The 52,488-nt window shown below is 38.3% G+C and overlaps 2 protein-coding genes across 2 annotated transcripts; one reads left to right on the top strand and one right to left on the bottom strand.

The window, feature by feature from the left end:
* The first annotated feature begins 17,894 nt into the window (after positions 1 to 17,894).
* Positions 17,895 to 18,317, top strand: LOC113279027. The gene has a single exon (XM_026527746.1). The coding sequence runs from the start codon at positions 17,895 to 17,897 to the stop codon at positions 18,315 to 18,317; it is 423 nt and encodes a 140-aa protein (XP_026383531.1).
* Positions 18,318 to 21,613: 3,296 nt separating this feature from the next.
* LOC113279026 lies at positions 21,614 to 27,630 on the bottom strand. The gene is made up of 4 exons (XM_026527744.1): positions 27,537 to 27,630; positions 23,775 to 25,279; positions 21,942 to 22,044; positions 21,614 to 21,837 (listed from the first exon to the last, which is right to left on the bottom strand). The coding sequence occupies exons 1-4, from the start codon at positions 27,628 to 27,630 to the stop codon at positions 21,614 to 21,616; spliced, it is 1,926 nt and encodes a 641-aa protein (XP_026383529.1).
* Between the last annotated feature and the right edge of the window lie 24,858 nt (positions 27,631 to 52,488).

The raw sequence follows: 52,488 nt of genomic DNA, 5'->3' as shown, positions 1-52,488 counted from the left end.
ACTGCAACTACTCGCAGAGAAGCTTGCTTAGTGTTTTAACAACCTAAAAGGATGTTCAATCCTAGACAATTCAAGCACAACAAGATCAAAGCATGGATAGGATAAAAACAATTGAAATGTACAACATCATTTAAAGTAAAAACTAACCCTTGAGGCACTGGATATTCCAGTCCTCTTGGGTGAAGCACTGGCTAGTCCAAGCATATCTCTACAACAACACCCACAAGTCCTATTTATACTCAATTTACATAATTAGGGTTCATACACCCAATTCCCAAAAATCCCCAAATACAGTTAAATTAGGGTTTGTAGAAACTTACCCATACTTCTCGAATTTCACTCCTACGCTTCTACCCACTCTGTGTCTGCCTCTCCTGGTCCTTTTCCTGCTCTAGCTCGACGTAATTCACTATTTTCACATGCTTAGGGTTTCAGAGAAACGTGTGAAATTAGTGAAGTATATGGCTCAAGAGAAGGGGCGAGATAGTTGGTGATGGGATTTGGAAGAGGGGTGTGGTGGTGGTTGGATTTCTCGTGGCTGTACGGCAGAGTTGGTGGTGGTGATGGAGAAGGTGGTGGTTGTTTCTCTGCAGAGGGATGGGGGAGGTGAAGTCGATGGAGAAGAAGGTTGGGGTGTGTTTGGTTGATGGGTATAGGTATTAGGTACTATGGTGTGAGGCGGAGATAGCAAAGTTTGATGATCTGCGACGCTGAGCCGTGGGATGTATAAATGATAGATCGATCTAACGGATATACATGAAGAGCGCGACCGTTGGATTGTATAATACAACGAAATTAACGGCGCAAGATGGAGTTAGGTGTTGTAGTGTTAGACAGGAGCTTCAGACTTTGATGTACTGGTGATGTTGCGACCATTGGATTCAGATGTGTCCAATCTGACGGCTAGAAAGGGAAACGGGTATGGATATAGGAAATGGATCTGGGTGAGGGTTTTGGGCCTTGGATATGCCAAGCCCATATCTTCTTTAAGAACAATTCTTCCTCTTAAAGCCCAGTTCTTATTCTATGGTGGTCTTGTGCACAACATTCTTCGCGGCTTCCTTGCGTAATTCCCCCCGGCTTTTCACTACTTTTCTGCTCTTTTCCGCTCCGCAATTCATCTAACTTTATTTATTACCTAAAAATAGAAAATTAATTAATAAAAATATTTATTCTTGAAAACAATGAAAATACAGAATATGGGATAAAATGTAGAATTAACGCACAAAAGATGAGTTAAATACCAAGAAAAATATATAAAAATATGCACTTTTTAGCACTCATCAGCCAACAGTGAATGCAATTCATAAATAACAACCACGCTTGATGTCTCGAAGAAAAGCTGCCAAGCTCTTGCCGTTGTGCCCGTTTTGCCCGTGGGCTAAATCCCGGACTTAATGAATGTCTCTAGAGAATCAACTTAAATTTTCATAGGAAGCGGCCCCACTTCCAACATCCACATATGTGAGTCCATTAAGAGTGTCCTGCCACACCCCGCCTTAAGCAAATCCATGGTACTCATTAAGATCTTTACAGATCATCCTAAATCATGCAGGTATCACTATCACACAGTTACACCATAGGGAGGGACTAATATAGTGTTGTTCGGACATCACCAAAAATTAGTTGTCTCATTGAACCTTGATCTTGGAGCTCCATTCACAAGGTTTAGTGTTCTTCATGGCGATTTATTTTATGAGCTTAAGTCCCATCCCCCTCGATGTGGATCTAACTACCTCTCTAGATAATCCTTTTGTCAAAGGATCTGCAATATTCTCTTTAGACCTCACAAAGTCTATAGAGATGATACCAGTAGAGAGTAGTTGTTTCACTGTCTTGTGTCTTATTTGTAGATGTATAGACTTTCCGTTGTATACACAATTCTTTGCGCAACCAATAGCAGCTTGACTGTCACAGTGGATTGCGATCGAAGACACAGGCTTGGGCCAGAGTGGAATTCCTCCCAAGAAACCTCGTATCCATTCAGCTTCCTCTCCATCTTTCTCCAAAGGCTATAAACTCAGACTCCATGGTCGATCGAGCAATACATGTCTGTTTGGAAGACTTCCATGACACAGAGGCACCTCCAAGTGTGAAGATGTACCCACTAGTGGGTTTGCACTTATTTGAGTCTGATATCCAGTTAGCATCACAATACCCTTCTAGCACAGCAGGATACTTCCCAAAACTTAAGCAATAGTTTGAAGTTCCTCTCAGGTACCGTAGTACTCTGTAGAGAGCATTCCAGTGATCCTTCCTAGGGTTGCAAGTGTACCTGCTTAATCTACTCACAGTGTAGGCAATGTCAGGTCTAGTGCAGTTCATCAAATACATAAGACTGCCAATAATGCGAGAATACTCAAGTTGAGAAATTCCCACACCCTTGTTCTTTTTCAAGTTACAATTGGGATCATAAGGAGTACAGGTTTAGCATTTTGATGATTGAATCTCTTAAGCACAGTTTCAGCATAATGAGATTGATTAAGACTATATCCATCAGACGTCTTTCTGATTTTCATCCCTAAGATTATATCTGCGGGGCCTAAGTCTTTCATGTCAAAATTTTTGTTAAGCATGCTTTTAGTGGTATTAATAATATCGAGGTTACTACCTAATATGAGCATATCATCAACATACAGGCACACAATAACATGAGAATCATCCACTGATTTAATGTAAACACATTTGTCAGATTCATTAACCTTGAAGCCATTAGATATCATTACATGATCAAATTTTTCATGCCACTGTTTAGGTGCTTGTTTTAAACCATACAGGGATTTGTTTAATTTGAATACTTTGTCTTCAAAACCTTTCACAACAAAACCTTCATGTTGGTCCATATAAATTTCTTCATTCAATTCACCATATAAAAATGCAGTTTTAACATCCATCTGATGTATATGAAAATCATAAATAGAAGCAATGAAAATCAACATCCTAATAGAAGTGATTCTTGTTACCGATGAATAGGTATCAAAGAAATCTAATCCTTCCCGTTGTTTATAGCCCTTAGCTACGAACCTAGCTTTGTGTTTTTCTATAGTTCCATCTGTTCTAAGCTTCCTTTTGAAGACCCACTTGCAACCTATGGTTTTACTACCAGGAGGTAAGTCTACAAGCTCCCAAGTTTCGTTTTGTTGAATGGAATCCCACTCATTAATCGAAGCTTCTTTCTAGAAGAGAGCTTCCGGAGAAGTCATAGCTTCCTTATAGGTTCGGGGTTCAGACTCTACAATAAGAGTCACAAAATCTGGACCGAAACTTTTCTCGGTTCTGACCCTCTTACTTCTTCTAGGTTCGGTCTCAACATCTAAAAACGGGGGCTGACTAGTCGAAAGAACATCTGAGAGGTCATCGTGGACCCTTTTGCGAGGTCCAGACCCTAAAGGAAAAATGTGTTAAAAAACACTGCATCTCTAGATTCCATTATGGTGTTCTGACCAATGACCATGAACCTATAAACACTAGTGTGCTCAGGATAGCCTAGGAAAACACAATCCACAGTTTTAGGTCCTATTTGGGTTTTCTTGGAGCGAGGAATGACCACCTTGGGAAAACACCCCCACACTTTAAAGAATGCATAGGAAGGTTGTCTACCTCTCCATAACTCATATGGAGTTTTGTCAGATTTCTTAAATGGAACTCGGTTCAAGATATAGCAAGCAGAGAGAATTTCTTCCCCCCACAAGTTCGTAGGTAGCCCTGAACTAGCTAACATAGCGTTCACCATATCTATGAGTGTTCGGTTTTTTCTTTCAGCTACTCCATTCGACTCAGGTGAAGAAGGTGCAGTAGTTTCATGAATGATGCCATTAAGTTTGCAAAATTCTCCTATAGGTATCACGTACTCACCGCCTCGGTCTGACCTAAGAGTTTTAATTGTAACACCTCTTTGATTTTCTACTTCAAGTTTATATAATTTGAAAGTGTCTAAGGCTTCATCTTTACTTCTAAGAAGATAAACCTGACAATATCGTGAGTAATTATCTATAAAAGTGATGTACCATTTTTTACCACCTCTAGTTGGTGTTGATTTCAAATCTCCTAAATCCGAGTGGATTAGTTATAGGGGATTTGTACTACGTTCAATCTTTTTGTTAAAGGGTTTTCTTGCATATTTAGATTCAACACAAATTTCACATTTATGACATCTGTCAATGTTTATTTTAGGAATGCAGTCTAAATTAGCAAGTCTTTCAATAGATTTGAAATTAACATGTCCTAGTCTATCATGACATACATGTGAGGAGTCACAAACATAAGCAGAACAAGATGCATTAACATTCAAGTTCTAAGAAAGTACACTAAGATTAATCATGTTTGCAGTCACATAACCTTTTCCTACGAAGTCACCACCCTAAGAGATTACAACTTTGTTAGACTCAGCTACAAATTTAAAACCTTTCCCAAGCAAGATGGTTTCTGATATATGATTCTAGCATATGTCCGGGACGTGATACACGTCATTCAATGCGATAGTTTTTCCTGAAGTGAGCTTCAATTCAACCTTGCCTTTTCCCACCACTTTAGCGGTGGAAGAGTTTCCCATAAACAATTTCTCATCGTCTCCTACTTTGTTATAGGAGGAGAAAGCATTTTCTGAACTTGCAGACATGCCTGGTGGCTCCAGAATCTAACCACCAGTCTCTAACATTGGTCACATTAGAGACAAGGTTGACTTCACACACCATGCCAGTAAAATATCCAGACTCATCTACTATGTTTGCCTTATTTTTCTGTTTTGGATCATTTTTGGTCTTTTTAGGTGCCCTACAGTCTTTGGCCATATGACCAGTTTTTCCACAATTATAGCAGTCGCCTTTGATGGTGTTTTTGGAGACACCACCCCTAGGCTTAAGATTGTTACCTTTGGAGTTTCGACGTTTGTTACCATTTTTGCTGGATTCTCCATGTTTTTTCTTTGACACAGTATTATCGTCCAGGACATGAGCTTTGTTGGACATGTATTTTCTCAGCATCAGGCTCTTGTCCTTGCAGCACAGAAGTTCCTCACCCTGGATCTTTTTCCCCAGTTGCACCATGGTAATTTCGCGATTCTTGTGTCGCAGCCTCCTCTTGTACTCGTTCCATGAGGGTGGAAGCTTTTCAATCACTGCAGATACTTGTAGAGCTTCATCAATATGCATGCCTTCAGCAAGAATTTCGTTGATGAGTAGATGGAGTTCGACGAATTGTTCTACTACAGGCTTTTCATCAGTCATCTTATATTCCAGGTACCTAGCCACCAAGAACTTCTTGCTTCCAGCAGCCTCAACAAGAAATTTTTCTTCAAGGGCTTCCCATAAATCAAAAGCAGTAAAATTTTCTTTTGCATTATAAAAGTCGTACAAGGAGTCATCCAGACGTTAAGAATATGGTTTTTGCACATGTAGTTCTTCCTAGTCCACCTATCCAGTCTATCTTCATAACCGCGGTCATGAAGCCTTCTCGAGGGTCTTTCTAAGGCAACTTCATCTAACCTTTGGTCTTTTAAGAAGAATAACATTTTGGACTGCCATCGTTTAAAGTCTTTTCCACTAAACTTTGGGGATTTGTATACCGTACTCTTTCCCATGTTGTTACAGCAAAAAATATAGTAATGAAGGATATTTCCTTTAGATTGTTGGACAAAATGTAACTGCAATTGTAATAATTGAGAAGAAAATACTTATCTCAAACCGACGCTTGAATGATGATGTTGGAGATGCACATATAATGGTAGCAGGAACTAGTAGATGCACGTATGAGATACGCTGACCTAAAGGCAATATCGCCTGCTACTCCTCTGAGATGTTATAGCAGTTGGCGAGTCACCTCCAGGATACAACTACTGATTGTACCCCTCAATGTAGCATACAAAGAAGGTACTCTAAGAACTTGGCAGAGATTTATGAAGAAGTTGAAATAGTTACAGAGAAAATAAAACAGTAGCAGAGAAAAATAAGAGAGGAAGAAGCTATTTCTCCTCTTTTGTGTTTAATGAGATGAAAACTACTCTCTTATATAGTGTTTTGTGAGGTTACAAAACAAGAGGAAAAAGCCATGCAACAGACCATGCGTATGACAGAAATACTGGTAATGTTTTTTTAAAAACAGTGCAAGACCAAATCAGAGAGTTGTTTTTTCCAGACATAGATCAGAGTGTTGCTTTTGAAGAAATCAGCTTTGTCAGAAAGAAACTTTTCCAGAAAACAACTTTGTCAGAAAACAGCTTTTACTATAGGCAGGAAAACAACTTTGTCAGAATTACTTTAAGCAAGAAACGAACAGCTTTGTCAGATTAGCTTTTGTCAGTGTTTTCTCACGCATGCCAACAGGAGAAGATTTTTGTTTTGACCAAAAAATCTAGGTGAGATACACGTTTGAAAATTTCAGCAAAAAGATAGGTCTGTGAACCCACACCCACACCCGAACCCGACCCGACCCGACCGACCAGACGGACGGCGGCGTGCGTGCTACAGTGCGAAGCACTGAGCGTACGGGAAAGGAAACCTTGCCCTAGTCTAGGTCTTCTCCCTCACACAAAAGTGTGTTGACCCAAAGGGCCATGTCATTTAGCCAATTCTATGGTATTTAAGTTTAAAATTCTTTACATTTTAGTCTATGTGGGACTAATGTTTTAACTATTCACATGAAAAAACAATTGGTAGGCAATAGGTCTAGGGATCAAATTATAGTCCATTTTTATTCGGTTTTAAAACAAAAACCCGATTTTTCCAACAATCCCCCACATGAATGATAAAACATGTCGACAAAAAATACGAGAAAACAGAATACATCAAAAATAGGCTAAGGTGTCCCAGAGATTGAACCTTAACTTAGTGAGAGGTTACCGGAACTGCTTGTTGAAACGGTGAACACAATGTCTTGAACCGCCTACAGTGAATGCAATTCATAAATAACAACCTCGCTTGATGTCTCGAAGAAAAGCTGCCAAGCTCTTGCCGTTGTGCCCGTTTTGGCCGTGGGCTAAATCCCGGACTTAATGAATGTCTCTAGAGAATCAACTTAAATTTTCATAGGAAGCGGCCCCACTTCCAACATCCACATAGGTGAGTCCATTAAGAGTGTCCTGCCACACTCCGCTTTAAGCAAAGCCATGGTACTCATTAAGATCTTTACAGATCTTAATAAATCATGCAGGTATCACTATCACACAGTTACACCATAGAGAGGGACTAAGATAGTGTTGTTCCGACATCACCAAAAATTAGTTGTCTCATTGAACCTTGATCTTGGAGCTCCATTCACATGGTTGAGTGTTCTTCATGGCGGTTTATTCTATGAGCTTAAGTCCCATCCCCCTCGATGTGAATCTAACTACCTCTCTAGATAATCCTTTTGTCAAATGATCTGCAATATTCTCTTTAGACCTCACAAAGTCTATAGAGATGATACCAGTAGAGAGTAGTTGTTTTACTGTCTTGTGTCTTCTTTGTAGATGTATAGACTTTCAGTTGTATACACTATTGTTTGCGCAACCAATAGCATCTTGACTGTCACAGTGGATTGCGATCGAAGACACAGGCTTGGGCCAGAGTGGAATTCCTCCCAAGAAACCTCGTATCCATTCAGCTTCCTCTCCATCTTTCTCCAAAGGCTATAAACTCAGACTCCATGGTCGATCGAGCAATACATGTTTGTTTGGAAGACTTCCATGACACAGACGCACCTCCAAGTGTGAAGATGTACCCACTAGTGGATTTGCACTTATTTGAGTCTGATATCCAGTTAGCATCACAATACCCTTCTAGCACAGCAGGATACTTCCCAAAACTTAAGCAATAGTTTGAAGTTCCTCTCAGGTACCGTAGAACTCTGTAGAGAGAATTCCAGTGATCCTTCCTAGGGTTGCAAGTGTACCTGCTTAATCTACTCACAGTGTAGGCAATGTCAGGTCTAGTGTAGTTCATCAAATACATAAGACTGCCAATAATGCGAGAATACTCAAGTTGATAAATTCCCTCACCCTTGTTCTTTTTCAAGTTACAATTGGGATCATAAGGAGTAGATACAGGTTTAGCATTTTCATGATTAAATCTCTTAAGTACAGTTTCAGCATAATGAAATTGACTAAGACTATATCCATCAAACGTCTTTCTGATTTTCATCCCTTAGATTACATCTGCGGGGCCTAAGTCTTTCATGTCAAAATTTTCGTTAAGCATGCTTTTAGTGGTATTAATAATATCGAGGTTACTTCCTAATATGAGTATATCATCAACATACAGGCACACAATAACATGAGAATCATCCACAGATTTAATGTAAACACATTTATAACTTCATTAACCTTGAAGCCATTAGATATCATTACATGATCAAATTTTTCATGCCACTGTTTAGGTGCTTGTTTTAAACCATACAGAGATTTGTTTAACCAAGGAGTCATCCAGACAGTTAAGAATATGGTTTTTGCACATGTAGTTCTTCCTAGTCCACCTATCCAGTCTATCTTCATAACCACGGTCATGAAGCCTTCTCGAGGGTCTTTCTAAGGTAACTTCATCTAACCTTTGGTCTTTTAAGAAGAATAACATTTTGGACTGCCATCGTTTAAAGTCTTTTCCACTAAACTTTGGGGATTTGTCTACAGTACTCTTTCCCATGTTGTTACAGAAAAAATATAGTAATGAAGGATATTTCCTTTAGATTGTTGGAGAAAATGTAACAACAATCGTAATAATTGAGAAAAAATACTTAGGTCAAACCGACGCTTGACTGATGATGTTGGAGATGCACAGATAATGGTAGCAGGAACTAGTAGAGGCACGTATGAGATACGCTGACCTAAAGGAAATATCGCCTGCTACTCCTCTGAGATGCTATAGCAGTTGGCGAGTCACCTCCAGGATACAACTACTGATAGTACCCCTCAATGTAGCATACAAAGAAGGTACTCTAAGAACTTGGCAGAGATTTATGAAGAAGTTGAAATAGTTACAGAGAAAATAAAACAGTAGCAGAGAAGAATAAGAGAGGAAGAAGCTACTTCTCCTCTGTTGTGTTTAATGAGATGAAAACTACTCTCTTATATAGTGTTTTGTGAGGTTACAAAACAAGAGGAAAAAGCCATGCAAGAAACCATGCGTATGACAGAAATACTGGTAATGTTTGTTTAAAAACGGTGCAAGACCAAATCAGAGAGTTATTTTTGCCAGGCATAGATCAGAGTGTTGCTTTTGAAGAAATCAACTTTGTCAGAAAGAAACTTTTCCAGAAAACAACTTTGTCAGAAAACAACTTTTACTTTAGGCAGGAAAACAGCTTTGTCAGAATTACTTTAAGCAGGAAACAAACAGCTTTGTCAGATTAGCTTTTGTCAGTGTTTTCTCACGCATGCCAACAGGAGAAGATTTTTGTTTTGAACAAAAAATCTGTGTGAGATACACGTTTGAAAATTTCAGCAAAAAGATAGGTCTGTGAACCCACACCCGAACCCGAACCCGACCGACCGGACGGCGGCGCGAAGCACTGCGCTTACGGGAAAGGCAACCTTGCCCTAGTCTAGGTCTTCTCCCTCACACAAAAGTGTGTTGACCCAAAGGGCCATGCCCTTTAGCCAATTTTATGGGATTTAAGTTTAAAATTCTTTAGATTTTAGTCTATGTTGGACTAATGTTTTAACTATTCATATGAAAAAACAATTGGTGGGCAATAGGTCTAGGGATCAAATCATAGTCCATGCTTATTCAGTTTTAAAACAAAAACCCGTTTTTTCCAACAATTATATACTATAAACTTTTAACTTTCCGCTATAAGGAAACTATAAAAATTAATGATAAAATGCAGTCCGGTTCTGAACTTGCAAAACTAATGTTACTTTCCGAATGCATTTCCAGGCTTGGCAGCTACATACTGTCTGAATCTTAATGTATTACAAGCTTGGGTGATATGGAACCTCTGCAACGTTGAAAACAAGATGATTTCGGTAAAAAGAATTCTTCGATTTTCAAACGTTACGAGTGAAGCTCCATTGAAGATTGAAGAGTGCAAACCAAAACCAGAGTGGCCAACTGAAGGAACTATCGAAATCAATAATCTCCATGTACAATACAACATTTCACTTCCCATGGTTCTCAAAGGAGTCTCTTGCATATTCCCTGGAGGAAACAAGATTGGAGTAGTCGGCAGAACGGGTAGTGGCAAGTCAACTCTCATTAAAGCTTTATTTAGACTGGTTGAACCTTTAGAAGGATCAATAACAATAGATGGTGAAAATATTAGTTGCATGGGTTTGCATGATCTGAGGTCTAGGTTGAGTATAATACCACAAGACCCAACACTCTTTCGAGGAACTGTCCGAACCAACTTAAGTCATCTAAATGAACATTCTGATTTAGAATTATGGGAGGTAAGTTACAAACATCGATGCGCTCTACAATTCTTAAACATTCTCTACAATTTTCATTGTTTTGCCTGAGCTAGTTGTTATCTCAGGTTATAAAAAAATGTCATCTCGAAGGGATAGTAAAACAAGATCAAAGACTTCTTGATGCACCCGGTATGTATCTAAAACTAAAATAAGAAAAACTATATCATGTGTACCCATTCCCATTGTAGAATGTGGTTTACAGAGTTTCAAAAACTGATTTGCGGTTGTTGAAGATGGAGAAAATTGGAGCGTAGGTCAGAGACAGTTGGTTTGCTTAGCTAGAGTATTATTACAGAAGAGGAGAATTCTAGTGCTTGACGAAGCTACTGCTTCAGTTGACACAGCAACAAATAATTTGATTCAGAAGACAATAAGACGAGAAACTAAAAGTTGCACAGTCATTACAGTGGCTCATCGAATCCCCACGGTCATTGACAGTGACTTGGTTCTAGTTCTTAATGAAGATATGAAATGTACAAGTAATCACATACCTAGTTAGCAATTCGGGATTCGACAAACGTACGGAACGGCAAACGTACGAGTATTATACGGTTTTGTAAAATCCAGATTCGGTCCAAAATTCGGTCAACGGGACGTGATTCGTCAGTAATTCGGAACGGCATACGTACGTGTATAATTCGATTTATAAATGTGAGTTCGGCTCTGAAAATTCGGTATCTATATAACAAATAATTTGTATTTATAAGGTCATAGACCAATTTTATGCATATGTGTGAGTTATTTAAAGAAAAAATAAACTTAATATGATGATATTAATTATATATACAACATTAGTCATCCAAGAGGACGTCATATGGTGGTTTAGATGCTTGGTTAGTGAGTTTGAAATCTCTCTCACCTTCACCTTCAAATCTCTTCAGTCATTTTTGTTTCATAAAAATTACAACACGTCTAATATTGGGTCGTGTATGCTCGGGAGGCAGTAAAGCCCAAAAAGTAGGGTCTTTGAAAACGTAAAAGCTAAAGAATTTATGGCAAATTAAACGGACGTATCATTCGGGATACGTAAAATTCGTGAACGATTCGTAAATAATCCGGGAATGCCAAATAATACGCGACTTGGGTTCGGAGTTGCAAACATTCGCGAATAAGACGATAAAATTCGTGATATGTAAAAATTCGTGAATCATTCACGAACTTACTAACTAGGATCACATACTCCTAGCTAGCTTACATTATGACATTCTAATAATTTGGCATGTTTTGTCTTGTGATATGATATGATTTTACAGGTGAAGTTTTAGAGTATGATGCACCGGCTAAGTTGCTTAAAGAAAATTCATCTGCTTTTTCAAAAGGGATAATTGGAGTTTAGTGCTCAAGTTTTGACCAACACTAAGTTTTGGTCTAACATTTGTCCAACGTTAGGGCTTGGTATCTGTAGTGGACGTTGACCCACGTGGACCAGGTAAGATCTTGACTTCCGTTTAAATATTTATTTAAAAAATAAATTGTCTAAAAAACCCATGGAATCGCTCAGAGCATCCACTTCTTGGGTGCCTATAGCTGTCCCTTCTCTTTTGACCTAATTAAATTAGGTCGGACTGAAAGATAAATCAGTTCTTCCCCCTTTTCTCTTCTACTTCTCAATGTATGTTGCTGCTGCTTCTTAATCCACAGAGACAAAATCAGAAAGAAGAAAAGAAAATGAGAGAAGAAATTTTAACCTAACATACTAATTTACTGATTCAAGTCTGTTTTTATTTGGCAACTCAAATGGTGAATTAGGTTTAGATTTTGATTTGATTTCATTTGGTTCGGAATTTGATTTGATCGATCAAAGAAATTGGTCAATTTGTGAAGAAGAAGAGTGGAGAGATGAGTACGGGGAAGCAACATACAGTTCGAGACCTTATCGATGAAGCAAAGAAACAGATTGTTTTGGTGGCTGTCTGCGTTGTTGGATTGTGAGGTGCTTGTGACAAAACCTCAATGTAACCCACTATCTCAGTAAACCCACTTCCAATCCAATCCAACAAATTCCCCTTGCAGCTTCTTGTGATAATTGACAGAAGAGAAAGAACTAAAATTGCTGCCGTGATTCAAGTGATTAAATTCTTACAGAAAAAACATTTCAAGTAATTAAAGGTTTGGAGATTACAATTAGATGAAGAATTAGATGGATTAAGGTCGAGATTACAAAATAATAAGGTTGATTCTACTGCTGATGAAGGAAACTAGGGCAGGAAAGAAGAAATGGATTGAGAGGAGATGATTCTGGAGTTGTTAGTGTTTCCAGCAAAGAATCGAAGACGGGGTTTGTCGATGCTTGGTTTTAACTGAGAATGAAGAGTTGGGACTGAGAGGAATTGAGGAAAGGATTTTGCTCTTGCGCTAGATAAAACTTGATATAGCAGCAAAATAACTTAGCACGTGGCGTTTTTATGATGTCACCCAACCAAAATATTAACTCTAGTTAAATGCAAACTTTAACCTTATTTTAGATAGGTCCGACTTCCAACCAGAGAAGACATGAACCACTGGGTAATTTGTTACTCGGGAAGATTCACGAGTAAGAGCATACGGCAATGGCAGAACAGTACAGATTCAAATATTATGAACCTTCAAAAATTCAAAAATTCGATATAGTCCTATAGATTTAACTTCCGTTCGTCATTTGCATGATTAAACTGCAATTCTAGTAGTAAAACACACCCGTGGATTATAATAGGATCTCCATCAAGAGGACTGACATCATCAGGGATGATATCACCAACCTTGGTTCTGATTTTATCTCCAGGATCAAGAACAACAGCATCTTCCCATTTCCGGTGTTCATCACGACATATCATATGAAACTAATATTCACCATAATTTAGCTACTACTACCACCACCCACGGTAATCATCCATTAAATTAGAGAAACATGCAGAAGTGGGTTTACATTAGCTTAGTGTTTATCATGATAGAAATCTTCATCGATAACAATTAGCTATGACAAAACAGTTGTGAGAGGTTACTAACAATTTATTATACATGTCGATTTGGAGTACAGTCGGAAAAAATGATATACTCATTGATTAACGAACTCTAGCATCTACTTAACCAATTGAAAAATGAAGGAAGCGAAGAACATATAAAATAAAACAAGGGAAGAACGGGTGTGCCAATAACTAAAAACCATAAAGCATCAGGCAGCAGATAAAAGGCGGGAGTACTCTCTAACCAGGGTTAGAGCTTGGGTTGGATGTTATCAAAAAAGTGCCACATGCTCTGTTATTATGCTGCTAGATCATTTTTGATCTAGCAGCACTAGAGAAAAATCTTTTCCAGGAATTGATGTTGTCTGTGTATGAAAGATATGGAAATTAAATATTTACTGCTATGAGTTTGAGAAGAAGACAACGGGGAACAATACAGATTTATGGTTTTGAAGCTGGAGAGGGTGTTACTGCTGTGGGTTTGCTGGTTTTGGTTAGATGGTGGATTAGCTGGTGGTGCCGTCTCAATGGGGAAGAATTGTTTTCTTCTCTTGATGATAGTGGTGGGCGGAGGCAGCGACGGCTTGGAGGAGGATGAGAAGGTGAAAGAATTAGGTTAATATTGAATGGTTATTGTGTAAATATTAGTAGAGTTAAGGATAGAATTGTAATCTAGTTAAATAAATACACTATCATATTAATTTATTAATAATTACTTAACAAAACTTATGACTTAACCTTGTCAACGCGAGTCAACGTCTAGTCCAGATACCAAGCCCTAACGTTGGACAAATATTAGACCAAAATTTAGTGTTGGTCAAAACCTGAATACTAAACTCCAATTATCCCTTTTCAAAATTGGTGATGACGTTCTTAAGAAAGTCTGCCAAGAATGCTCAATAATCCAATACCCGACATATATATTTTACAACGAAAGATATGTATAAAGTTTATCAACCACATTTGTATGCATCGGTGTACCCAGAAAAAAGATGTTCAAGAGTTTATCACCATATGAAATTACCACCATCAATTATCAATTATGGTTGAATATTTGATCGATTTCAAATATGGCAAATAGGTACTGCCTCAACACATCTTCATCTTAGTGAGATGCACAACCTCCTCAACACTCACCTGTATTGCCAGGCTTCACTGCCTCAAGACATCTTCACCCTAGTGTCGAGACGTATTACTTCCCCAACACTCACCATTGTGTTGTCAGGCTTCAATGCCTTAACAAATCTTCATCTTAGTGTTGAGACGTACAACCTCCTCAACACTCACCTGTGTTGTCAGGCGTCACTGGCTCAACACATCATAGAGTTGATGGCTCCACCACCTCAACACTCATCTTTGTATTCAAGGCTCAACTGCCTCAACACTCATCAGTTCAGACTCCACTGCTTAAATACATCTTTTTGGTGTTCTCGGCATCAACGTGCTAGAAGGATAATTGCTACTTGCATCGGCGCTTCATTGGTCATGTCATGTTCAGGACCCGAGCCGGCTGCTCTCTTTCTGGTAGAATCTATCTACTTCGTATTATTAATTTTATTTTCTTCTGTCACCACGTGCAAAGCAGGGGATTTAATGTTGATGGTGGTTTTTAGTTCAGGGCTAAAACAGTAAAAAATGCCATATGTCTGTCTTCATTCTACAAGGAAGAAGAGCGACTAAGAGCTGATGAGTGTCTATACCTCTCTGCTTACATATATAGAATAATATTGGCGCATGTTGCAATAATCCTAAATATTCTATAAAATTTTATTAAAATTAAGCTCCTGGTTGCATTATTAATTAATACAGAGCCTATTGCGTATCCATTTTATGCTGTGTTCCCAGCTGAACTCTTAGTGATGACATGACATGACGTTTAATGTTCATTCTTAGCTGAGTAACATTAATCTCCCGAAGTCTTTGAATTAAGATGTGCGTGAAGGTACCTGATCAGAAGCGGGCAAGCTGTAACAATAAGACCAGAGTTGTGCTACTCCTCGTAAGAGTAAAAAATTAATAATTTTGTGTTAATATACAAAAATTGGTTAATTTTGTGTCAATTTTGCAAAACTCAAATTTTTAACCTGATTTTTTGTCGACTCACAAAAATTAGGGTTTTGCCCTAAATTGGAGCAAGCACGATATCTTGATCCCCATTGGTCTAGACTAAACCTAGTCAAGCTAGAAAGTTGTCCCATCATGGAGTTAGTAGGATTAAAATCCTAACGGAAGTTGGAAAACTAAGCAAAAGCGGCTGGTTTGCTCTAGTTCACGTCTCCGATGGACGACCGGCATTGCTTCATATTATCCTCCACGCGCCCTTCTTTCCTCTCGACCAGTCACGTCCATCTACGCTATAAGCTCCGCTTTAAATTATTAGTGGAAGTAGGCCGGTCGAAGTGTTTAAATTTTTTAAGAAAATAGATCTTGGCCGGTTAAATTAGCTAACCTAAACTCTTGCAAGCTCGATAAATAAGGTGTTGTTTTGATGGCCGGACATCCATCTATTGCTTCGACCAATCACATCGCTCCTAGCTCACCTGCTCCGCTCCCGCCAATCAGATCGCTTATAACCTACCTGCTCTGCTCCGGCCAATCTAACTAGTCTATCTCCTAACATGACCGAACAAGCATGTCCCATGGTTCTCGCATGTCACTCCTCTTCCATTCTGAGCAATCAGAACGCTCAAAGCTGACCTGACAACTTGGTTTCACACCGACCAATCATATCTCTTCAACTTGATCGGACGATATCCAAAAGGTCACCAAAGGTTGGACGAACATATAGGATCAATTGTTAAATAATTTGAGTATGATCTATATTCCAAAAGTTTCATATGAATGTCTAGTATAACATACTAAAAAATCACATCAATCAGATTAACGAGCTAAAAGATACATCTTAAAGAGCGAGCTAGGTCATGGCTGAAAACTGACGGAATTCTTCCTAAATTCTTCCTGAGTTTTCCTGTCAGGCTGTTTTCACCACCTAAACGAGCTCAAAATCTAAATATTTCGGGGTGGGAAGATATGAAATTCTTTTCTGATAAGAATGGAGGGGAGGATCACCAAAATCCGACTTCGTATAAAAATTCTGCAGCAGTTTTAGTGAAGGGTCTCACATATGAATTTTCTGACTACGAAATTTCACGAATTTCTTTATATATTAACATAAACTTCCATTCATTCTTTCATTCAAGAGGTGGATTAATGTGATTATGAGACCCTATTACTTGCTCCATATCATGTGGACTTTACCTCACAAACAGGCACGCCTTAGTCATAAAAATCACGACTAAGAGCCACTCTCTACCAAAAATACTCGAGACATCAACCATGTCACAAACTAGGGGATGTCCATAAGGATATTGGTATGGTGGTTTACAACATGCGATTTGCAATACACCCGTTATGAGAATGTAACAGGAAGAGCGAGCAGTTAACGAGTGAAGAAGAAGTGGGTACACAACCGTCCAGTCCTACCTTCATAGTAGGAGCATGGTTTTACCACCTTCATACGTCTACACTACTTCACTACTCCACAACTCCCACTTCCTATGAGATCAAGGTGTTCGACTATGACTTAATATAAATAGATTTTCAATCTATTCAATCAACAACCAATACAAGCATCAAGAGTACAGAGAACACACGTCTTTTTATATATTTTACAAGCATGTTCCACATTCTGATACAAGTCATAAAACAACCATACCTTATAGAGCCCGTCTCTCTGATCTCAACACCTTCTCTGCTTCCCTCCCTAAGATCAACCCTTCTCCTTTTTGTGACTGAAGCAAGACTGGAGCGGCCATTTCTTGGTTTAGGCCAGAATTGTACAGATTGATTTCTCGAATCTAAAGTATTTCTGTGCAGTACATTTGTTTAGGGTCTAGACTCGTTTCTCATCAACTTACCCATTTTTACTATTTTCTCCGAAATCAGTTTTTACCCTACTCCAAGTTCACAAAAAAAACCTCTAAAATTTATGAACAGACCCATAAAGCACAAAAAAGAAATGGACAAGATATTACAACAATTCTAAACAATTTAAACCCAGTTCAAACTATAAACCCTAATTTCCTTTTTGTAAACCCTACCTTCATTTCAATGCCCATATAATGATCACAACGTTTATTCGATCACAATAACCATATAAAAAAAAAAAAAAACTAAATCAAAATTACGGTTTGAATTGCTTACCTGCTCTTCCCTTTGTTAAGAAATTTATTTCTTAAATTAAGGTATCAGCTCTTTACTCTGACGACGATCATCTTTAGTTCTCGACGTCGATCTATGTCCTCTTCTCGATCTATGACACCTATATACTTCTCCTTCTCTAGATCTAGCTTTCTCTATAATTCTCCCTCCCTCGATCTCTGTCTCTCTTTCTTTCCAAATGTTTGTGTGGATGAGCCTAGTTTAAAAGAGAAGAGAAGATTAGTACCCCACGCGTGTGCCAACACATGAGATAGATAGACAGATGACAATCAAAATCCACGTGTAATACTTTGTCCACGTTTCACATCTTTATGGTGCCACATGCCAACGTAAATCTGTTCATTCATATCTTTATGGTGGCTGGAGCTGGTGTAGTAGCACGGGAGGCAAGCTGTAGGGTGGTTGGAGCTATGTGTATAGGCCTAGGCATTACTTCTAATTATTTGGCAGAACTTTATAGCATAATAATAGGCCTGGAGTGGGCAGCGCCATGGGGTTTCAGGAAAATTCTAATTCGTTTAGACTCTTCCAGTGTCATTCGTGCTTTGGAAGATGATTCATTACCATGGTTTGCTCAACAACAGTGGTTTGTAGTGAGGAGTTTGTTTGATTCAATTAGATTTGTGCACACTTATCGTGAAGCAAATTTTGCAGCTGATAAAATGGCCAAGCGTGGGTGTTTGTTGGAAAATGGAGTGAGGATGTACTATGTTGGTTTTCTGGTTTTTTTAAGCTCAATTGAGTGGACAAATGTAACTTATTATCGTTTTAAGTAATTTTGTGAGTTTTTGGGGTTGTTGTGACCTCTTTTCTCACATACTGTAAATATTTTTTTATTCAATATAATTTTTGACTTATCAAAAAAAAAAAACTTTTACCAGTTCGAAAAGTGTATTTTAGAGGGCCCATATGTCTCATCTGCAACATCCGACCGTATGTTGTTTTCGAGATTTGTATTCCCTAAGATCCTAGCACGTGCCATCATGTTACATCTTTCACCATTCATTTTGATAGAAGGGTATGGACATTTATGAACATCATTGACTGGTCAAAATTCACAAGGTTGACTACTTAACTATATAAACTAACGAAATGAGGCACTTTTACTAATTTCAAAATGGCCGGTGCATTTTGCCTATTTTCCCTTTCAAAAATATGAATGTTTTTTATACTAATCTAGTGTTACTTATACATCAATTACACTTGTACAATATTAAGATTAAAAGTTTATTTTGCTTTGGACTCTAAAGTTCAACTTATTTTAACATATGACATTGAGTCCTTTTGCAATAGCAATGCGCGTCTTTGTTACCTATTTTAATTTTAACAACAATGTTATGTAAACTTATTTCGTTTTGGTCATTTTATTTATAATACAAAACTATCCCTTCTCTCACACTTATTCACGTCACTATCTTCTTCTTTATTTTCATCCTCTTCTTCTTTACTTTTCTCTCTCTTCTCAAAATAAATGAAAGGAAAACATGAAATTTGAATATCTCTCAAACTATAAGTCGATCTTTTTTTAATATTCGGAAAAATCTCGGCGAGATCTATCCAATGATTACCCACTGTACTATGTTTCAAAGCTTTAATTTTTGCGGGTATCAGTAAAGGTAGTACATATTCAAAAATGAACATTATTTATATAGTAGTTTATTCTAGCAATTCATTTTTCAGTATGAAGTCGTATGGTATTTTATTTTTAGCAGTTCATTTAGTGGAATGAACTCGTATGGTAGTTCATTTTACAGAATGAACTCGTGTGGTAATTCATTAAAGAAGTTCATTTTGTAGAATGAACCTGTTTGATAGTTCATTTCATATTATTCATTATGTAGAATGAACTCGTATGATAGTTCATTTGTAGAATGAATTTGTATGGTAGTTCATTATAGCAATTCAGGACCAAACTGACACATTGTATTTTATACTATGACCAATTGATAATTTTTATCTTTTTTCCCTCTGCTTCTTTCTAAGTGCAGTCCGCCAGTTTTTACGGTTAAATTTGAGATATGAATGTTATGATTTGGTTTACTGTAAAGGAAAAAGTATGTTGGTAGAATAAAAAAAAAAAAAAAAAAACTATTGCAGTCACAAAAGAGCTAGTGATTTCCTCTGTAGTCCTTCACTAACCTTTTAATATCCTTTTTATACTTCATTTGGTGTTTTTAGGTACTTCTTAGAGAAGAGGTGAACGACCATGTGATCACCTTGGAAAGAGCTCTCACATTATTCACTGTTAATCCCATATTAATTCATTAATTTGTATTTGATTAATTTATTAGTTTACGTAACTCTAGTTTTTTTCCTAGCGAAATATCCAGTATAACGAAGGACTGTTTACTTAAAACTAAGTTAAGAGATTTCGGGTTCAAAACAATAGAAATCTTTTTCATTTTGTCGTTTAACATATTAATTGATGGGAAGCCGGGACATATATTTCGAACAATTAGTATTCGTCCATTGTGTGGCAGCTTATCTTTAATGTCTAATGTGTTCCGTAAATATCTATGGATTAGGTTATTTTAGGAAATATCGCGTTGCATGATGGTAAAAGACTGAATTAACAATATTATTAAGTTGTTACATCATTCGGTTGATATGCAAACCCAATAAAAAAGTGTTATTGCTATTTTAATCCCCTTTTCGAAAGAAGGAGATCCATGGATGCTAATGAGGTACCAGGTCATTGGGAGGGTACCAAGTCCGACAAATAAGAAAATGTGTTGTCTTATATGGAATATGACACCCTTCCAAATAAATTGGTGCCTCATATTATCAACGTTGTTGTGGAGGATCTACTCAAACTTTGATTCTCAAATTATCTCACATTTTGGTCACCTTATCTTTGTTTTATAAAACCTAAACAATGACGGATTTAAAGCTAATATTAGAGGGATATATCTTCTTACAAATCTCTGCGATCTTACTAAAAACGAGTACATTCCAAGACATATAACATCACCATCCAGGAATCACCACCTCCTTCATAAATAAGTCCTGGGCTATGCTTATAGCGTTCAGGACGGAAAAGGATGAAGCCGACCAAAGGTTCAGCTCAAAACCGACTCGGAAAACATGTTTCGGTTCCTAACCTCAGACGTCGATCCTTCTTGGTACATCTTAGAAATGGTCTGTGAAATAAAACAAATCATGAGCCAGATCCCTCACTGCATCGTCAGCTGCAACTACAGGGAAGGAAATCTGGCGGCGTACGGAAATGCTAATCTGGCAGCGTACGGACATACTAATCTGGCAGCGGACAACAGTTAATTGGAGAGCCTTACAATTTTTCTAATAGTCGACTCATAATATATGGTCTTTATTAGGTGTGAGATATATTAGATAAAAATAAATAAGTATCTTCAAAATTGATTAGCACAAATACTTAATTTAGTCGAAAAAGTTTCTAAACATAAACGAGGAATCCGAAAGGACATATTAAATTAGGCTTAGTGTTATCGATCTCCAACATTCAACATTTCTGTTGAGCCGAGTCACTAAAGTTGAATGTTTAAGCCCTATGGGAATCCAAATTTAATCAAAAAAATGTTAAATCATAGACCGTCCAACGCCAAACCATTAGGCGTCTCTTAAAATATTTCTTTGACGCTATACCATTTGGCATTTGACCTAGTCAATATGGTCAAAACGTGAAATGGTTTGGCGTTAGACGCTTAATAGTTATTTGTATTAATCTGTAGTTATAAGTTTACGTATTTAATTCCTAGTGTTGTATTAAGTTATTTGCATTGTATCCCTTAGAGCAACCACAGTCATGAGACGAACCAAATACCAAAAGCCAGACTAAAAATCAAAAAAATTTGGTTTTCCGTGTGTTCAAGCGCAGTGGGAGAATACCAAAATTTGGTGAAGCGTAACTTATATCCACGCTTGATGCGGGACGCAACTTATATCCACGTTTCTTGATGGAGCGTGTTCATAATATGCGTCTGAATGAAACGGAGGTATAATGCGCGCTTGAATGGGACGTAGGTATTATTCACGCCGTGCACGGGACGTAGATGGTAATTGTGTTTGCTGGGACGGAGTTACAAATGGCGTCTCATTCAAACGCAGATAGAAACTGCGTCTGTGTCGTGAAACCAATTCGTCTAACATCTTTCTTCGTCTCTTCTTTTTCCAACACCGACGATTGCAGTAGCTTAATATCAGCCAACCCATCATTCTTTCCAAAAGTTCTCAAACTCGAGCATAACACGAGCAATGCCATATCAGTCACAGCACCATCGGCCAACAACCCCTGACGCCACTGTTCCATTTCTCCATCTTCCGGCAATAGCACAGCTCGAGCAACCAGTTAACACTCTGCATCTCGTTCTGTTGCCGTGAACTTTATCTCTCATTCAGTTGTACGAATCAACGGCCAGTACCATACTCGAGCAAATTTGAGGATCCATTCTTCCTTTGTATGCAGCCATCAACCGATTGGAACAATGGAAGCAACATCAGCATCTCCTGTATCCACTGTTGATGCTGTTAGGTCATCATTATCCCAAGTTTATTAAATCATTACTCATGCCTGAACTCCAAAAATCCATCTAGCTTTCAAAACCATCACCACTGCTGGCTTTTATTCCAACCATTGTGAACCCTTCTCAGATTTTTTTCCTTTCGATAAGAACAACCAGCTTCAGTGAGAAATGCAACTTCATTTGTGTTTGATAGAAGCTAATGAAGAAACGCGGAGGGTAGATGGACAAGAGACGTACATTAAAGATACGCCTAGACACAGACGCTCACAATACATGCGCCCAACCCAGACGTTTTTTATAACTGCGCCTCATTCATACGCCCTTTATACATCCGTCCCATTTCAGGCGTAAGTATTAACATCGTCTGACGCGTTTGAAGGGGGCGGAGTTAATACATGCGCCTGACTCATACGGTGATTATATGCTCGCCTGATTGTATACGGTGATTAAACTTACGCCTGATATCATACGCTCCTAATACTTCCGTCCCACTGTATCTTTTTTAGTCTGGGCCGACGACCACATTTGGTCTCAAACCCTAAATTTGGCGACCAAATTTGGGTTTACTCCTCACCACTGCGATACTTTCTGGGACCAAATTTGGGTTTAGTACCCAAATTTGGTCGTGACTGTGGTTGCTCTTATGTACTTTAAATTATCAATTAGTGAACTTTTTTTCAACCTAATAACATAAAAAATACACGATATTTTTATTAATAGTCGATCACACTCATGTATTCAGTGTACATTGTAGCACAGAACTGTATCCTTTAAGAGCTCATACAGTTCATCATACTTAAATAGTTTCTTTATGTCTTCACAAAATTCGATCCAAAATCTAGTTTTTTGTATATGGCTAGTATCATATAGTTTAAAGATAAAAAATATACAAAGCTTTTGGTTGGTAACCTAGCAGCAAGCTGGGCTCCAACGCTTTTAACAATGCCTAATCTATGAAAAATAAAACAATTAAAACCACTACTAGCGTCGTTGCTAACTAAACAATTATTCAGATGCTTGAAAAAACACAAAGTATCCTCACCCAATTCTCCTAGAGTAGAGAAAGTTAGGACACCCAAACCATGGCCATGTGAAACGCACTTGTCCAAGTATTTTAGAGTGTTTACGTGAGACCGCACTAGATATAGCTTTTCTGGGGATGAAAGAGCGAATTCCTTCACCTGTGAAGGGAGAGACACCTGTGACATCCATACAAACATCCTTTCCATTTTCCCAGTTGAGTACAAGAATATCAGCAGGTTTCAACTCCTTGTCATCATCCGTCAGAAAACCCAAAGAAACTTCCTTACCCGCAGGCACGCCATCTTTGTAAAAAATGTCAGTGATTACATCACGAACAATATCATGTCGAAACTTGGGGCCTATATCCTAAGCACAATGAAGCGCGTGATCCCCAAAGATGTCAATGGATTTGTTACAACTTGGGCATAAGCCATTCTCAACAAGAAATGGGATACCAAGACAATAGCAAAGCACAACTCTAAATTGTCTAGGTCCAAGGTACTGATTAAGACCACTGATGGGTACAACCAATAAATAATTTTGTGCATGCTTGACTCGGTTGAACTGCCACAAGATGAAATCTCTTGCAGACATAGAAAATTGGTCTGGGATTTGCTTCTTAACTGCATCAAAATAAGTGACTACCAGGGAGTGCATGGAAGAGGGGGAAGTATCATCGACACAGTATGTAGAAGGCAAGCCACATACCTGAATAAAATTCTGAAGTGCAAACTGATAAGCAGAGTCTTTTTCAGTTGAGAATGAATTACCAAGAATCACCTTTTGTACCGAAGTAGTCTGACTCTGAGAAGCAAGGTAACAATAGGCGCTTGTGTCAGCCATGGTGTAAATTCCAAGTACGCCATCTTTGATAGGCAAGGTAGCTAATCGTTGTTGTAGAGGACCAAACCCCGCACCATCACCAGTGATAAGAAGTCTCAAGTACTTAAGCAAGTGATCATCAAAAAAGGAAGTAGTTGATTGCAGGGATGCATGATTGTTAGTACGCATTTCAAAATATAATGTAGAAACTCCAGTGCAATTGTGAAGTAATAGCATCTCACTTTGAGGGTCTTTGAGTTTCTTTATTGCAGACGTTAATTGAACAGTCTTATTCACCCTTCTCAACATCATATCAATGATAAAGTTCAAATCTAAACTCACCGGTCCACCCAAAAGTTTAACACCATTAGAAGGTCTACCAATATCAGCAGGGAAAACTCCGCCAGCTGTGCTTCTGGGGTCAGTAGAAGGCCAAAAGGCTTCCGTTTTTTTAACATTAAGATGTAAACCCCTGCATGGTCCTTCAGTTTCGATTATGCTCAGAGCCTTAGCTACCTCTAATGTATCACCAATAATTATACCATTATTAAGGTACCAAGCGTGCAAGTCGAGTTTGCATTGAGAAGCAATAGTCTTCACCAGTGGGTGAAGAGTCAACGCAAAAATCAAGGGACCGAGAGGGTCACCTTGCTGAACTCCAAGTGCAGAAGACAAAATATAATGGTCGTAATAGAGTTTGGCAGGCCTCAAGTAACAAAATTCTACCCAGCGAGAAATACTTGCACAATGAAGGCGAACCTCCTTGATGAGCTGCGATCTGCTCACCATGTTGAAGGCATTGGGAAAGTCAATGAGCAGCATTGACATCTTGTCTGAGTGACCTTTCATCTCCAGTAAACGATTTACAGCATGTAAAATACTTTCCCCACTAGCAGGAATACCAACCCCGAATTGGTAATCACCCAAATAAGATGACATATCCTTTCCAACCGAGAAAACAGCCACTTTCGAAACTCTACGCCATATTGTACCAACTGCAATAGGCCTAATTCCACCTCCAGTTTTAAGTGACGGAGTTAAAGGTGCACTGGCGATAAACTCTCCCAAAACCGCAGGACACCTTCCAGCTAACCAAAGATTGAAAACTCCAGTAATCGAAACGAGTAAATCGTCAGCAACAGCAGCTGCTGCCCCACTAATTGCGTCGACCAAATGATGAGCATGCAAACCATCACGGCTGCATGAAGTGCCTTTTGGGAAGCTCTTGATAGCCCCTAAAACAGCCCGAGAATCCACTGTAATTGGGTCGACCATGGCAGCATCGTCGGGAACAGTGGGAGGAGGCGCAGGTGGATGCTTATCTAGCAATTCAAGGTACGTGCTCTTGTTACAAGGAGCCACCCCAGACGAAGACAACACTCGAATGGCAGCTGTGAAATGGCCACAACTTAGCTTTTTCCAGACAAGTTAACAAGGTAGCTGATCGCTGTCGTATGCGTCAAAAATAATTTCACTTTCCTAAAGTATATGATAAGAAAGAGTTCGTTTCCACAAAGAGGCAATTGTAGTTATTATGTATTCAATTTCCTAAAGTAACCAATTGGGGGGATTTCTGATTTTTATGTAAGCAATAAAAGTAAATCAAAAGCAAAGTAAATTGGAGAAATAATCAATGAGAGAAAGATATTGGTCAAGGAATTCATCTTCAATCTTAAACATGTGCTTGCATACATGATTAGAATTACAATTTAATCTCTTTATCATCAAAAGCCTAGAGTATCAAGAGAGCAAGATAATCTATTAATTTCCTAAGTTCATCAACACACACATTAGAGCTGCGCATGTGAATTCTACCTAAAGAATAACCTAACGCCTTGCGCTGATTAAGTTCAATTCCTAGGAGCATTAAGTTTCAGAAATAGGCTAATCAATGCAATTTTCATACATTGCGCATAACAATTCGGACAATGGTCAAACTATACATATGATCACAAGAGTATATCACTACAAACCGTGATCATATTATGCTACTTGTATTTGGGGTTATCGCTCGATGAAAAACCCTGAATTAGTTATAGACAAGGATGCAAGTTCAATTAATTTGCCACTTAACTAAACAACCACCTAAATCCTATTACAATAAATCAATCATGTGATTATTAAAAACAGTAGAAGTTTGAACGATAATCAAGAGAGAAAACTAATGCATTAATCAAGCACAAGTTTTAGAAATAGGACTACATCCTTAACCAATAATATTAAATTTAGCTACTCATAGCTATGGAGTTCATCATAATCAATAATCAAATAAAGAAGATGAAACAAAGCGAAAGCAAACCCTAGTAGTGTAAGTAAAAGCGACTCTCTCCTTAGCTCCAAGAATAATACGTGATCCCCCAAAGTTGTAGAAGTTTTTCCTTTTGTAGCTCCTCTTGTTCCAAAATTAGGTCTAATCTTTAAAAGTCCAATACAAAGATATCCACCAAGCCCATATGTAGAAAAACCCATGTAAAATTCTGTCCAAAATCGGTCGTCGGAAAACTGGTAAACTGGCCGGAAGTTAGCCGAAAATTCACCAGTAATAAGCTCAGGTGACCGGCAAAGTCCACCCTGACACCGGTCAAACGGGTCAAATCGGTCGGGTCAACCAAGTCAATGACTAACTCAGTTAGATCATGAGTCAGAACCGAGTCAGCTATTCAGGTGAGCTAACTGGGCTGACTTGGTTGAGTTGCCATGGCATGAGCCATTCGCACTGGCCATGACTAATGCTGCGCCATTATTGCTTACTTTGGTCAATTCTATTCCAGCCAACACACTTCACTGTAATCTCCTGAGTCTTGCGGCACATAACCAAGACCAACATCAATAAAGACATCTTGCTTCTTCTTAGCTTCAATTTCTCTGCTCCAGCTGCAATTTCTCATCCATGGCAACACACACACCCTGCGAACTCCATTCCAGCACTGTTGACTGCATATTCTGTAGCTTACAACCACCAACAAAGCCCACCGACAGTTCATTCGCACCATGACCAGTGCTCAATTCAAATCCATGTTCTTCCTTGCAATGCCAGCACCAAATCTTCGCCACTCATTCAGTTCAAGCTCAACCACTCCAGTTCAATAACGCATTCACTAGCAGCAGCTCATATCCCAATTTCCAACAGTAGCCTCATCCAATATCCTGTTCAAGTCCATATATCTGCTACACAACGAAACCCATCACATTCCCAGGCAGCAACAGCATCACTACAACCTGCAATGTCACTGCTTGATCTTCAGTTCAGATGCAAGCCTGCAACCCATTGCAGCAGCAACAGCTCAAGCAAGCCATTTCCCTGTAATACTGCAACACATACTCATTTCAATTCCTTATCCCTGCAACATCATATCACAGACAACCATTTCATTACCACCAGGTCATGGCATCAACGCCATCTGCATCTCCTTGAGATTAACCACAAATCCTCCATCAACATCATTTCTTTTATCCCCTGAACAATAAAACACATCAACACAGCAGACCTAACTTCTTCTCAAAACGAAATCAAACAAATACCCATTAAAATCAAGACTGTAACCACCACCAATTCCATTTTCAGATCAAAAGCCGCAACGGTTTCATCCATTAAACCCATCAACACAGCAGACCCAACTTCTTCTCAAAACGAAATCAAACAAATACCCATTAAAATCAAGGCTGTAACCACCACCAATTCCATTTTCAGATCAAAAGCCGCAACGGTTTCATCCATTGCATTATACTCTGCAACACCCATTTCCTGTAGCTTCACAACTGCAAATTCTCAGCTCCATTGAACCAAAAGCAACAACATCACCATGTCCCTGCTCTTACCTATCTCTGTAATTCTCAAGAACCCATTCTTATTATCAGTTGAATCTCAGTTATTCATCCCCCATCTCTTTATTCACATAATCAATCCGAACCCCACCTACTAAATGTTGGCAGTGACAAATCCACCTTCTTCTTTGATTTCAAACCCTAATTCTACCATATGTGGAATCAATTCAGTTAATGACTCAAACCCATTGACAAAAACCACCAGTTCAATAACCCTAGACTTTCTTTCACCAACATCACCAGAATTGAACCCATCTGCTCAATCGAAAACAACAGAGACAACTCAGTTTCAATCTCCATCGATTCTTCAGTTCAATAACAATGGCAACAACAAATCACCTTCATCTTCAAACCCTCATCGAACTCTATCCTGTTAATTCACAGATCCATTATTTCTTCTCTTTCATTTCAACTGAGTTCTCGGTTGAGAATTCAAACACAACAAAACCCTAACTTCTTTGGCAGCAACAGATTCTTCTCAGTTATCATTTCACAAATTTTTCCACCACAACAACCATCTCTCCCTGCATCTCTCGATCTCTCTGATAAAATGGTGCCGCCATGGGTTCAGAAATAAAGCTAATGATGAGAAGAAATGATTCCTCTCTCAATTTTAGGTTTGCTGTAGGAAATGAGAGGGGATACAGCCACACAGGTAAGGCAGATGAGGGGTAACCAAGGTGATTCTAGGAACCACTCATCAGATAAGGGCCATCATGGTTGTTTGGCCCCCTTGCTTCTCTAGACTAAGTTGTAGTGGCGGTCTCCTATTGTCGTATGGCTCAACGTCGCTCTCAATAACAGTTGCACATGAAATGGTGCTTTTGTCTTTTATGCTCCAAATGGACGATTTCTCCTTCTTTTGCTCCAAATGACTCCAAAGTACCTGAAATCTCAAAAACAAACATAAGACTACATAATTTACAAGAAAACTCGCAAAGAAAGCATAAACAATAGATTAATATCAAGGTGTTTACAACACCTATCAAATTCCCCCACACTTAGACTTTCCTAGTCCTCGAGCAAATCAAACAAAACAATTCTAAACATACATACAACTCCGTGTCGTCAAGGCTACGGTCACACATAGCACGTATAACAAGCTTTTGAACCCCCAGGTGTCCCTAGTGGAAGAGTTATAGTCTTGTGAGGGTTTACTAGAGATAAACCCACAAACCTACTTTTCCAACTTACTAGTTCTCCGAAATGATAGCATCCAACGCGCTAAGAAGACATAGACATTCTGGACACTAGTCATAAGAAGTTAGACACATATATGAATACAATATCATCCTTAAAAGTTGAGAGAGAAATAACCATCCCTTATCGAAAGAAATTCGGGTGCGGAGTGATCAAAAGTCTCGACTCTGCCTTACAAGAAAGGGTTTTATGAAGTTGCTCTCAATAATAAACAACTTTTTTATGGGTCACACATGTGTCCAGGTAGGAGTGAAGGGAGAATCCTGCGACACGTAGAATGGTAGGAAGGTAAAACCCTCCGAATTGTTTTGAAAACCCACATCTTTTATTCATTTTGAAAACCCTTTTTTCTGACGATCTCTAAGAAAGGAATCAACCACTTAACGAAGGTGGGAATATGCTTACTTACCTCGTTATCCGTTCGGCGTGCAGTTAGCACCACTCTCACAGCATCCACAGAAACGTCTTCGGTCTTCAATCTTTGTCTTCATCTTCGTCTTCGGTCTTCAACTAGTGATGATAACTCTTGAACTTCGTAGAATCTTGACAATGTGATTCTTTCCTCTAATTCCTTGTTGTTTGAAACTTCATTATGAATATTCCTTCTTTCCATTGGCTTTAATGAAAGAACAAAACTAAAAACGAACTAAAATGATACAATACATTTTTCTTGTCTCTTTTTCTTTCTTTTTTTTTTCTCTTTTTTTTTTAATTATGAGACAAGAAAAATAAAACAAATATAAAAATGAAAACGAAATAAAATAAAATAATAAAACTAATAATGAACCTAACAAAAAAAAATCTTGTCTCTCTTTTTGTCTCTTTTTTATTTTTGACAGGGAACTGGCATAATGATGACCATGTCCCAATTTTTTTTTTTCCGAGACAAGAGAAAATAGAATACAAATAAGATAAAATAAAAATGCAAGTACAAAGGCCATGGTGTAAGTACTTTACCACTTGATTCTTCACAACTTGTATGTCTCGATATCATAAACTTCTTGAACTCTCATCTTGCTAATCTTCGCTCTTGTACCTAAGTCTTCAACTTGTAAAAATTCTGCTCCTTGTCTTGTTGCTTTACTTGAATCTGAAATCTGCTCATTTCTGTACCGTTGCTTGTAAACCTTGAACGTCTAATTTCCTTCGAATTTGTGATGCTCCTCTTGTTGATGATGATGGTGTTTCTATGGACTTGTTGGTGTAGAGAGAGATAAAGTGGATGGTGCTAACTGCGATCAAGATTACAAGTGGTATGTAAGTTAGCAATTCGATGTCACCATCATGATTGACAAAATATCACTCAAGAGATTAAAGTAGTGCTTCTATTGGTGGGAGGTTGGGTATCTCACCATTCTACCCGGAGTTTACATACGGTGACACACACTCTAAAAGCAAAAATTTAGACACGTACAAAAAGTGAAGGTCGGTGCCTCTTATGATGTAACATGGGTAGTCTCCACTATATGGGACCACAACTCTAATACGGAATTCAGTCTGCACCTCATTTGCCACTGTCATGGCTAAATCCAACTTTAACTCTCATACAAGTAAGAAACCCGATCACGTTCTCTGTCATCTCTAAGTTCAGTCACTCTTGTGAGAATTTCGATGTAATCTTAGCGACATGTATAATATGTGACTCTAAATTAACTACAAGCTGGAGTTTGTCATTCTATTTCACACAAAAGTTGAAAATTTATGAAAAATTTACAATGCAAATGCTTAACCACTCCCCCACACTTAAACTTTACATTGTCCTCAATGTAAATTGAATCGTCCAAAGAAAGTCAAGGTGGGAAATACTAAATGATAATGTGACAAGAAATCAGAAAATAAATGCAAGACAAGAAAAGTATAAAAATAAAAAAGGAATACTCATCCTATGGGTTGCCTCCCATTTAACGCTTGGTTTAAAGTCGTCAGCCCGACTATCTCCTTGCTTTCTACGACTCCTCCAGAGGGAGCACTTCCACAAGGTTAACTCCATCCACAACGTCCGAAGAGAAGTTTTCATAATATGGTTTCAACCGGTGCCAATTTACTTTAAGTTCATTTCCTGTAGCTAAACTACGAATTTCCACTGCACCATGAGAAAACACATTAGTCACAATAAAAGGTCCAATCCAACGTGACCTTAATTTAACCGGAAATAATTGCAAACGGGAATTAAACAAAAGCACTTTCTGCCCTATGCAGAATTGTTTCTTTGTAATCATACTATCATGAAATGCCTTCGTCTTTTCTTTGTAAATACGTGAGCTTTCAAATGCATCATTGCTTGACAAGGTTTACCATACACAAGCCTAAATGGAGACATCCCAATAGGTGTCTTTGTATGCGGTTCTATATGCCCACAAAGCATCATTGAGTCGCGAACTCCAATCCTGCCTTGTTGGATTCACCGTCTTCTCTAGAATGGACTTCAAATCTCGGTTGGAAACCTCGACTTGTCCATTTGTTTGTGGATGGTAGGGTGTTGCAATCTTATGCGACACATTGTACTTCCTTAACAAGCTTTGCAAGAACCTGTTTTTGAAGTGTGAACCCCCATCATTAATTATGGCTCTTGGAATTCCAAACCTTGCAAAAAATTTTGCTTGCACAAAATCTGAAACCACTTTAGAATCATTAGTTGGGGTGGCCTTAGCTTCCACCCATTTCGAGACATAATCAACAACAAGCAAGATATAATAATTCCCACTAGAATTGACAAAAGGGCCCATAAATCAATTCCCCATACATCAAAAACCTCAACAAATTGAATAATAGTTTGTGGTATTTGATTTCGAGTACCTAGATTGCCTGTTCTTTGGCACCTATCACATGTAGTACAAAATGCATGTGCATCCTTAAACAAAGTTGGCCAATAGAAACCACATTCTAGTACTTTGAGAGCGGTTCTCTTGCTCCCAAAGTGTCCTCCGCAAGCATATGAGTGGCAAAAAGACAAGATAGAATTAAATTCTAATTCGGGAACGCACCTTCGTATTACTTGGTCACTACAATGTTTCCATAAGTATGGATCATCCCATATGTATTGGTTTCCTCACTTCTTAAGTTTGTCCCTCTCAACACGAGACAAGTTATTTGGGATTTGTTTAGAAACTAAGTAATTAACAATATCAGTGTACCATGGTTCTCCAAAGGCAATTGAGAATAGTTGCTCATCCGGGAAACTTTCACGCAATGGAATAGTTTCCTTGTCCACATCAAGACGGCTCAAGTGATCCGCAACGGTGTTCTCAATTACTTTCTTGTCTTTGATCTCTATATCAAATTCTTGCAAGAGTAAAATCCATCGTATGAGCCTCAGTTTCGCCTCTTTGTTCATTAGCAAGTACCTAAGTGCTGCATGATCAAAAAAGACAACAACTTTTGTACCAATTAGATAAGACCGAAACTTTTCCAAAGCAAAAACAATAACTAACAACTGTTTTTCAGTGGTTGTGTAGTTTTGTTGGGCTTCATTGAGTGTCCTAGAAGCATAATAAATGGCATGAGGTATCTTCCCCACACACCGCCCAAGCACCGCACCAACCGCATAATCACTTGCATTACACATGAGCTCAAAAGGCTTGCTCCAATCCGGTGGTTTAATGATAAGGGCTGAAATTAAAAGTTCTTTCAAACGATTGAATGCCGCCACACACTTTTCATCAAAGTTAAAAACCACACCTTTTTGCAATAAATTGCAAAGTGGTGATGCTATCTTGGAAAAGTCCTTGATGAATCTACGATAAAAACCTGCATGACCAAGAAAAGAGCGTATCTCCCTCACCGTAGTAGGAGGGTTTAGAGCAAAAATAAGGTATATCTTAGATTTATCGACTTCCAAGCCTTTTGAAGATATTATATGGCCTAAAACTATGCCATGAGTTACCATGAAATGGCACTTCTCCCAATTCATCACAAGATTTGTTTCAACACATGGTTCAAGGATTAATGACAAATTGTTCAAGCAAAGGTCAAATGAATCACCAAAGACACTAAAGTCATCCATAAACACTTCGATTATGTTTTCAACATATTCTGAAAAATACTTACCATACACCTTTGGAAGGTAGCTGGAGCATTGCATAAGCCAAAAGGCATCCTTCTATAAGCAAAAGTACTGAAAGGACAAGTGAAAGTAGTTTTCCCTTGATCCTCCAGTGCTATCACAATCTGATTGTAACCTGAATAGCCATCAAGGAAACAATAGTAAGAATATCCAGCTAAACGTTCAAGCATTTGATCAATAAAAGGTAATGGAAAGTGATCCTTCCTAGTGGTGGCATTCAATTTCCTGTAATCAATACAAACCCTCCAACCGGTTTGCACACGAGTCGGGACAAGTTCATTTTTATCATTTTCCACCACTGTCACACCTGATTTCTTTGGTACCACTTGTACCGGGCTTACCCACTTGCTATCGTATATGGGGTAGATAACACCCACTTCCAAAAGCTTGAGTATCTCCTTTTTCACAACTTCCATCATGGGAGGGTTCAAACGACGTTACTCTTCCCTTGTAGGCTTTGCATCGTCTTCCAAACGGATCTTGTGCATACAAACGGTAGGGCGTATACCCTTGATATCGGCAATTGTCCATCCTATGGCCGTATTGTACGTCCTTAACACCCTTAGAAGTTTTTGCTCCTGTAATTCACTAAGCTCGTTAGAAACAATCACAGGTAAGTCTTCCTTGTCACCCAAATATAAGTACTTTAAGTGACTTGGAAGAGGTTTCAATTCTAACTTTGGAGATTTAACAATTGATGGTACAAGTTTTTCATCATTGCAAGGAAAAGAAGCATATGAAATATTCTTAAGTGCATATTTTTCCGGTAATGAGTTAAGTGAACCAATAGTTTCCTTAATCTCATCACCGTACTCCAAACCATCATCAATATGTGTAGTGAGCACGGTTTCCAAAGTATTAACACCATTCAACTCAAACATTTGTTGCGCCAATGTGTCAATCACATCAATGAAGAAACAAGAGTGGACATTGCTAGGATATCTCATCGTCTCGAAAATGTTGAAACGTATTATTTCTCCATCAAACTCCATAGTTAGCGTTCCCTTGTCCACATCAATAATGGTTTTCGCCGTTTTCATGAAGGGACGCCCAAGTAGCAATGGTAGAGACGAATCCGGTGAACCTTCATTCATCTCTAACACACAAAAGTCAGCTGGAAATACAAGTTGATTAACCTGCACAAGAACATCCTCAACAATACTCATTGGGTAGACATTAGAGCGATCGGCTAATTGCAACACAATTCCAGACTTTATAAGAGGACCAAGATCAAGTGAATTATACATGGATGCTGGCATAACATTTACGGATGCACCTAAGTCCAACATAGCTTTATTAAATGTAGCGTTACCAATTGTGACGGGAATGTCAAAGCTACCGGAATCCTTGCATTTCAGTGGAAGTTTGTGTTGTAAGAATTGCCGAAGCATTCCCCCCCACACTTAGCACTTCATTACCTTTGAGCCTTTTCTTATTGGTACACAAGTTGATAAGCACGCAAGTGCGACACTTTTATACCCACATTTATACTATCTAGGTCTCAATATTTATCTAATAATATTGTTTTAAGTCAATTACAAGAATTACAATTGAAATCTGTTCACCCGGAGAATAATTGGCTAAACAAGGATCTGAATGGCGTTTCCGAAAACAAAGCCCAGGGCACCAAAAGAGATAAGGCCTATGGTGATCTGCCTTGTATGCCCATGCTGCTCATGGCTCGAACCACTTGCTTAGCTGCATCATTTGACTGCCACGGCTGTAGTTCAGTGGAAGGAAGAAATGTCATTATACCAAGCATGTGAGCCGCACGAGTGGGTCTAAGAAGAACAGAAGGAGTGGCTGCTTATGCACCACATTTTCTTATCATCATCTTCTCGTCTTTGTCAAAAAAAATGAAACATTCATTTCTCACCCGAGAAGCAAAGCAGCAGCAAGACAGATCTGTGAGGTTCTGAAATGGAAATGGAAATGGGTTGTTGACCTAATTTTGGTGGAGCTAATCAATTTCAAAGAAGGGGATTTGAGGAAAGAATACAGGAATTGTAGCTACAAAAATTTGGGGATTTTCGGAGTGTAAAGGCATGAGCAGTGATTCAATTGACTTGACTTGGCGCCTGCAGAATGAGTTCGATTGTGAATTGGTGATGCTCAAGGCATCTCTTCTCAATCAATTTGCTGTTGATGTATGGGGTTCTCGATTTGCTAGTGGTCTTGATAGCGAATTAGGTCTGAGTTTTGGGGGTTCGAAGTTAAATGATGATGAGTACTTGTTTAGTGGATCTGTGGTTTAAAGTATTAAAGGGTCCTTACTGTGAATTTTGGTCCGAACAAGAAGAGATTAACAGCAGCAACGTTCCAGCAGGTGATGAAGTTGGCTGAATAGGTTTGATGTTAATGGAATGGAAGCTGGGGGTTTCTCAATGGTTGATTACGTGCAGTTTTGTTTCAATTCGTACAAGGAGGTAAACGTGTAAGCTTCAATCAAAGAATGGAGATGGATTTTGACCTAATTTGGTATTGTCTAATGGTGATTTTTTGGGTATTCTGAAATGTAAATGAAGATGAAGTTTCAAGACTAAAATTCACTGCAGAAAGGGGTCAACAACATCAACGAATTTGAGGGTCTGTATGCAGTCTCAAGTTGGAGTTAATCGAAAGTTCTCGGTCTGAATAAATGCAGCGTCAATGGGGTGGTTGCTGAGATGGTGCTACTAATATTTGCACTGGTACAACTACTACATATGGGGTTCAGTTTGTGTGGTTGGAGTTTGATTGAGAAGGCAAGATTAAGGTGTTGTGTATGGCTGACATTTATGTTGAGATGTGCATGGAAGTGATGGGTTAGTACCAGATATAGGCTTGATTGACGTAACTATTGACATGGGCATGTACTGAGCTGGTTGTTGGTGGTATATGTCTTGGCGGTGAACAAGAAAGGAAGGTGTTGCTGCCATGGTCATGGCTGTGAACAAGGAGGTGCAGACTGTGGCCGGAGTTGGATGCTATGGCCTGACTTTGAAAGGGCCTGAATTAAGAAAGTGGAGGCTGTGATTGGACTGGGCTTTGGTGGTCGCTGTCACCAATACAAGAGAAGAACTAGAGTGTTATTTAAGGCAGGAATGAGGAGAAGAAAAGGGAGGCCGTAATCAGGGAAGAAACTAGGTTTTGCTATTTTTCTTTCTGCAATTCATATGCTTTACTTGTTATTATCTATATTATTTTTGATGGCTTTTAAGAAAACCATGTCTAGATAAACTCCTCATTAGGGTGAAAGATGAACTTGTAGGTTGAATTTACTTGTGTTCTCAAACAATGGTTTCAAAAATAAAAGCTTACGTAATGTTTGTGTTTCTCAAGATTGGGTTGTTTGTTTAATGAGTTTTTCATGTTTTATGCCATGTATATTTCATAGTTGAATTCTTGAACAACATCCAAATAGAACCTTGGTGATAAATGATTTATGATAATCCTATGACTACTTATGCCTTGTATGATTAGTGCTCGGGATTTCTACCTTCTAGGTTGAGAAAAAACGTATCCTCTTGATAATCCTTATCTACTGTTCTTAATTGAAATATCTTCCGTGTTTCGATAGCTAGGTTTGCTATAATTCATGAGTTAAATGAGACTTTTGTGAGAGACATAAGTGAAACTTTAGCCTACAACGGATTCCGTAACCCTAATATTTCTACATCCTTGATTATATATCATTATAAATTTGCTTTATTTTACTTGACATCTTATTTTCTTAATACAACATCTCTGAAATATTAAATTTTGGTTAGTTCGGTCTTGATATTAATTAGTAGTAGTTTTCGCACTCCTTGAGGGAACGAACCGTGCTTGCTATTGTGTGCTATTTTTGACACCGTGCACTTGCGGTGAAACAAAGTCGGTCTACCGATCCATCAAAGTCCTTAAATACCTTTGCATACTTTGGAACTTGCTTAATAGCATCAATGAGTGGTACGTTCACATGAATCTTTTTAATAACGTCTAAAATCTCTATTTCTAGTTCCGCCTTCTTGGACGTTGCAAATCTGCGAGGAAAAGGTAAAGGAGGAACATAAGTAGAAACCGGAGTTTTAGAGTTAGAAATAGGTACCTCGGAAGTTTGGGGAGGATCCTCATTCTTCTCCTCCAAAACAGGTTCCTTTGGAGCTTCCTCTTAGCCCGAATCAGTAACTTCGGGTTGCACAAGTTGTGTACCACTTCTCAACGTAATTGCATTGACACCCTCTTTTGGGTTGATAGGTTGAGAAGGGAGTTTCCCACCATTTTGTGCCTTCAACTGGTTCAACTCAATAGCCATAGAACCAACTTGGGTTTGCAGCTCCTTAACCGTACTCTCCGTTCTTTGCATAAAAGATTCTAGCAACTCTTCCATACTTGACCCCTGATTTTGAGGTTGTTGTTGTTGTGGAAATTGTTGTTGCTGAAATTGTTGTTGTTGTGGTTGAAATCCACTTGGGCGGTTGAACGTAGGGTGTTGCACCGCTCCTTGCTTGTTGGCATAACTGAAATTGGGGTGATCTCTCCATCCCGGAATGTAAGTGTTGGAATAGGGATCATAACGTCTTTGCTGATTTGGAAAGATCATGTTAGCTTGTTCATTGGCATCTTCATACCCTTGAGGAGAACTTGGTATCACCGCGGCTGCAACTTGTTGCATCATTGTTGTCATGTTACCCATTTGTTGACGAAGCTCCTATACCTCGCTCACTTCATTTACTCTCCTAAGAAGCACATCCGAACCACGACTTGAAAATTGTTGTGAGTTCGCTGCCATGTTCTCAATCAACTCTCTAGCTTGTGCCACCGTCTTGTTCACTAGTGCACTACCACCCGCATCGTCAATAAGATTCCTATCACTTGTTTGGAGACCTTCATAGAAGTATTGGATAATCATTGCGTCACTAAATTGGTGATGAGGGCAGCTTGCCATCAATCTCTTGTATCGTTCCCAACATTCATATAAAGATTCTCCCACATTTTGCTTCATCCCACAAATCTCCTTGCGAATTTGAGTATCCTTTGATGCAGGAAAATATCTCTCTAGAAAGAGTTTCTTTAACCCATTCCATGTTGTTACACTTCGGGAAGGAAAATAATACAACCAATCCTTAGCACTACCCGCCAAAGAGAATCGAAACACTTTCAACATTGCACCATCCGCATCAGTCTCCGCTGGAAGCATGGCCATAACAATGGTGTGGAAGTCCATAAGATGCTTGTTTGGGTCTTCATTCACCATGCCATGGAACTTTGGTAATTCTCTAAGCAACCCCGGCTTGATCTCGAAAGTAGAGTTTGTTTGAATACACCATTGTTGTGTATCCAGCTTGTGAGAAGCCAAGTCCTTGAGTGTACGATTTGCATCACCCATTGTTTTCTCTTCTTCTTCAAAAGGTGGTTCTTGTTCAACCAGAACCTCTTATTCTAGAACTTCTTCTTCTTGATGGAAAGTCTCTTCTTCTACTTCCAACTCTTGTTCTTCTGTCCCGTCAATTCTTGCTTGAAGTATTGTTCCTTCACGAGTAGTTATCGCGCACCTTGGATAGTTCCAATTTTTGGGATCCAGGGATTAGTACCTGAAAAACAATTCTCAAAAACAAGTGAGAACAAGAGACAAGAAACAAAAAGCAAATATGAAAGCAGAAATGATGATAAGAAACTAAAAACTTAATAACTAGCCGTATGCCTCCCCGGCAACGACGCCAAAATTTGATCGATGTCGTATGCGTCAAAAGTAATTTCACTTTCCTAAAGTATATGATAAGAAAGATTTCGTTTCCACATAGAGGCAATTGTAGTTATTATGTATTCAATTTCCTAAAGTAACCAATTGGGGGGATTTCTGATTTTTATGTAACCAATAAAGGTAAATCAAAAGCAAAGTAAATTGGAGAAATAATCAATGAGAGAAACATATTGGTCAAGGAATTCATCTTCAATCTTAAACATGTGCTTGCATACATGATTAGAATTACAATTTAATCTCTTTATCATCAAAAGCCTAGAGTATCAAGAGAGCAAGATAATCTATTAATTTCCTAAGTTCATCAACACACACATTAGAGCTGTGCATGTGAATTCTACCTAAAGAATAACCTAACGCCTTGCGCTAATTAAGTTCAATTCCTAGGAGCATTAAGTTTCATAAATAGACTAATTAATGCAATTGTCATACATTGCGCATTAACAATTCGGACAATGGTCAAACTCTACATATGATCACAAGAGTGTATCACTACAAACCGTAATCATATTATGCTACTTGTATTTGGGATCACTCGATGAAAAACCCTAAATTAGTTATGGACAAGGATGCAAGTTCAATTAATTTTCCACTTAACTAAACAACCACCTAAATCCTATCACTATACATCAATCATGTGATTATTAAAAACAGTAGAAGTTTGAACAATAATCAAGAGAGAAAACTAATGCATTAATCAAGCACAAGTTTTAGAAATAAGACTATATCCTTAACCAATAATATTAAATTTAGGTACTCATAGCTATGGAGTTCATCATAATCAATAATCAAATAAAGAAGATGAAACAAAGCGAAAGCAAACCCTAGTAGCGTAAGTAAAAGCGGCTCTCTCCTTAGCTCCAAGAATAATACGTGATCCCCCAAAGTTGTAGAAGTCTTTCCTTTTGTAGCTCCTCTTGTTCCAAAATTAGGTCTAGTCTTCAAAAGTCCAATATAAAGATATCTACCAAGCCCATATGTAGAAAAATGCATGTAAAATTATGTCCAAAAACGTTCGCCGGAAAACTGGTAAACTGGCCGGAAGTTAGCCGGAAATTCACCGATAATAAGCTCAGGTGACCGGAAAAGTCCACCCTGACACCGGTCAAACGGGTCAAATCGGTCGGGTCAACTGAGTCAATTGACTAACTCAGTTAGATCATGACTCAGAACCGAGTCAGCTATTCAGGTGAGCTAACTGGGCTGAGTTGGTTGAGTTGCCATGGCATGAGCCATTCATACTGGCCATGACTAATGCTGCACCATCATTGCTTCCTTTGGTCAATTCTGTTCCAGCCAACACACTTCACTGTAATCTCCTGAGTCTTGCAGCACATAACCAAGACCAACAGCAATAAAGACATCTTGTTTCTTCTTAGCTTCAATTTCTCTGCTCCAGCTGCAATTTCTCATCCATGGCAACACACACCCTGCGAACTCCATTCCAGCACTGTTGACTGCATATTCTGTAGCTTACAACCACCAACAAAGCCCACCGACAGTTAATTCGCACCATGACCAGTGCTCAATTCAAATCCTTGTTCTTCCTTGTAATGCCAACACCAAATATTCGCCACTCAGTCAGTTCAAGCTCAACCACTCCAGTTCAATAACACGTTCACTAGCAGCAACTCATTTCCCAATTTCCAACAGTAGCCTCAGCCAATACCCTGTCCAAGTCCATACATCAGCTACACAGCGAAACCCATCACGTTCCCAGGTAGCAACAACATCATTACAACCTGCAATGTCACTGCTTGATCTTCAGTTCAGCTGCAAGCCTGCAACCCATTGCAGCGACAACAACCCAAGCAAGCCATTTCCCTGTAATACTGCAACACATACTCATTTCAATTCCTCCTCTCTGCAACAGCATATCACATACAACCATTTCATTACCACCAGGTCATGGCATCAACGCCATCTGCGTCTCCTTGAGATTAACCACAAATCCTCCATCTACATCATTTCTTCTATCCCCTGAACAATAAAACCCATCAACACAGCAGACCCAACTTCTTCTCAAAACGAAATCAAATAAATACCCATTAAAATCAAGGCTGTAACCACCACCAATTCCATTTTCAGATCAAAAGCCGCAACGGTTTCATCCATTGCACTACAGTCTGCAACACCCATTTCCTGTAGCTTCACAACTGCAAATTCTCAGCTCCATTGAACCGAAAGCAATAACATCACCATGTCCCTGCTCTTACCTATCTCTGTAATTCTCAAGAACCCATTCTTATTATCAGCTGAATCTCAGTTATTCATCCCCCATCTCTTTATTCACAGAATCAATTCGAACCCCACCTACTAAATATTGGCAGTGACAAATCCACCTTCTTCTTTGATTTCAAACCCTAATTCCACTATCTGTGGAATCAATTCAGTTAATGACTCAAACCCATTGATAAAAACCACCAGTTCAAGAACCCTAGACTTCCTTTCACCAACATCACCAGAATTGAACCCATCTGCTCAATTGACAACAACAGAGACAACTCCGTTTCAATCTCCATCGATTCTTCAGTTCAATAACAATGGCAGCAGCAAATCACCTTCATCTTCAAACCCTCATCGAACTCTATCATGTTAATTCAAAGATCCATTCATTCTTCTCTTTCATTTCAACTGAGTTCTCGGTTGAGAATTCAAACACAGCAAAACCCTAACTTCTTTGGCAGCAACAGATTCTTCTCAGTTACCATTTCACAAATTCTTCCACCACAACAGCCATCTCTCCCTGCATCTCTCGATCTCTCTGATAAAATGGTGCCGTCATGGGTTCAGAAATAAAGCTAATAATGAGAAGAAATGATTTCTCTCTCAATTTTAGGTTTGCTGTAGGAAATGAGAGGGGATACAGCCACCCAGGTAAGGAAGATAAGGGGTAACCAAGGTGATTCTAGGAACCACTCATCAGATAAGGGCCATCATGGTTGTTTGTCCCCCTTGCTTCTCTAGAGTAAGTTGTAGTGGCGGTCTCCTATTGTCGGCGTGGCTCAGCGTCGCTCTCAATAACAGTTGCACATGAAATGACGCTTTTGTCTTTTATGCTCCAAATGGACGATTTCTCCTTCTTTTGCGCCAAATGACTCCAAAGTACCTGAAATCTCAAAAACAAACAAAAGACTACATAATTTACAAAAGAACTCGCAAAGAAAGCATAAACAATAGATAAATATCAGTTTACAACACCTATCAGTAGATGCGCCCTGTCTCTTCTTGTCTGCCTTCTTAGACCCAAAATGTACCGGCTGCTGTAGAAGTTTGTTCAAAAATATTGAGCATCCATTAGGCTCTTTTCAAATAGCAAGGGCCTGGTTAATGGCTGCAACCTGCAAATGTTTTCTGTTACCGGACTTTTTCTCAGCTGAGCTTCTCGGCTTGAAAAAGGTTAGAGTGCAGATTGGGAGAAGGACAAGCTGCAACCAAGCTGCCAGAATTTACAATCACCCTGTCGAGACATACCTTTAGCGTCCTCGCAAAAGCAAGCCTGCATTTATTAGGAATACTAGTGACAGTCGTGAACTTCCTTTGAAGCACAGCGTTTAGTAGGGTTGTTGACAGGGAGGGTCCTAAAGCATCAGTAGATTGGGAGACTCCTAAAACATCAGTACCATCTGTGATAGCATCAACACTATCCATTGTGACAACATCACAAGTCGCAGTGCTGGTAGAACCCAAGCAGACTGGAAAAATCTCACCTGGTTTATCCAAACTGTGAAGAAGAAACTCAACCTCTGCACTGTTGAGAGGTCCAACAATAACATATCCATGCGCAACTCCGTTTCTCCCCTTGTAAGCTTTCTTCCAACCATGCAGATGCATGCATATGCAACATAACCACATACGCAAACAACGTAGGACTTTGTCCCAAGCTAAGTAAATGTGCAAGTTCGTAGCAATCAAATCCCTGCATATGATCTTGTTATCTTCAGAGAAGAGATGCTTGTCATATACATGCTTCAGGAAAGAACCCTTTACATAACCTCTGCCATTAACACCATCCTGGCAACCATGAACTTGCTTGAAGGGGCAATGACAAAGGCTGTCGTCTGGCACGGCTTCGTCTATGGAAGGAGTAGATTGTGAAGAAGAAATCGCAGGCGATGTGGTTTAGGAAGAAGCCCTAGTGACAATGGACATTGCGACTGGAAAAACGAGAAAACCCTAAAAAGGAAAAGCACGAACCCTAGAAAACCAAATAAACAGCGAATAAAGCAACAAGAAAATGCAAGGAGAAACCGTGGAAAATCAAACAAAGGGGAATCAGAAAACAAAGGAAAAATCAACAGACCCATGGTGATTGCGAAGAAAAATTCTGGCATGGAATCACCAGAACTGGTTGCCGGAGCACCATGAGAGAGAAAAATAAAAGGTTAAGTAAGTTGGGATAAGTATTAATAGTTGTAAATACCATTTATTAAGGAGTTATGTTTACTTAAGCAATCTTCGTAGGACAATGCCAGATGAACTATGTTTACTTCAACTAGAACTGTAACAAAAGTATCGACTCAAGTGGTGGTCAAGCTGAATCTTTTTTTAACTGAGATCTTCGTTCTACCCTTTTCATTCCCGATAAGTTCTTAGAAGGATTGAAAACCGCGGTTCCATAAAATATTTTAGTTGATTTTCACCTTCTTCGCGGGGACCTTGATTTGTAACTGAAATCCAGGCTTCCACAACACCGACTTCTTCTTCAGTACTAAAACACATGATTAATCTGTTATAAAGTTACAAGGTCTTTATCTTACTAGTTATTGAATGAAATTGTGCTCACTTTATGAGATTAACTAGGAAGTCAGAAGCAGCAATAAATGTCACTAAGATAAAGTTTTGGGTCAAACATATCACGATGGAGTGATATGTCTTCTAGTATCGAGTTTGAACCCAAAAATGAGTGAAAATAATAAACGACAGTGAAATTAATGTATAACAGTGATACGTCCAATCATTTCGAGTTTTCAGCCCATCGGTGAAATAAAGCTATGGCTTAGAGAATGAAAATACTGACACGTCTTCTCATTTCGAGTTCTCAAAGCGAGGTTGTTTGTTAACAATAAAGGTCGTTTGTAAACAGTGAATAAAACAATAAATGGATGTAGAGACCAATAAGTGAGTCGGATCCTATAAAAGGATGGGTAACCTTAGGATATTTCACACACCGGAACCTTTTGTTTCCCTCTACATCCCTTATAAACAGTAAAGGTCGTTTGTTTGGAGACACTTTAAGAAGAAAAGCTTCGAAACAACAATGGATTCCTTTGATTCTGTGGAAGATTTGGTAATCATGAAAATGTGGGTGATCCAAAGATCGCGTGAAGTAGTTAGAATAGGCTGGATAATACATTCAGTCTTCGTGCATGTCACTATTACAAAAGAGACTTTGGAAATACTCGGGAAAGAATGGTGGAACATAAAGGACATGTGTGGGGTTATCCAGGAAGCAATGTAATTATTTTATGCCTTCCAAGCTGACGCTGTCACTATTAGCCGAGATCCTGAAGCAATGGCAACTGAAACAATGGTGAATGTTTAATCTATGTAGATTGATTTATCTTGAAATGAAATGAATCCAATGTTAATATTTCAATGTTGTAGGAGTTATGGGCAAAAAGGAAGTACCGTCAAGTAAAGTGCGTGTAATTTCCCCACGATGGGGTTTCAATTTCTAAAGACTAAGTTTCTCGATTTCCTAACAGAGCTTAAGAGAATTCTTGATGGATCGAGATTTCCGTTGACGTGGAAGAGTTAGATGACGAGGGATTCCCCGTTGATAAGGGATTCCCCGTTGATAAGGGTTAAGCAATAAGCCAATTTTGCGCATTCAGTCTTAATTTTCCCTTTTTGCCTGAAGTTTTTGTACAATTCATCTATATTTCCCATCTTTAGCTTTCATTGCATCGACTGGCGACTGTGCTTTTTCACAGTAGTTTTCATATTGACATAGCAAATACCCATATTTTTTGGTTCTAGTTCAATTGTCATTTTGATGCCGGAACAACCTCTTTGTGGACGCTACATCCAAGAGATTTGCATCAAACTATGGTTATCCATGAAATATAATGGACAAACCTATTTTGCTTCGACATATACTATATGTTTTCCCCTGCGATTAAAATATATGGTTGGGGTTTTTGCTTGAAAATTCGGTTCAATGAGATGTGTTTAATATAAAAAAGTGATATAATTTAATGTGGTTTTATAAGATGTGTGATATACTTTGTCATTACACAGTTGGACGCTATGTTTAACAAATTTTTTATCGAATAAAGATGATGGGCGTTGTCTTAAAAATATATACATTGATAAAGCTGTACGGCCTTAAAACCTATATACATATATATAATGTGTATTTGACAAGATGTTGACATGACGTTCTGGAAATATGAGTAGTCGTAGAACCCTGCCATACTAGTGGACGAGTTTCAGATATTATGTTCTCAAGTCTGTTCTTATCTTGAATTTCGCGATGCAAGTGGAAGTATTATCTTAATTTCTCTTTCTTATCTTGAAGGAGGGCCATCTTCTTGTCTTCCAGATCACGGATGCAATCTTTGATCAATTGCATCGCTCTTCTAACAGCCTTAGGATCGAGAGCATGCAGATGCTCCCAGAATAGACCAAACATTCACTTCTGTTTGCTTTACATCTTGTCCATAAATTATAAACCCAATAATTTATAAAAAAGACGGGGTATAGTGTATATTAATTTTTGGCTATAAATAGGTGTAGTTCTCAACAATGATATGCACCCGCTTCTACAAGTAGAAATTTTCAGTTTAAAAATATTTTCATTTACTTTTCTTTTTGGTTTAGTTCTACCGTTTTCATACCCAAACATGGCTAGTAGGTTCTCCGCACGTATTCTTCATAAAAACCACTAGCCTACTTTTGACTAGTTTGTGTAGGAGCAATATGCAAACTTAATATACGCTCGGGTTACCGGTAGATATTACTGAAGGAAAACTTCCCGGAACCTTAACACGACACAACCACCAAGTAATCCTCCTCAAGATGGAGACAAAGATTAACACAATTATACCAACATTACTGATTTTGTGAATATACCTCTTGTAAACCCTCCCGAGACACCACTCGTCTGTCAGGATCAACTAGCGGTTTAAAAGCTTGTTGCGCAGGCTAAGTGTGTCCATGATGCCTACGAAAGTGAGTTAGCTATAAAATTCAGTAATCAATTGATGTATCTTCTTGTGTCACATTCTAAAATTAATGAAATTATTTAAACATCTTAGTCGATCTCAGTGAAATTGATTCTCCTCGTTAAACCTATAAATCTCGACCATAATACCAATGTTAGATAGACGCATTTATATGTCTATTTTGATCTCGATTTTCTATATTTTTAGTACTCTTTTTTGTATTTATTTTGGTATTTTATGTTTTTGTAGGTATTTTTGGAGAAATAAACATGTGCGGAGAAATTGGCTCAAAAAGTGGTATTTGCACCTCTAGAGAAAATTACTAACGGCACCCCCAAATGGATAAGGGGCACCCCATTACTAAAATTACCCCTGCAGATCGGATAAGGGGCACCTTTCTTCAACCTTTTGAATATGAAATTTGGCGGGAAATTGGTTTCCAAAGAGACAAAATTAGGGTTTGCGTTTTGGATGAGTTAGAATGAGACTCAATGGCTGGAATCAAATGGGTTTCTTCCTTTTGGCCTAATAGGGCTGGTCACGAGTTTTTTTCGGTTAGAATTGTCCGGAATCATGAGTTTGAAGAAAATGGTATTCCCCCGGGAAGTTCTGTTTGGATCTTTGAAGAGTTTGGGTGAAACTTAATCACTCCAATGGACACATACCGGCCTGTTACATCAAAACAGAGATGGTAAGTCTCTTAACTTCGAGAAAATGGGGCTGAGTCATCGAATCAAAGAAAATCATAGGAGAAGGTATTTCACGGGTTTATCTTTTGATATCACGAGAATTCATGTGTATGACATGAGGTTGTATGGAGATGGACACGATTTATGAGGTGTTAGGAACGAGCTAGAATGTGCCAGCTGAAGAATAACGCGTATAAGAGGCAACAAACAACGTGGCATGATAAAACAGGGAAGTTATTCCCGTAATATTACAGAGAAGGCAAGAAAATCATCTCGAGTTATTGGAGGAGATTCGAAGGCCCTGTTGAGTATAAAAATAAGTGCTCGTACACCAGAGAAGGGGGACAGAGAGTTAGGGAGTAGCAGAGAGCTACAAACGAAGATATCAAGCTCTGCAACAAATCTTCTGCTGCTGCCATTGAAGAAGAAGAATTAAGAACATTATACCCTCAAAAACAATCGCGGAAGGCAGTGTTATATTCAACTACAAGATCTGTTTATCGTTTACAGTTCCACTTGCAATAGCCTTTTGGTAACTGTACTGCCTTGGTAACTGGAGGTCTTTAGCAACTAAAAATCGTTGTAAGCAATTTCTATTTTTTTTATACAATGATTAATCATATTTCTTCCACTTTTCTTCATATGAGTAGCTAAACTATTTTCTGGGGTTTTGGAAGAAGCTATTTTCGATGCGTAAATTTTAGTAATTATTTTCTTTGACATATCTACTCCAATATTGTGATTTTAATTTGTTTAAAAATTTTCTCTTCTTTATATGCTTCACAACAATTGTTTTGGTTAGTTTAGCTATCTATCTTTTATAAGCGAAGGAAAATTAGGCCTTAGAATAGTGACAAGAGTCATAAAAAATCTTGTAACGTTATATATTCCAATGCATGAGATTGGGTTCAAAATTGTTTTGAGTAAGTAGGAGTATTTTTTCAAAGAAATTGTAATTAAGTTTATAAATATTGGAAGTAGTGGAATCCAAAACCCTGGAATCATTTCTCCTTGCTAACAAAAATCAATTTTAGTTAGCTTTTCTTTAGTTAATCTTAAAATCAAATCTTAGAAAATAGTCCGAGCAACGAATTCCTTACTTCCACTGTAAAACTGCATCAACGTTATCAACGAGAATGTGAACTAGAACGTAAAAGCATAAATGGAGTAATAGTAAAAATGTGAAACAAATATTTAAAACAGGCGCCAAATGATTGGGCATCCTGGGCTGATGCCAAATTGTATGGCGTCTGAAGACTAATGGTTAGGCTTATGTCTGCATCTTCGAAAGAATATTTGTCTAGACGCCTAACCATTTGGCGTTAAAATAATGATTTGGCGTCTCCGTGTTGAATTATATCACACCCAATAAAATCATTGGACGCTTGTTGGATTTGAATAAAAAAGCCACGTCTTCGTGGTTGAATATTAGGTGTTGGACATTTATAAGAGGAAATCGGAGAAATATATGGATCAAAATAGTTTCCTTGGTAAAAGGCGAATGAATAGTTAGCTTTATGCTTAATACAAGTTTTGTAAACCCCACTTAGTTTTTAAATATATGTTTGCTTACTAAAAAAGGCAGTGACTAATACAACCCATATTTACTTTATATACAACCCTTATACAAATTAAAATATCATTATAACCATCATTAGCATGGAAAATCATACTCATGTCAAATTACTTAGAGACTAAACGATGGTGAAGATGATAGATTGTATCCTCGAGAGAACAATGTAAAACAAAATTGGACAAATCGAGGACATCCAGTAAGATCAGCACTATCAACCAGTTGTTATTCTTCACCAAATAGAAAAACCTACTAGAATATAAAAGTTTATAACTATCGCAATAATCATACGATTAAATGATGATGCCCACGTAGAGAATGGTGGTGGTGTGATGGTATTTTTCAATGATGTTGTAGTAAGATGATTCGTTCACTCAGATTTTTTGAGAATTCGTTTTAAGACTTAATAAAGAAAATAAGGAAAAATATATATACACAATTTGTCACAAGATGAAGAGATGTTGAGACGCGGGATTCCACTACTTTTCATATTGTTATGGTTCAGTCATTAACTCTAGACAATATAGCTCAAAAAAAAGAAGTTGTGATTCTAGTTCTTTGCCAAAAACAGATTTCGTAAAGTATTATTTGTAAGTTAAAAGCATGACGCATCTAAAGTATTTAGAACTAAGCATGCGGCATCTAAAAAAATAACAAATAATTAATAAAAATCATAAAGCAATTAAATCTATGCAAAAAGTCAATAAAAGAATTAATTCATTTACCAGAATCATGAAAAGTTGCTTCCTCCGTCGTCCCAGCGATGGAGTCTAGCTCCTCATACTCAAAACACGCTCAAAATAATTTTCCATAGCTCAAAAAGGTGTTTTAGTGAAGAAAAGATATAAAGCAGTGTGTTTGTAACAGTTATAATTGTTACAAAACCTACTGTTACAAATGAGTTGTTACAAAGTAGTTGTTACAAGAAAACTATAGCTCAAAACTGTCGCAAAACAACAGTCTTATCTGGAAGAAAACGTAACGGTTTTTTCGACACTAGAAAACGACTGCTTTTTGCAGTCTATTGTTCTTCGTGTTCTTCTCTCATGGAAGCAACAACAACTCTATCCAACTCTAATTCCTACACTCTGTTCTCACCCCTTACTCTTCATCCCCTCGTCTAAAACTCCTCAGCACCTTATATAGCCTCTCATGCACAAGAAATCTCTTCCATAACTACAAATATTTTTCATTACTCGGCATTAAGTAAAATATTATCGGGAATATCTTCTTACCTTTTAAACTTCCAAGACCAACAATAACTCCTTCTTCTATGTTCTACACTTCCACACGTTTCTGAGTTGGCAAAGAAATCTCTTTCAATCAATAGAATATATTCCAGAGAGTAAAATCTTCTCTCACAGTTCACGTATCTCCCATAATCAATTCCAGAATATCAAATATTTATCACGTGAAATATTCTTGCATACCATTCCTGTTTTACTGCAACAGGATATTCCCAATCAATTCCAGCGAAAATATCCCAACAAATCAGCCCAGAAATCAACACATGAAGTTACGCAATCTGAAACTATTTTCCCGCCAAAATGTATTCTTTAAACAGTGAAGAAGATGGTGATGATTGCCCCTTATCCAGTGATAGGGTGCGGATAACACGTTTCTTTCGGGGTGCCCCGGGCAACTTTTCGAGCCTAATTTCCACACATGTTTCTCCAAAAACACCTACACATACACAAAAACACCATAATAAGTACAAAATCGAGTACCAACATGGAGATAATTGAGGACAACTTAGACACAAAAATGTGTCTATCAAATACCCCCAAACTTATTATTTGCTAGTCCTCGAGCAAAACAAAAAAATAAAAATAAAACCGAGTTAGTCTCGGGTGGGTTTAACAGAGGTGTACCCACAAAAACCATGACTTCTAATTGGTAACAAGTATGTAAAGAGCTATGTGGACATACATATTCTCAACCTACCTCCAAGTAACTAGAATGTCAGAGAAATGAAAGGTGTCAGCTCTAAAGCTGACTGAAGAAAAGGGGAGACACATCCACACCACTGCTAGATAAAGAGATATCCACTACACAGCTAGATAAACATTGTAAGATGCGTCCGCTGCTTTACAGCTGGATAAGATTAGGAGAGAGATAAAAATGAGAGGGACATCTGCTACACAGATGGACTAATTACGTGTGATGAGTTAAACCAGTGCTAGAAAGATCTTGTGCCAGATTGAAAGCAGACTAACAAAGCAACCAAAATGCATCTTTCTTAGACTCTCTCACAGTGCTCAGTAGAAACAACGCCTTCATCGGTCTTCAACTGTTGATGATAAACTCTCGAACCTCATAGAACCTTGAAAATTAGCTCTTCTCTTCGATTTCTTGCTTGACTTATAAGGCCATGAGAGAAGGACTTTAAAAACTTGGATCTTCGCAACTTAAGATGTCTTGGTATCATTAATTCCAACAACTTATATCATTTTCTCTTACAACTTCTTGTAACTAAGTCTTCAACTTTGATTTTTGATGTTGCTCTGTCTGTTGATGATGATAAGTTTCTACTGAGAGAGAGTCGTAATCCAGTAACTATGATTATATTGTGAGGTTGCTTTGTCTTTCTGGCATTTCCCGACCTACTTGCCTTTCCATCATGGATGGTTAGGTCCATCACGGTTACCCTCTAAAAGGATCAAGTTCTCTCCTGAATTTCAAAGATCTCAATGTCTTTTTCTCTAATGTCTCAATAAGTTGTTATCCCTAGCATTCCAATTTTTATCTTTTTGGTGAGAAACAGTATATAAACTTAGCTAACTGGATACCATGTGACGCTTGAAGTTTCAAAAGTGCAACTAAAAAGTTTCTCCCATACCCCCAAACTTAAATCTAACATTGTCCTCAATGTTCTAAAGATAAAATTAAAAGCATATGAACAAGGAGAAACTGTTACCATTTGAAGCAAAAGAGTTAAGGAAAGATATTACCGTGTTGCATGAGATTGGGTTACCTCTCAAGAAGTGCTAAGTTTAAAGTCTTCAGCCAGACATCGGAAGGAATTAGTCACCTCATAGAATCATATAGAAGTAGCCGCAATAATTGTGGGTCATCTGGATCGAAAAGTGCTAACCACAAGAAGAGGAAACTGCAACAGACCAAGAAGATACCGAACATACCCTTATTTAACTTTTTGTTTAAGACAACTATCTCTAGTTGTGGCTCAGGTTTAGGCTCTATAAAAGGGTCTAAATAAAATGTTTTCATAGGCAGGACTTCCTCAAAAGAAGGATTCTTAAGATCAGGTTGTAGAGTCTGGAAATACTCAAGTAGGAACTTAGAAGCACATAACAATAACCTGAACAACTGCGGATCCTTAAATTCAATTATACTTGACTCACAAAACTGACCACAATGAAAGAGTTGGTCTTCCTTAAGCAAATGTGTCGACCCTATTCTCCTAAAGTAATTAGGTTTAGTCTCAAAACTTAATAACCGACACATCTTAAAATCAAATGTTCCCACAATTGGAAGAAAAGTATTTGATGGGAAAACAAAGTCAATCTTGGTATCATAGCCTGGGTTAACCACATCAACCAGAGGATGGGTTTCTAACAACTGAGCTTCTCTCTGGACATCATTAGGTTCAGGAAAAAGTGTACGAATATAATCTTGTAAGATGGTTGAGGCACAAATGTCAAGTCCTACACGATGGAACTTTCTAAGAGTTAAAGCACATGGAGACTGATAACCCCCAAACTTAGAGTTTTCTGTGTCTCTAGAAAGACTAGTCACAACTTCCCTAATTTCTAGGTCATCGGATTCCTGAAAATGGTCAATTGATTCTTCTAAGTCGGGTTCATCCTCACTCATTCCTACGAGTTCATTTTCTTTTTCTAAGTCTAATGTTTCTAAATTTCTAGACTCTAAAACAATATTCTCCGAATAAACTCGTTCCTCAAAACTATCATCGGCTTCGTAGACAGGAAATACTACATCATCTAAAACGGGGGTATCTCTAGTCAAATCCTCGTCCTTTTGAATAGGTGAATAATTAGTAAAATTATTTGGATTTGTACTAGAAACAGTACTATCATTATAAAGCTCAATCGGTGTAACAAATTCCTGATCACTATGCCTACATATTTCATGTTCTTCCTCGATACTATCCTCATCATAATCATCATTATAATAACATGAAAATGATCGAACCTCATCAAAACAAGTAGTGTTACCAATTCTAACCTCGTCATATTGATTATGCAAATAACTATCCTCATTTTTAAGGGTATTATTGGAAACACTATATTGGAAAGTAAGATTATTTCGAGCAAGTCTTTCGTTCGTCTCAGCCATCAACTTGAGGGATTCCTCTATAGAAAGTTATCTTTCGTCAAA

The sequence above is a fragment of the Papaver somniferum genome, chromosome 5, assembly GCF_003573695.1.
Source record: "Papaver somniferum cultivar HN1 chromosome 5, ASM357369v1, whole genome shotgun sequence".
Taxonomy (NCBI): Eukaryota; Viridiplantae; Streptophyta; class Magnoliopsida; order Ranunculales; family Papaveraceae; genus Papaver; species Papaver somniferum.
This window is presented reverse-complemented; position numbering and strand designations above follow the sequence as displayed.

Coding starts and splice junctions, on each gene's coding strand:
- LOC113279026 (XM_026527744.1), bottom strand. CDS start 27,630: ATGGGTGTTGCAGAGTATAATGCAATGGATGAAACCGTTGCGGCTTTT. Junction 25,280..27,536: donor TACAGCCTTGATTTTAATGG/GTATTTGTTTGA, acceptor GCCATTTCACAG/CTGCCATTCGAGTGTTGTCT. Junction 21,838..21,941: donor CTCAAATTTGCTCGAGTATG/GTACTGGCCGTT, acceptor TATTGCCGGAAG/ATGGAGAAATGGAACAGTGG.
- LOC113279027 (XM_026527746.1), top strand. CDS start 17,895: ATGGTGGCTGGAGCTGGTGTAGTAGCACGGGAGGCAAGCTGTAGGGTG.